The sequence below is a fragment of the Oncorhynchus clarkii genome, chromosome 18 (genome assembly GCF_045791955.1).
Source record: "Oncorhynchus clarkii lewisi isolate Uvic-CL-2024 chromosome 18, UVic_Ocla_1.0, whole genome shotgun sequence".
NCBI lineage: Eukaryota > Metazoa > Chordata > Actinopteri > Salmoniformes > Salmonidae > Oncorhynchus > Oncorhynchus clarkii.
Window position 1 is genome coordinate 15657136 of NC_092164.1, and position 72089 is coordinate 15729224.

At 45.6% G+C, this 72089-nt stretch overlaps 2 protein-coding genes across 14 annotated transcripts; one reads left to right on the plus strand and one right to left on the minus strand.

Annotated features, from left to right (window-relative positions):
- Positions 1-386: 386 nt before the first annotated feature.
- LOC139373075 (inositol polyphosphate-4-phosphatase type I A-like) lies at positions 387-38524 on the minus strand. 12 transcript variants are annotated; one of them, XM_071113158.1, is made up of 23 exons: positions 38363-38524; positions 19117-19335; positions 18835-18879; positions 18629-18747; positions 18018-18134; positions 17699-17778; positions 16274-16388; positions 16030-16120; positions 15306-15453; positions 15031-15161; positions 14643-14747; positions 14449-14557; positions 12747-12930; positions 11870-12088; positions 11428-11572; positions 10846-10878; positions 10358-10530; positions 9392-9515; positions 9046-9313; positions 8869-8966; positions 8674-8786; positions 8185-8339; positions 387-2618 (listed from the first exon to the last, which is right to left on the minus strand). In XM_071113158.1, exons 2-23 carry the CDS (start codon positions 19220-19222, stop codon positions 2486-2488), a joined length of 2811 nt encoding a protein of 936 aa, XP_070969259.1. In that variant the 5' UTR covers positions 19223-19335; positions 38363-38524; the 3' UTR covers positions 387-2485. The 12 variants fall into 12 exon arrangements, with proteins under 12 accessions (XP_070969259.1, XP_070969258.1, XP_070969253.1 ...); XM_071113157.1 differs by having other exon boundaries at positions 12747-12933; XM_071113152.1 differs by having other exon boundaries at positions 11266-11572; positions 12747-12933.
- Positions 38525-50880: 12356 nt separating this feature from the next.
- On the plus strand, positions 50881-53873 carry LOC139372468 (transmembrane protein 182-like). Of its 2 annotated transcripts, XM_071112192.1 has the most exons (3): positions 50881-51399; positions 51538-51771; positions 53404-53873. In XM_071112192.1, exons 1-3 carry the CDS (start codon positions 51120-51122, stop codon positions 53646-53648), a joined length of 759 nt encoding a protein of 252 aa, XP_070968293.1. In that variant the 5' UTR covers positions 50881-51119; the 3' UTR covers positions 53649-53873. The 2 variants fall into 2 exon arrangements, with proteins under 2 accessions (XP_070968293.1, XP_070968294.1); XM_071112193.1 differs by lacking the exon at positions 51538-51771 and having other exon boundaries at positions 51096-51399.
- Positions 53874-72089: the final 18216 nt, after the last annotated feature.

Sequence of the window (72089 nt, forward strand, 5' to 3'; positions counted from 1 at the left end):
TGTGCCGTATGCCAATGGGGCTGCCATTGTCTTCAAGTAGCACTGTATTTTAGGAATCAAAATGTGTTGAACCTTGTTTCTTTCTAGTTGTGACTATGAGTACGTCTTTGGATCACACCACAGACATTATAACTGGCTTCATATCTCTACAGCTTTGCTACTGTATAACAAGTGGCATCTTGCAGAGAACCCCAAAAAAATCCTAGTAAACAGACACAAGGTCTTTTGTTTTACTGTGGCTGTGACCTGGCTGGATGACATTTCACTCTAGCTGGAGTCACCCAGAGAAGATTCTGGAATACAATGAATTGCAGCAATGAGAAGAACGGAACATTCCAACATCTTGATGTAAACTTTCAAGTCTCCCATTACAAAGACAAAACAAAGACGTTGAACATTATTTTATTAGCGTCAGATATTGATGAAGCTTTCATCTAAAGCAACAGTCAGGCCTATACAGATATCCTCTTTGTGCAGGATTCAAGATATGCTCATTACGATAGAAAGAAATACAAATCCAATCCCAACGCTTATTGAATTATACCCTATAGTATATTACATAAATGCAAAATAAAGTCTGCAGATAGTAAAATATGTTTCCAATAATACTAAAAATATTTATGAGCATGAAAGACACTAGAGTAAACAATACAATAAATGTACACAAACGGCATCTCAGTTGAGTTTATGGGTCGTGTGCAGTACAGAAGTGCCTGTTGAAAAGCAAACATATGTGAAGCTTTGCTACATACACACACACACACACACACACACATATGACTCATTTGTAGGGTCAAGTCTCCTCTGGCTCAATTGTGTATCAAATTGCAATCTCATTAAATGTTGCAAAACAGAAAGTCAACATTGCCGCTCGGTGGTGAAAATAGACATGACAAATCTGTTGTTGTTGAGCAGCACAGTTTCCAGATTAACGTACAATGTAACTCCCATACCGATAACATTCTACTGACTATTTTACCCTGGTCAACAACGCCTGCCAACAAGACAATCCTAAAATAACAGTGCAACAAATGCAGAAAATGATCTTAAAGAAAAGTGCTTCTTGGGTATTTAAATGGTTTCCTACTGGCCTTTATTTTAAGTAATCTACTCGATTTCCTTTACAAGTCAATCTTATACATGTGTTATGTTTCATTTGCTACCCTCAAACCCAACTTTTTCCAGAAATTAACTTGGAAAAAGAGGGAAGTGGATCTTTCTAGAATATTCATAGCTTTTTCCATATTCCTCTAAGTCTTAAAGGAATAGTTCAGGATTTTGGCAATGAGGCCCTCTTTGTGCTAAGCTAGTTAGCATTGGCTCGCGAAACTACAGCTAACTTCACCCGACTCCCGGGTGAACTCGTGCCAAAATTCCAAACTATCCCTTTAAGACAGTGCTAAGACTTCACAGTGAGCTGCCAGATAATGCCACACAGCTAAATCCATTCACAATCACAACCCTTCATTTGGCAAAGAAGTTAAACGCAGGCTTTACAGATATGAAAAGGGAAACAGGACATACGCGTCAGACACTGAAAGCTCTGGTTGGTCTTGGGTTGCCATTGCAGTCGGTGGGACGTCTCTCTACAGGGTTTCTTAAACTATGGGTTGGGTTCCAAAGTGGGCCCTGGGCATGCAAGAGGTGGGTCGTGAGTTATGAGAATACATCTCTAATCACACACTATTTCGTCTTCATTTGGGTCACTGGTGAACCATTTGGGTCACAGGAGGATGGTCAATTTCTTATTCAGTTCTGGAGCTGAAAACGTTGAAAGAACCCCTGCTCTACAGGATTAGAGTACTGCTAAATCCACGTGGGGAAGGAATCCTTCATCAAGTCCATCAGACTAGCTTGACTTCCACAATGTGTAGTCCATACGTAAAACACTCCCTAAATAAGAACTCTGAAATGCATAGGCTCTGGCCAATGATGCCAACCAAATGTACAAATCCCAGTTTACATGTTAACTATGGGTTGAGAGACACGACTTTGAACATAGTCAGCATGAAGTAGCATCGTCCCAGGATGAACGTTTGGTGACCTATAGATGGCCTGAGGCTCTGAAAAGAACTAAAAGTCATCACTGTGTATAGTGGTAAAGAATCAGTGACCGTCTTTTCAGGAAAACGACCTCCTTGCTGTATCTTGACTATGCTAAAAATGTGATTTAACCAGACAGTGTTGTCACTAGTCCCACCTGACTTATCTACAACTTCAGAACAATCTAGAAAGGTATGCATGTGAGGTCTGAATAAATGGTATATCGTTTCTCAACCAGTAGTGGTTTGGCATTTTCCCCATTCCATAGATTTTGATATTCTTCTTTGAAATGGAAAATATGCATCGATTCAGTGCACAGGCATTTACCACAGGACTTCTGCAACTACCGTAGGTTGAAGACCATCTAACCATTGATTCATTTTTTTTTATGCTGCCATTGTTGTTGCTGTCCCTATTACAATAGAATAGATTGTGATCCAAATCAAGTGTCAACCTTCCCAAACGTTCCGTCGGGGGGCCTGTAATGTTTGGGGAAGGCCTTGAGCTGCAGACAGTTAAAAGCATACTTGCGACATCCCACGTTCTTCATGGTATTCTCCCGTCTGCAGCCCTCACTGGGAAAAAGGAGGAGGAGGGGAGGGAGGGGAGAGGAGAGGGAGGGAGGGGAGAAGAGAGGGAAGAGGGAGGGGAGAGGAGGGGAGGGGAGGGAAGAGGAGGCGAGGGGAGGCGAGGGGAGGGGGGGCAAGCACAGATAGAGAGGATGACAGCAAAGTGAAGAAAACAAAACAAAAAAGGGCTCGTGTTAAAAGACAATGAGAAACCCAAAAAACAACCAACACATTCACGCCACTGTCAAAGAAACATGGGGGCAACAGCTAAAGCTAACGGACAGATTGTCCCGGGAAATATCGGGATGTTGTTGGAGGGAGCGGTACAGAACACTAATACTGTGTACAGAAGACCTGCTTTCTAGATAGAGTTACGAGCACCACAGATAAAGTGAAACAAGAGCAATAGCAAAACGCACAGACTTAAATGTTCTACATTCTAATTTCAATGCAACAGTTCCATTCCAGGGAAAACAAACATAACTATTCAAATACTCTATAGTGAAGTATACAACTTCAACTCTGATACATTTGGCATGACGTTTATTATATAACAACATTAAAGCTGATTCTTTGGGCTGCTGACTAATTGACTGCTATTGCACTTTCCAGAGAGAAGCATTAGAGAGAAGTGGAGAAAAGTCTACTATTTCAGAGAGAAGCAGAGAGAAAGGGAGAAACGCAAACGATTTCAGAGAGAAAGGGAGAAACGCATGCTATTTCAGAGAGAAAGGGAGAAAGGCAAACTATTTCAGAGAGAAAGGGAGAAAGGCATACCATTTCAGAGAGAAAGGGAGAAACGCAAACTATTTCAGAGAGACTGGGAGAAACGCATACCATTTCATAGAGAACCAGAAAGGGAGAAAAGTCTATTTCAGAGAGAACCAGAGAAAGGGAGAAACACATACCATTTCATAGAGAACCAGAAAGGGAGAAAAGTATATTTCAGAGAGAAGCATTAGAGAGAAAGGGAGAAACGCATACTACTTCAGAGAGAAGGGGAGAAAGGATAGTATTTCAGAGCATACTCATAAATGGTTATCCAAGCAACCCTGATATTGGGTTGGAACTTGGCAAAGTACCAGACAAGGGTTAATAGAAAAATATCTGGAACAGCAACTAGAATTTCTCCCTCTCATTATAAAGTGACACCTGCATGACGATGATGTAATCACATCAAACTTTCCATAAGAATACATATATTTAGCAAACGTGAGCATTTAGACAGACAAGCATGAAAATATAATGCAACACAATATAAATATATTCTCTATCGTCAAAAGCACTAAGGAATTCAAGAGAAACAGAAAAATAAAACTTGAGAATTGAGTCAAGAACTTGGTTTTAGTTGGAATATTGCTGGATTTAGCATCACTATGGTTACAACATGTTTAACGCAGTGGTTTCTTCATCGGAATTAAATACACCAGCAGAACCAACTGCCACCAGCATATTCTGCAATTCTCTACAAACTTTAGAATGGGCTCCTAATTGCATGTATCCCCAGAACGGAGCAATCCAAAGCTTTTCATAGGACTTACTGGGTGACAAGCTTCTGTAGTATCATTACCAACCAGCAGGGCGAGCTATTTCACATTTGGTTGAGGCAAACACCATCCTAACATTGTACATACTGGGGTTGCGTCTTAAACAGAGCCCTATTCCCTATATAGTACACTACTTTGACCAGGACCTATAGGGCACTACGTAGGGAATAGTGTGCCATTTGGGACAGAACTTGGGTGCTGCTCTCATGGAGCACATTTTCCCCTGGCTGTCCCTCGGCTCTCTCCCCTGGCTGTCCCTCGGCTCTCTCCCCTGGCTGTCCCTCGGCTCTCCCCCCTGGCTGTCCCTCGGCTCTCCCCCCTGGCTGTCCCTCGGCTCTCCCCCCTGGCTGTCCCTCGGCTCTCCCCCCTGGCTGTCCCTCGGCTCTCCCCCCTGGCTGTCCCTCGGCTCTCCCCCCTGGCTGTCCCTCGGCTCTCCCCCCTGGCTGTCCCTCGGCTCTCCCCCCTGGCTGTCCCTCGGCTCTCCCCCCTGGCTGTCCCTCGGCTCTCTCCCCTGGCTGTCCCTCGGCTCTCTCCGTCCCTCGGCTCTCTCCCCTGGCTTTCAGTCAGATGGTGTTTTCATGGGACAATAGAGGTAGTTCTACACCAGCATACTTATCAATAGATGATCTGATTTTATACATTTCTATTATTTACAATATGGATTTACAAGATTGGAAAAGTAAATACTGTAGAATACTGAGAAATAAATACTGCATGTACGTATTTGCTGATAATGTAAAACAGTAACATTGCACAAAATCAGTAAAAATAATAAACCTCTGAATATTCAAAACCAAACCAATGAACTAACCTAAATACACCATTAAACCCAGCCTAGCTCTGATACCAGTCCCACAGGTGAGAGGCCTATAAGAAGCTTGCATAAAGCTCAACCAACAAGGACAAAATAATCCCTCCAGTTTTCCATTGTGGGGGTCGAGGAGTTGGAAATGAGGGGTGGAGGGGATGTAAAACAAGCGTGACAATCTCACAGGGGAGGCTATTTTGGGACGGATGGTCCATTTCTTTAATAGGTCACTTTAGATTGGATTGAGTGTGGCCGTCTTGGGACGTAACACAGCACTGAAGACAGGTATTATACTGATTCAAACGGAGAGGCTATGGGGCTGGAAAACGATAATACCACTAGTCTACATATTAATGAGTGCATATACCATTACATGGCTAATCATGTTTTTATGGGACTAGATAGCAACTACTGTATATGATAATGGTGCGTGGACTCTCTCGGCAGAGACCAGGAAGTCCAGAGTGCAAGGCTTGGAAGTAACCCAAAGAGTCTGATATCAAATCTCCCTTTCTAGGGCACTTCTCTGTGGAAGCGGGATGGATTTGGGCTGCTGGGAGATCTGGAAGTAATACTTTGACCTGGAATAAAGATCCAAGACCTGTATCTACCATCTGAGACCTGGCTAAAACATTTGGCACAACAAGCATGGGCTGTGTCTCAAATCATCCCCTATATTTAGTGCACTACTGGTCAGAGGTAGTGCATCATTTGGTGGTAGGGAGCCATTTGAGGTTCGCCCATGTACATTATTTTCATCTTCTCTGTAATTTCCCTAGAACTGCAACCCATATAGGTTCTCAAACAAAGAACCAATTCATATATACAAACTCTATAGTAAATAGGAAACTTGGTACAGCCATGAAATCTTATATCAACTAAAAAATAAACACTTTGGAAAAACTACACTGCATAATCAAACAAGCCAACAAAGCTCCCCTGAAATATCATACATTCCCAGAATTAGCCAATTCAAATTGCTCCGACCAAGATGAAACTGTGTCAATTGGCAAGACAAGCGGATAACCTTCATTAAGATGACAACGTTGATACAAAAGTGCATTGGTTTAAAGTGAAAGTGGACACAAGTCTCTCCTGCTGTAAGAGTAGGAAGGCCTGAGGAACAACAACAAAATGGCCACCAGATCAAAACAACATCAGCTTGATATTGCATGGCCAAGCCATCCCTTGGCTTATGCTGTATGCAAACCTTATGGAAGACGTAAACGTCAAGCAAGCCAGAACATTTGCATGACTGAAAATAAGCTCTGTGCAAAACCAAAGGATCCATGGCATCATATCATCATAATAGCATGGTTATAATCATGTCATGAGTTGGGAAGCGGCATTATAAATACTCAAGGACAACTGGGACAAAACTTCCATTAAATTCAGCTAAAACTTCTTACCGGCTATATTTCACAAAGTTTCTCTCCATACTCTGTTTTTGATTGTTGTAAAACAATGGGTGTTAAACTGATAAATATGTCAGAACACTGACAGTAACAGTCTCCTACAGTACTGCACATAGACCTTTAGACCAGCCTCCTGCTCTGACTGAATTGGTTAGGACAGAGAGCAGGGCGGGAGGAGTGCTCGCTGCCCATTAGGTGGAACAGCTGGCAGTTTAGCCGAGTGACGCACATAAAGTCCAGTCAGGTACACACGGTCTGCCCTCGGCCAATCAGAGGGTTCTCCCGGCTGAGCTCCAGACAGACTGACAGAGCGACTGACTCCCTGTCTTCCACCTTGACTGACAAACTAACTTTTTGCCTTTCTTCCTGACCGACTGACTGACTGACTGACTGACACACTGGGGGGAACGGGCAGAGAGAAGAGGTGAGTAGAGGTCGAGAGTAGGTGGGGCTGGGTGGCAGAGGGGCTGTGCCTTCAGCTGCAGCGGAGCTTGGCCAGGAAGTAGGCGACGCTGAGGAACAGCCAGACGACCAGCAGGTTGGGGCTGAGGGCCAGCAGGGGCAGGGAGTACAGCAGGCTGGGGTCCAGCCTGAAATCCCGCACAGGCAACAGGCCACTCAGGTTCTTCTGGGTGACCCCCTCCCTGGTCCCAATGCTGCGGAGAGGGGGAGGGAGGAGAAGCCGGGGCCAAAAAGTACAGGTGGCATGGATGGATGGATGGATAGATGGATGGATGGATGGATGGACACGTGCATTGGGACAGGGATGAAGTGGCCAATAAGAGTGGAGGAGATGGTAATACACAATATGAATGATATGTGGTGGCCATGATCAGCCATGGATAACAAAGAGAGATACCAGTGATGGTGCAGGTGGGGTGTGATAACATTAGGGCCACAGCCAGTGGAATGGAAAGTGAAAAGACCCATTCAGCCAGAAACAAATCCCAAACAAGAAACACCCCAAATTAAAAATGGATAAAGGAAATCATTCCAAAAAATAGGGAAATGTTAGACAAATACATTGTCATAAAAGAGGAAGAGAAAGAGAGAAAGGAGAAAATTAAGAGAAATGTTCTGCATCTTTAGGAAAGAAACAATCAAGAGGTAAGAAGAGAAGACAGTGATGATTCTCCATGTTCATACCACAGACAACATATGGGGGGGGGGGGGGGGGGGTTGTGCTCCAATCCATTTCATTTCAGTCAAGTCATTGAATTCACTTCCTGAATAGCAGGTGGGGGGGGGTATGCCAGCCTCAAGCCATGCACTTAAAATTCCCCATACCAAATAGGAACAGGAAGTGGGCAGGTGAAGAGAGGAGTGAGAGACCATGCAGGGAGCTGCAGGACAGAATGGCATTACTACCTAACAGATCTTTCACATAACCTACTGTACTCTACAGGGCTCCTGTTCTGGGAGTCGTCACATCCTTACACAAGGTTTCTGTTCCTTCTACCCTCCTCCACTTCATCTAGCCCTTCTCATCTTCTCAGCAAGCAGTGTCAGAGAACAGGGGGATGGGGTTGGAGGAGAGCTGGATAGGGGGATGATGTGGGGGTATGGAAAGCGAGCTCTGTCATCATGGGGGAGCATTCTCCACAAACTGGCTGGACAGACTGTCAAGCAGATGCTGCGTGAGGAACCAATGCTAAATTACAGAGAATTAAAATATAACTTTTATATATTTTATTATTTTTAAATGGGGGAGAGGAGACCTTGTAGTTGGCACTATCCCAGCATATGGAGCGAGCAATATGTGTGTGTTTCATTTTAGTTCAGGCAGTGGGCTGGACACCTACCTGCGCATGCAGTCGAGGGCCTGGGAGAAGACCTGTGGGGCCATGCCATGTTCGTGCTGTAGGATCAGACACTGCTCCAGGGTGACGGACATGGCCGTGCGGTCCTTAGCACTCTTACAGCTGGTGAAACGCACACCGTTCAGACGACGACAGATCTGGGGAGGAGAGATACCAGGAAATAATAGATAGCAGGCTGCTCACTACAGAATTATTATTCAGGCCTGCTCTGGACCCTCATTAGTAACATCCATACAGAAGGAAATGGACTGGACCCTCATTAGTAACATCCATACAGAAGGAAATGGACAGGACCCTCATTAGTAACATCCATACAGAAGGAAATGGACTGGACCCTCATTAGTAACATCCATACAGAAGGAAATGGACTGGACCCTCATTAGTAACATCCATACAGAAGGAAATGGACTGGACTCGAAAGGATCATCTCCAATAATTCATTAATGGACCTGCAGCGAAAAATGGGCCTACCTCTGCTGCCTGCCACAGGATGTCTACGTTCTTGTTCTTCCTGGCGTGGACGTTCTGTCCCAGGAACCTCAGCAGCTCTGGTAGACACGTCTGGGAACGGGACCTGGGCAGGCCTGAGACCAGGAGGGAGGGGTGTTATAGGCTACATCTTAACAATATTCTCCATATAGGGCCATTTACTTCATGGTGACTTACAGTCCTCAGGTAGGACCTCCTTGAACTGTTGATAGTAGGAGTTGAGTCTGGCCAGACTCTCTAGGTTTATGATCTCCTGCAGAGACGTGTCTCCAAACCTGTCACAAACAGGAGACATGTCAACAATACAGGGACATCACCACTCTTCATCCATCCATCATTCCTTCCCCCGCTCACTTCTCTGCCAGCGTCTGCTGTTCGTTGATTCCCACGTTGAAGAGCACCGGCTGGACGCGCAGCAGCATGCCGTTCTGGATCTCCCGCGGCAACGCGTCAAACATGGTCTCCGGCAACGGGATGCGGACGTTGAAGCCGTCCCGGTTGCCAGTGATGACTGGCAGCATGTCGGGGGAGGAGCTGGAGGTTGCCTGGGTCACCTTGAAGGTAACGTTCCGTAGGTCCATGATGCCAACCGACATGTCCTCCAACATGGACAGCTCCTCGCCTGGGAGGTGGGAGGTATGTGAGAGAGTGAACAATCATTAAACAGAGAGAGAGAATAAGAGAGGAGAGTGTACTTTACCGTAGGTGCTGAGCAGAGACTCAAACTGGGCCAGCAGGCCGATGGTGTAGAGCTGCCTGAGGAAGCCATCGTCACGGAGACAGTTCCTCAGCTTGATGATGAAGCCACAGATGAGGGCAGTGAGCTGGAGACAGATATTAACATAAACACTGAGTATACAAAACATTAGGAACACCTGCTCTTTCCATGACACTGGCCAGGTGAAAGTGAAGTGATCCCTTATTGATGTCACTTGTTAAATCCAATTCAATCCGTGTAGATGAAGGGGAGGAGACAGTTTAAATAAGGATTTTTAAGCATTGGGACATGGATTGTGTATGTGTGCCATACAGAGAGAGGGTGGATGGGCCAGACAAAACACTGAAGTGCCTTTGAACGGGGTAAGGTAGTAGGTGTCAGGCATATTGGTTTGAGTGTGTCAAGAACTGCAACGCTGCTGGGATTTTCACATTCAACAGTTTCCCGTGTGTATCAAGGATGGTCCACCAACCAAAGGACATCCAGGCAACTTGACAACTGTGGGAAGTGTTGAGTCAACATGGGCCAGCATCCCTGTGGAACGCTTTCCACACCTTGTAGAGTCAACATGGGCCAGCATCCCTGTGGAACGCTTTCGACACCTTGTAGAGTCAACATGGGGCAGCATCCCTGTGGAACGCTTTCGACACCTTGTAGTCCATGCCCTGATGAATTGAGGTTGTTATGAGGGAAAAGGGTGGGGGGTGGGGGGGGGGGGTGCAACTCAATATTAGGAATTGTTCCTAATTTTGGTGAACTCAGTTAATATTAACAATCAACATTCACTTCAACGTCACATACATTATTTATTTATACACATTCTACCTCACTGCTTGTGTGTCTGTATGTATGCGCACATGTGTGTTTGCTAATGGGTGCACATGCACACACGTGTATGCATCTGCGTGTGTGCGCACGTCAGTATGTGTGGATGTGTCCTGTGCTGACCGTCTGGCAGAAGACCACGTCTCGTCTGTACTGCAGGGAGAGGTCCATGGCGATGGTAGGAGCACTGTCCTGCATCAACAGGAACACCATGGAGCTCTTAGCCTTGTCACTCATCATAGCCACACACTCGGTCAGCGTGGTGAGGAGAGGGTACAGGGCCTCGCTCCACTCCCCTGGGCCAGACACACAGTAACAAAAACAGTAACACACACACACACACACACACACAGTAACACACACTATGTACTCTTCTGCATTGAAAGCATCCTGAGACCCTTAAACTGCTGCTGCAACTCCTTCATATAATGTGAGACAATAACATGTGACGACACATTGGCCTTTAAGTCCTTCATCTCTGATAAGGTACTAGAAACAGAGGTGTCATACAGACGGTGATATATAGAGCTAGACGAAGCAGTGGCACTGAGCTGGGCTGCAGCTAGAAGCAGTCAGAGAGACAGAAGCTGGGGAGAGGACAGAGCTCTTACCTGGGAAAGCCTCCTCGCCACTGGGGCTGCCATCTGGAAGGGGTGGAGGTGCCACATGCATGGTTAGGGAGCACCACCAGCAACATGGCAGACAGCACACAGTACAGTAAGCACATAATAAGCTAGATGGCTACAGTACGTAGGCTGAGCTGGCACATAGGAGGCCACAGCAACGGGACTTTGGCTGGCCTCCAGAATACAACAAGCACTGACAGACCTACCTAACACAGAGAAAAATGAACCATTCACACATAGGAAATATACATCTTTGGAATGTTTAAGAACAAAATACTGCACAAAAACAAGGTAGACCAATTCTAATAGGTTGAGATATGATGAATATGATAGCAGTATGATGAGAGGACAAATGTGCATGACAAAGCTAAAAAGCAAGTGAAGTAAGAAAGGAAAGAAACCTACATGGGTTTTTGTCAGGGCTGGGTGGGCATGCATGAGTCAGATTCAGGGTGAGAGCAGGCAGGAGGGAGGATGATGATGGTGAGGGGGAAGGTAGTGATGATGAAGGCTCCTCCTGGGTCATGCATTCAGGGTTGATCCAGAATGCCCTGGTACTCTGGTTACCTTTCTTACTGCTGCCGCCCTGCTGGTGGCCTGGGGTAGTGTCCCCCTGGCTGCTGTCGCCAGGCAGACGGTCCTTCTGAAGGAGTTTGTCCACCCGCTGGATGATACACTCCAGACTCTTGTCTACATTTAGCCACACCTTCTCCTGGGGGGAGGGAATGAAGAGGGGAGGAGGAACACAAAAGAGAAGTACAGTGTAGGGGAAGGGAGAGAAGGGTGGAAGAGAGGAGAAGGGAGGAGAGACAAGAGAAGAGAATAAACAAAAGCCAATAAAATCTAGTGTTCCAGTCTAGACATCTGATGGACCAACAAACCAAATCCCTCAGTAAACACACTGCTTTCTTCCTTACATACTGGAACTGGATTGAAGTGCTCCTAAACCACGAAGGCTAAACTGGAGTTGACCTGTGAACCCCTGAGCCCTGGTGACCCCTTGCCTTACCCACTCCTCCTCGTGCCAGTCGACGTGCAGCGAGGAGCGGCTGTTGCATCCGCTCCACTTGGCCAACAGCGTGTCCCGGTCGTTGCGCAGGACTACTTGATCGGTGGCGTCGGCGGAGGGTGACGCCTTGGAGGCGATGTACTCGGGGCGTGCCGCGTTCAGCGCCTGGATGGCCAAGGTCAGCAGTTTGCAGTCGCACTCAGTCACCAGCTGGCGAGTCTGAGGGTAAAGGTCATACGAACCACACAGCGGGAATTGAGCCAAGCAAGAGAGGCCATTCTGTATTCTCTTCAGTCCACATGATGACAAATTAAATTGGTAAAATTATTTATTAATCTCTTTGGGTTTATGACTGAAGACAAAATACACACCCCACAAAGGTCAATAAAACAGCACAAACAGACCTGGTGCCAGGCTAGGGGCTCTCCTTCACCAACAGACCTGGTACCAGCCTAGGGGCTCTCCTTCCCCAACAGACCTGGTACCAGCCTAGGGGCTCTCCTTCACCAACAGACCTGGTACCAGGCCAGGGGCTCTCCTTCCCCAACAGACCTGGTACCAGCCTAGGGGCTCTCCTTCACCAACAGACCTGGTACCAGCCTAGGGGCTCTCCATCACCAACAGACCTGGTACCAGGCCAGGGGCTCTCCTTCCCCAACAGACCTGGTACCAGGCCAGGGGCTCTCCTTCCCCAACAGACCTGGTACCAGGCTAGGGGCTCTCCTTCCCCAACAGACCTGGTACCAGGCTAGGGGCTCTCCTTCCCCAACAGACCTGGTACCAGGCTAGGGGCTCTCCTTCCCCAACAGACCTGGTACCAGGCTAGGGGCTCTTCTTCCCCAACAGACCTGGTACCAGGCTAGAGGCTTTCCCTCACCTTATCAGCCAGGATGGCGAGGGTCCTCTCCAGACCGTTGGCCGAGCGGTCCTTGGCGGCACGGGACAGCCTCTCAGCATAGTAGCTGACCTGGGTCTTCAGGGTGTTGATGTGGGAGATGATCTCCTTGGCCCGGACAATGTCCTGGGGGATGTACACTATAGACTGACAGCTGGACAGGGCACTGCTGCAGGGACGGACAGGGTGGGGTGTTAAGAGAACACAGCATTTACCCTGAGTCACTCATACAGTAGACACAGACACAGTAGTCACAGACACGTAGACACAGACACAGTAGTCACAGACACGTAGACACAGAGACAGTAGTCACAGAGACGTAGACAGTAGTCACAGAAGTCAGACAGTAGACAGACACAGACAGTAGACAGACACAGACACAGACAGTAGACACGTACAGACAGAGACAGTAGACGCAGATGTGTAGACAAAGATGGTAAGAGCACACACAGGAACATGAGACTGAATGTGCCCTGCATTCTGGGAACTGAACTGAAGGAGATTGTACTTCTGCAACATTCTCTCACACTGCTTGACAGATTACACACCTGGCTGCATACAATACATATCTGAATAATTAAACTCTGCTAGAATATTCTACTCTGCAGGTCTGGGACTGAGGTGAGCATCCATATCTGCATGCACAAGCCTGTTCCTCACCTGGAACACAGACAACACTATCTAGACATAGAACCACAGATGTTCAGAGTGAGGCAGACTGTTTAAGATGTAGAATGTTCTATGCCTAAAACCCCATAGCAAGCGCTCTACTGTAGATCACCCTCTGTCCATATACAGTAGCTTACGATGGTACTCACAGGCAGCCATTGTGGATTCACACTTACAGTGGTGAAACACAGGTAGGTGACTGAGTGACTCAGCCTTACAGCTAAAACAACAAACTCAGTGACGGCGAACAAACAATTATTTCCGTGCAGAAAGAACCAAACAAACAGTGGGGAGAATAAAATTACTAAAGAACAGAATCAGAGTACATAGGAACTCACCATTCTTCCTCATAAACGCTGATTAGAAAATAAAGATGCAATTGGAAAAAATTAAAAAGCCAGAAAACTGAAAATCGTCTTTGAAATATAATTAAGGGGAAATGCCAAGGCTAAAAGCAGCATAGCATGTAGTGTATAATGAGAAAACAGACAGGAAGTCGGCCGTCAAAATACGGATCATGCAGTAGCACAGGAACAAGGGAAAACAGACGCACATGGATTTGATAAATGAGGCATTGCATTTGACAGTATGTTGTGGAGAATCATTCATTAACCACATAAATAATATCATTCTCAGGATGTGATTCTCAACTGTAGAATGACATTAATGTTTCGACAAAAGCAGTGGTTTGTGTTTAATGCAGGTATTCATTCTACCTAATGGTTAAAACCTGTTAAAACAACGTAAACATGTTGATGCAGTCCAACGTTCCAATACCATTTTAAAAGGGGATGGGGAGAGATACAAGGGTGTTTCTCTACCAAAAGCAGACTTCGGATTCACTTGATTAGAAATGTGTCTGTTAAAAAGACTTAAAAAGCCAAGCCCATACACAGCCAGATAGTCTGTCAGTAGGGTTGTTAGCTGAAAAAATGTGTTGCATTGGCAGCAAGAAGGATACACTTAATTCAAGGTTCTACCCCGGTTCCACCTCTTTGTGAGGTTCTGTACTCACCGTTTCTTGGCCTCCTCAAACTTGGTGATTTGCTTGCGCAGGCCGCTGTTCTTGAAGCCCTGGTAGTGGGCGGCGGGAGCCCCGATAGTCACCACGTCATACGTGTGGTCTGGGGGAACATAACTATTAAGGCCAAAGTGGAGAGCTGCATGAACATCCAGGGAGGGGGAAACAGGGAATGGGGCTCAGCTCACCAAAGCCAGACTCATCCTGCACCCTCATCCTCTGGACATGAAGGTTGGTGGGTATGAACTCCAGCTTCCTCTCTGCCTTCAGGTTACTGGCCTTGAACGACGGACCTGGAGGAAAGACCAGAGAAAAGAGAGGGGCGGAATAGACAGAGTAGGATTCTCATGTTAAACCACAACAAACCACCTTAGACATAGTTATCTGAGGCTGAAATAAGTTAGTGTGTGTGTGTGTGTGTGTGTGTGTGTGTGTACTGTACTAACCTTTGTAGTTGGTGAGGTCAGAGAGAGTCTCCTGGTAGTCGTGTGTGTGTGTGTGTACAGTACTAACCCTTGTAGTTGGTGAGGTCAGAGAGAGTCTCCTGGTAGTCGTGTGTGTGTGTACTGTACTAACCTTTGTAGTTGGTGAGGTCAGAGAGAGTCTCCTGGTACGCAAGGATGATGTTCTGGTACTGAGTGACTATCTGTCGTCGTAGGTTCTCCCAGCATGGTGACAACTCCCCCAGCTCCTCCAACTCACAAACCCTGAAAACACGTCAAACACACACACTTTGGCAACTTAGGAATTAAATGATATTTTATTAATGCACACTCAATTAACAAATCCCTGGACACATGTCGGTGTGTGTATATGTCTCTGTGTGTGTGTGAATATGTGTAGTAGTGTACCTGGCAGCGTCCTCCTCCAGCAGTAGTTTGACATACTGTCTGGGGATGTTGAGAGACAACACACTTTCAGCCATCTGTTCTAGCACCCGCAGGTGGTGACCGTCCGTGGTGGGGAAACGATACATTCTGGACATGGTGCCTCCAAACACTGAGAGACACACACACACGGAACATGCTCAACATCATCTAACACAATCTCTGAATCATTTATTTTGCTCCACAGCCGAGTAATAAATGATAAAGGACCTGCATATTTCGAAAGGTCACATTTTGTCTCAGTGATGATTTAAAGTGTAAGAGGAGCATGTGGAAAAGTATTTCCTTCCCAGAGGACAATAAGCCATTCCACTGTATACAGATGTCTGTCCAGACACACACACACACATCTGAGAGTGGTGACTAAGAAAAGCAGCAATCTCTCACTGAGCGTACGGGTAATGACATTACTCAGTGAAACCTGCTAACATCCAGCCATGAGGGACGGATCGGATGGATGTCCAATCAAACCATTTAGAGCCGCATAAATAATTTTTAGAACAGAATCACATTAGGTGAAATGTTACGGAAGATGACACCGAACTGCATTCGTCTCAGGTGACACTTATGAATTATTGGCGCCTGCTTACAAAGCGTCTCAGTGGGGAGACAGGCTCTTCTAGTGGGCTTTGGTAGAGGTGGTGCCAGTGGGCTGAGATAATGGGACAGACCCAGCTGTCCCTCCTACCTGATGTCAGCAGGGTGTCTTTGCATAAAGATGCATATTTGGCTCTGACACCCATGGATTCTGTCAGGCTCTCATCCACCGGAAGCACGGTCTGTGGCACACAAGGATAGAAGAGTCACACATGCAGGATATATGCACACACACACACACACACACACACGACCCTGGCCACGGTGTCACAGGTCACGGGTGTCTGACATTTGGTGTCAGCGGTAGGGATCCGGCGAGAGTCTCGGAAGCTCACCCTGCCGTTGATGGCGTCTGGTAACCTGGCAACAGGCAGAGTCCTCTGGTCCCGCTTCTCCTCTATCTGCCAGGCAATGATGGTGATGTTCCCCACGTGCTTGTTCTCTGCAGATCTGTTCATCAATAACACACACCAATAGGGCTGTCAACGGCATCCCCCAGGAACACACAGTCTACAGTCAGCAACGATCAAACAGCAGAAAACTATGACAGACCCAAAACAATCTAGCTGAAAAATGTATAGGCTTCATATTTACATTACTATGGAGCCATACATTTAAGCATCCTCATCTGTTCTAAGACAATAATCATTTGGGTGTTTACATTTGTCCCATTTCACAAATGTACAAGAATATATTATACATGTGTGAATTAGATTTATTTTTTCTTCTCCCATATCCCAACTCCTCCTGAGACCCCCTCACAGAGTGGGGTCACGGCCAGGGTCAGCCATTGATAACTAAAGAATGAAACAGGATTAGTGAGCGTTGGCAGCAAGAAGGACACACCTGATACAACAGCAACCCTAGAACAATTAGGGTTAAGTGCCTTGCTCAAGAGCACACAGATTTAGTTTTACCTTGCCGGCTCGGGTTACTGGCACAGCGCTCCAACCACTAGGCTACCTGCCACCTTACCAAAGGCATGGCATATTTTATTTTATTTAACCAGGCAAGTCAGTTAAGAACAAATTCTTATTTTACAACGACGGCCTACCCCGGCGACGCTGGGCCAATTATGCGCCACCCTATGGGACTCCCCATCACGGCCTACTGTGATAGAGCCTGGATTCGAACCAGGGTGTCTGTAGTGACACACCTAGCACTGAGATGCAGAACACCGCGCCACTCGGGAGCAATATGAAGATAATTATAATCACATACGAATCCTGTCTGATCAGAGAGGTGTTTATGGTAGACACATGACTGTCAGGGTCAGGTGTAACCTGCGTCTCCCCTACCTCAGGGTCAGGTGTAACCTGCGTCTCCACTACCTCAGGGTCAGGTGTAACCTGCGTCTCCACTACCTCAGGGTCAGGTGTAACCTGCGTCTCCCCTACCTCAGGGTCAGGTGTAACCTGCGTCTCCCCTACCTCAGGGTCAGGTGTAACCTGCGCCTCCCCTACCTCAGGGTCAGGTGTAACCTGCGCCTCCCCTACCTCAGGGTCAGGTGTAACCTGCGTCTCCCCTACCTCAGGGTCAGGTGTAACCTGCGTCTCCCCTACCTCAGGGTCAGGTGTAACCTGTGTCTCTCCTACCTCAGGGTCAGGTGTAAACTTTCTCTCTCCTACCTCAGGGTCAGGTGTAACCTGTGTTTCTCCTACCTCAGGGTCAGGTGTAACCTGTGTCTCTCCTACCTCAGGGTCAGGTGTAACCTGTCTCTCTCCTACCTCAGGGTCAGGTGTAACCTGTGTCTCTCCTACCTCAGGGTCAGGTGTAACCTGTGGTTCTTCTCCTGCAGCAACTCCTTCACAGGAAACAGAGCTGAGCCCAATAAATACATCTAGGTCAGGAGAAAGCGAGAGAATAAAAAGAGAGAAAGCGAGGGAGAGAACAAGGGAGGGAGTGAGCGAGAGAGAAAGGAAACAGAGACAGACGTCGAAGACAACAACACTCCCAAGGTGGCTGGTGAGGGAAGGGAGGTGATGAGAGGAATGGGACTGACCTAGTAGTTTATTATCTGATGGGAGCAGGACATATTACTTGGTGTTTTAATGTCATCTTATCTAATATTCTACCCACCGTGCCCTGAGAGCGGTCCTTGACGTCGTACACAGACAGCTTGACCTGCGTCTGCTGGTTGATCAGAGAGTCCTGGAAGAAGGCTATGCTGCTCAGGAATATAGGGTTATTGGTGCCCTGTAGGGGGAAGCAATCAATCCATGAAGCTCTCATTGTTGCTTCATCTAAACTGTACACATACAGTAAGATATTAGTTAACAACGTTCTAAAATCATGTTTTATTGTCACATACACCAGATGGGTGCAGTAGATTGTGTTGTTTTACAGGGCCAGCCATAGTAGTACGGCGCCCCTGGAGAAAATTGGGGTTAAGTGCCTTGCTCAAAGGCACATGGACAGATTCTTCACCTTGTCGGCTCGGGTATTCAAACCAGCGACCTTTCAGTTCCTGGTTCAAACTTTGAACCGCTAGGCTACCTGCCGGATAACATCCTACAATCATATAGGAACACAACAGAGCAGTGCAATGGACGGCCCCAGGGGGCAGAGGGACGACGGCCCCAGGGGGCAGAGGGACGACGGCCCCAGGGGGCAGAGGGACGACGGCCCCAGGGGGCAGAGGGACGACGGCCCCAGGGGGCAGAGGGACGACGGATGATGGTCTGTCTCACCTCGATGATCTCCGTCTGGGAGTGTTTGGTCCAGAAGGCCTGGGGAGGGGTGGTGCAGCTCACTGCCACAAAGCTGTTGGGTTTCCGCTCCAGAGCTGGGGTCACCAACTCATTACAGGCTGGGGAGGGAGGGACACAGCACGTTGGAACGCACGGAACAAGAAATGAAAGACAAATTCCTTTAGAAGTTAATTTACTGTACTCACCCACACTGAACTCTAGAACAGGCTCATCTGGATCCTGGCTGTTCCCTACAAAACAGCAAAGTAGCATTAACTCATACAAGTCATTTTCCACTAATTCAGTTGGCAGAAATGAAAGGACAACAGTGATAAAAACATGTTGGTGTACCTTGATATACAGACTGGATCAACAGGATGTGTACAAGGCAGGAAGTAATTCCATTACCAATTGTTCATCACATGGTCTCTATTGTTTGTTTCCTTGATATAGTCTGTGTCCAACACAGTACCCTTTCCCATTCTCACCTGCAAGTGCCAGGCCGATCATCTCAGAGGAGAGGTCAAAGGTGTTGGCCCGGTACACTGACCAGGGTCTCTGGTGGCGGGGGCTACGCTCTCTAGCCTCCGACATCCTGATCCTGCTGGCCTTCTCCAGGGGGGAGGAGAGGCACGGGTGGTGGTGGTGAGAACACACACCCTTGTACTGAGCCACTCCACGGCCCCGCCTGGGCCTTCCTCTACGAGCTGGGAGAAGGAGGGAGAGACAATGATAAACATAAGGGACCACACCAACTATACGTCCATTCACATCTCCACTCTGACCATTGTTTCTCTCTCTCTTTTCCCTCTCTGTACCCCCCCTTCATCTTCTCCGCTCAAATTTCACTTTTGGTGCAGGAGCACTGCAGGCTGTGGAGGTGGCTGGACTCCCAGAGGAGAGGCTAGTCCACATACAAAGAGAGAGAGGGATGGACGGAAATATATATAGATAGACAGGGATGGAGGGACATCGACAGAGAGAGCAGCACGTGTCTGAACATGCAGTTAGACATCATTACTCTGCTTCAACAGCATCCCCAGGGCACTGCATCCATCTCTCTGCTGCACAATCTGCTCTCAACCGCATCTGACAAATTAGATTATGTGTGTGTGTGTGTGTGTGTGTGTACTGTCCCTCAGTGTGTGTCTATGTGTGTTCTCGTGTCTGACTGTCTAGCAAGGCTTTCGTCCATGGAATCCTATGTTCAGAGTTTTGATACAGTGGATGCATGGTCTTTGTTTGGGCACAAAGTGTACAACATGAAATAAACACAGACTGTCATTCAGCCTGCCAGCAGACAGGAACAAGCTCTGAATACGACAATGTTACTCGTCCTGTTTACACAATGCTCTCACGTCATTTCAAAACGGTTGCTTACAATTTCAAGGGGCACTTTATCACATTAATTCAGAGAGAAGCCGCGATGGAGTAGGTGTCAAATCGCACATATTTCAACCCTCAAGTCATCAGTTAATTGATAGCATAGAGGAACTGAGAGTTATAAAACGTATTAAATAATGGCAGCATACAGTGCCTTCAGAAAGTATTCAGACCCCTCCACATTGTCATGCAACAGCCTTATTCTAAAATGTATACAATATTTTAGTCCCATCAATCTACACACACAACACCCCATAATGACAAAGTGAAAAGGTTTTGATTTTTCTAAAATATATATATATGGAAAGGCACACACCTATCTATATAAAAGGTCCCACAGTTGACCGTGCATGTCAGAGCAAAAACCAAAAGAGCCTTGAAGGAATTGTCCGTAGATCTCCGAGACAGGATTTTGTCCAGGCACAAATCTGGGGAAGGGTACCAAAACATTTCTGTAACATTGAAGGTCCCAAAGAACCCAGTGGCCTCCATCATTCTTAAATGGAAGAAGTTTGGAACCGCCAAGACTCTTCCTAGAGCTGGCCCCCGGGCCAAACTGAGCAATCGGGGGAGAAGGGCCTTGGTCAGGGAGGTGACCAAGAACCCTATGTCGTCACACTTACAGAGCTCCACAGTTCCTCTGTGGAGATGGGAGAACCTTCCAAAAGGACAACCATCTCTGCAGCACTCCACCAATCAGGCCTTTATGGTAGAGTGGCCAGACGGAAGCCAATCCTCAGTAATAGGAACATGACAGCCCGCTTGGAGTTTGCCAAAAGGCACCAAAAGGACTCTCAGACCATGAGAAAAATGAGTCTCTGGTCTGATGAAACCAAGATTGAACTATTTGGCCTGAATGCCAAGCATCAAGTCTGGAAGAAACCTGGCACCATCCCTACGGTGAAGCATGGTGGTGGCAGCATCATCCTGTGGGGTTGTTCTTCAGCGGCAGGGACTGGGAGACTAGTCAGGACCAAGGGGAAGATGAACGGAGCAAAAGTACTGAGAACCTGCTCCAGCACGCCCAGGACCTCAGACTGGGGTGAAGGTTCACCTTCCAACAGGACACTGACCCTAAGCACACAGTCAAGACAACGCAGGAGTGGCTCTGAATGTCCTTGAGTGGCCCAGCCAGATCCCAGACTTGAACCCGATCGAACATCCCTGGAAAGACCTGAGAATAGCTGTGCAGCGAATGCACTGTATAAGATGGCATCAACTGAAGAAGGGTTTGAATAGGCATAAATGGAGCAACTTGTGCCCTTCACGCAAAATAACAATGAGTGGTGACAGACGTTTTTCTCAATGTTGAACTGACCACTTTCATATCAGTGATGCGTATTCCAAATAGAGCACATTTCTGCTCTCACTCTTCATCACAAAACCATCCAATGTCCCTCCCACTCCTCATCCTCTCCCCACACCTCCCCCTCAGGGGACATAGTTCGTCCAGGGAAGGCCCTCAGCCATTGGCCAGTTAGCCCAGGAACCAGGTCTCTCCTCAAACAGGAACAATTAGCCCATTTACACTGAGGCTGGAGGCTGTGGGTAGTAGACCAGCCCTGGTCTACTTAACAGCTTCAATAGAGATCCACACTATTTCTGTCACTGCTAACATCTGGAGTATAGTAGCTAGCAACAGCCCACAGCACTAGGGCTAGAACACCTCAGAGAGACTAGGTCAGGCAAGGAGGAAAAGGTCAGAGCTGCTTGCTTTCACATACGTCTATTGACAATACCCAGCTGAGTCAAGATGATCAACACTGCCTGGATGTACCGTATAAACAAAACCACTTATCAAGGTTCCGTTGAACACTTTGTTCCTCTGTGATACCACAGGTCCACTTCTGTGTTAAATGACAAGTGTTGGGCTGATAGCGTTCATGTGGACTTTCCCAGAGATTCAGCTGTGGTGAGATAGAAAAACATCCTGCTGTTTGTATTAAGGATTCTGATGGAACCACTCCTTCATCTGCCCCCTATTGTCTCCATGGTAACAACAGTGCACTCTTCAAAGTATCACTCTGGGCTTTGCTCAATGAAACACATTAACCAGGTTTCTTGAAGAAAAAGGTTTACTTATTTAGTTGGACTGTAAGGACATAGACATGGCAGAAGGGTTAGTCATCAGTTTGACTGGAAGGCACATTACTGTGTGTTATGATGATGATGAGTAGGAGCAGAAGGATGAGGACTTCCTGCTAGCTTAATGATGTCTGCTCTGATCAAGTAGGTAAACTTCCCCTGCAGGCCAGTGTTTCTCCTAGGTTGCATCAAGGACATCCTGCTAGCTTAATGATGTCTGCTCTGATCAAGTAGGTAAACCTCCCCTGCAGGTCAGTGTTTCTCCTAGGTTACATCAAGGACATCCTGCTAGCTTAATGATGTCTGCTCTGATCAAGTAGGTAAACTTCCCCTGCAGACCAGTGTTTCTCCTAGGTTACATCAAGGACATCCTGCTAGCTTAATAATGTCTGCTCTGAACAAGTAGGTAAACTTCCCCTGCAGGCCAGTGTTTCTCCTAGGTTACATCAAGGACATCCTGCTAGCTTAATGATGTCTGCTCTGATCAAGTAGGTAAACTTCCCCTGCAGGCCAGTGTTTCTCCTAGGTTGCATCAAAATAAAGGAAGGGAACTAAATACCCGGACTGCATAGCCTCAAATATTTTGGTCTATGTTTAGGCAGGGGTGTGCAACAGAGCTAGGGAATGAGGGTGGGCGTCCCGCCTATGCATTCATAGGGGAAACCCTGTCGTAGAGACACACATCCCCAGAGTGCCGTCAGTTGGGCATCATCCCACAGAGGCTGGGCTGGGGGCTTTCCTGGCAGGAGTACAAGGTGCTGGAGGCCTGTCTTGTTTAATTAGGCAAAAATGCTGGAGGAGAGCCCATCGATAGCTAACGGATGCTGCTGGTGGTGAAAAGCTCAGCAGATACAGGTCTGGTTAGCACACTCATCACAGATCCTCTTCTGCCCTGCCAGAGCACATGTGGCTCTAGTCAAATACAGTGCACTATATAGGCAATAGGGTGCACTTCAGGGAATGAATCCAAATGTCTTGTATGTGCTCTCTGTACAAAGGATCAACATTGATTGAATTCATGGTCAGGTTCTTTGGCTACTATCTACAACTGTTCTGTAATTGCCTGGGAATATGGGCCACATTGGTAAGAGCCAAATGGTAGCAGACGGTGGTAGGCCTGATCACCTACAACAATGGTGCCAGGATCGTGGACTACAGGAAAGGGAGGGCCAAGCACACCCCCATCCACATCGACAGGGCTGTAATGGAGCGGGTTGAGAGTCAAGTTCCTCTGTGTCCACATCACCAAGGAAGTAACATGGTCCTCACACACTAACAGTCAAGAAGGCACGACAACACCTCTTCCCCCTCAGGAGGCTGAAAAGATTTGACATGGGCCCTCAGATCCTCAAAAAGTTCTACAGCTGCACCATTGAGAGCATCTTGACTGGCTGCATCACCGTTTATGGCAACTGCTTGGCATCCGACCGTAAGGCGCTACAGAGGGTAGTACATACGACCCAGTACATCACTGGGGCCAAGCTTCCTGCCATCCAGGACCTCTATACCAGGCTGTGTAAGAGGAAGACCCTAAAAATGTTCAAAGACTCTAGCCACCCAAGTCACAGACTGCTCTCTCTGCTACCGCACGACAAGCGGTACCGATGCATCAAGTCTGGAACCAACAGGACCCTAACAGCTTCTACCCCCAAGCCAGAAGACTACTAAATAGTTAACCAAATAGCTACCTTGACTATCTGCACTGACCCCCCTGCTCAAAATCTTTTGACCCATTACATACACTTCTGCTACCGTTTATTATCTATACTGTTGCCTAGTCACTTTACCCCTACCGATATGTACATATCTACCTCAATTACAATGTACCCCTGCACATGGACTTGGTACTGGTACCCCGTGTATATAGCCATGTTATTGTTACTCACGGTGTATTCCTTGTTTTACCATTTTTTTTCTATATTTTTCTCTCTGCATTGTTGGGAAGGGCCTGTAAGTAAGCATTGCACTGCTAGTCTACACCTGTTGTTTATAAAGCATGTGACAAATAACATTTGATTTATAGCACCAGAGTGAGGAGACCCTGATGATTAGTAACTCACGTGAACTGGGACACATGTGCTTTTGGAGCTTCCACGGCTAGGTTAACAAATCCTTGCTGGGTTTCTGACGTAGTTTCTCACACCCAGTAACGACTGCGAATACGGGTTTGATGAATTTTCAGTGTCTTCGTTTTACCCTGGGCACCTGGTACTGTAGGTTAACCAGATATGAGTAAACAGAGACATTGACACTTGAGACATTGTAAGTCCTTAGCTTCTCTGGTGAGGACAATGCGATGCATAGGTTTCTACCTGATTTAACTTAAAAAGGAGGGAAGTGACACCAACGGCGACAGCTGGTTTTACTGGCGTCCCGATCTGACTGGCAGGGTTTAGTGGATTTCACTTCTGCTGTTATGTTAAGTCTAATGCTGCACGCAACTGGAAAGCTCTCTATGAAGGAACCGGGTGAGTGAGTGAGCGCGTTAACATTGAGAGGCGTCCACGGTACTGCCTGAAAGATTTCTCCTTTCTCTCCCTGTTTACTCCTACCCAGCAGACTACACTCCTGCTAATTCTACCGTTAATGAGTCTAATTCAGCCGTGTGACTCCATCAGGATTACTAGCCAAGCGACAAGATCATTCTTTAATTTGTCTTGAATCTAAAAACCTCAGCTTGCCTTGGTTGTGAAAGCACCTCAAGGCTCTGTGGTTCTTCCCACTCTGTGCTGGTTTCAGGAACCTCCCCCCGGAACTTCTCTGAGTGGGATTGACACTATCACATGGAGGGGTCTTGTCCAACCACACCTGGAAATTAGGATGTGTTTGTATCAAGGGTTTCTCTGCTCTCAGTCTCAGACAGTCTCCAAGCCTGAGAAGGGCAGTGTGGAGGCGAGCTCAGTCCTGTTGCCCTTAAAAGGCAAAAAATTGTTTCTGTGTTGACTGACTGCCAAGGTTCTGACTGTCCAGGCCAGGCATCACGCACGCGCATACACACACACACACGACGACAAGCATACCGCCTCAGAGTTTCCTCAGATCTTGACTTCCCATCTCTCCCTTATCAAAACACACCTATACAGAAGGCAGGATAACAGCTCTCCCTCCATGTCACTAGTTTCCATCTTACTGTCGTCCTCCTGCACTCCCAGCCCACATTAGTTATTTTTATAGCCCCGGCCTTGTCTAAACAGACTTCAACTCTGCACCACACCAGTATCTGTGTCATAATGACTATGGAGAAGGTAAACACTGCTGGAGAGCAAACAGAGTACATTCATTAAAAAAATTTATCTCTTGACACTAACAGTGCTTATTTTATCTGTCTAAATGGAGGTGCTGTGAGTAAGCCCTGTATCAGGGTCAACTAGCACTGGATTCATCATATAATTTAATAGTCCCTATCAAAATAATATCTCCAAAATCTTAGACTTCCCTGACATTTTCATTTCCTGAATAAATATCCAGATGAATTTGTAGGTGCAAAAAGTCTTACATATTCTTCACCTTCATTTACATGGATGTAGAGTAGTTAGAGCTGCCCTCCTGACTAGACTGGCTACCTAGTTCCTACAGTGGTTAGTATTGCCCTCCAGACTAGAGGTCGACCGATTAATCGAAATGGCCGATTAATTAGGGCCGATTTCAAGTTTTCATAACAATCGGTAATCTGCATTTTTGGACGCTGATTTTGGCTGATTACATTGCACTCCACGAGGAGACTGCGTGGCAGGCTGACTACCTGTTACGCGAGCGCAGCAAGGAACCAAGGTAAGTTGCTAGCTAGCATTAAACTTATCTTATTTTGTAAAAAATCAATCAATCTTAACATAACTACACATGGTTGAGGATATTACTAGGTTAACTAGCTTGTCCTGCGTTGAATAGAATTGATGCGGTGCCTGTTAATTTATCATCGAATCACTGTCTACTTCACCAAATGGGTGATGATTTAACAAGCTCATTCTCGAAAAAAAGCACTGTTGTTGCACCAATGTGTACCTAACCATAATCATCAATGCATTTCTTAAAATCAATACACAAGTATATATTTTTTTAGACCTGCATATTTAGTTAACCTCATGAAACTCTGGGGGCAGTATTTCATTTTTGGATGAAAAACGTTCCCGTTTTAAACAAGATATTTTGTCACGAAAAGATGCTCGACTATGCATATAATTGACAGCTTTTGAAAGAAAACACTGACGTTTCCAAAACTGCAAAGATATTGTCTGTGAGTGCCACAGAACTAATGCTACAGGCGAAACCAAGATGAAATTTCATACAGGAACTGAGACAGATTTTTGAGGCGCTGTGTACCAATGTCTCCTTATATGGCTGTGAATGCGCAAGGAGAGAGCCTACACTTTCTGTCGTTTCCCCAAGGTGTTTGCAGCATTGTGACGTATTTGTAGGCATATCATTGGAAAATTGACCATAAGAGACTACATTTACCAGGTGTCCGCTGGGTGTCCTCCGTCGAAACTATTGCGCAATCTCCAGGTGCGCGCATTTTTCCATTTTGAAGAGAGGAGAAACCAAACTGCCAGGAGTGACTTATCATCGAATAGATATGTGAAAAACACCTTGAGGATTGATTATAAACAACGTTTGCCATGTTTCTGTCGATATTATGGAGTTAATTTGGAAAAAAGTTTGCGTTGTTATGACTGAATTTTCGTTTTTTTTTCTCAGCCAAACGTGAAGAACAAAACGGACCGATTTCTCCTACACAAATAATATTTTTGGAAAAACTGAACATTTGCTATCTAACTGAGAGTCTCCTCATTGAAAACATCCGAAGTTCTTCAAAGGTAAATTATTTTATTTGAATGCTTTTCTTGTTTTTGTGAAAATGTTGCACGCTGAATGCTACGCTAAATGCTACGCTAGGTATCAAAACTCTTACACAAATGCTTGTTTTGCTATGGTTGAAAAGCATATTTTGAAAATCTGAGATGACAGTGTTGTTAACAAAAGGCTAAGCTTGAGAGCTAGCATATTTATTTCATTTCACTTGCGATTTTCATGAATAGTTAACGTTGCGTTATGGTAATGAGCTTGAGGCTATAAATAGGATCCCGGATCCGGGTTTGCTCGTCGCAACTTTAATATTGCGAGTCAGGGTATATGCAGCAGTTTGAGCCGCCCGACTCATTGCGAACTGTGTGAAGACCATTTCTTCCTAACAAACACAGAATTTTACATAATTATGACATAATTATGACACATTGAAGGTTGTGCAATGTAACAGCAATGTTTTCACTTAAGGATGCCACCCGTTAGATACAATACGGAACGGTTCCATATTTCACTGAAATCGAAATGATAGTTACCTGGGAATATAGAGACTTGTGTTAAAAGGAACCACCAGCTTTCATATATGCTCATGTTCTGAGCAAGGAACTGAAACGTTAGCTTTCTTACATGGCACATATTGCACTTTTACTTTCTTCTCCAACACAGTTTTTGCATTATTTAAACCAAATGGAACACTTTTCATTATTTATTTTAGACTAAATTGGTTTTATTATATTATATTAAGTTAAAATAAAAGTGTTCATTCAGTAGTTGTAATGGTCATTATTACAAATATATTATTAAAAAATATATATATATATAAAAAAAATCAAAATGAATAAAAACATGTTTTTTTTTTTTAAATCGGACAATTAATCAGTATGTTGTTTTTTTTGGTCCTCCAATAAATCGGTATCAGAGTTGAAAAATCAATCTACTCCAGACTAGACTGGTTGCCTAGTTCCTACAGTAGTGAGTGCAGCCCTGCAGACTAGCTGCCTAGTTCCTACAGTAGGGTCTGTCTGCCTTACTTACAAATCAAGGCCTTGTTCATGTCAGGGAGAGGGAGGGACTGACGTGAATGTGACCTGACGTTCAACAGCTCATGTTGTGCCTGTCCCCCCCCCTTCCATCTCTTTCGCTCTCCAGTCACCAGCCTTCTCTCAGGGTCATGTTAGGATGCCACATCCCAACAGCACATATACCATGACAAAGTGCCTGAGATGTGTTCAGGTGTACTTACTGTCAGTGGGGAAGGCAGAGAGTGGCAGGTAGCGTTGTGGTTAAGAGCGTTGGGCCAGTAACTGAAAGGTTGCTGGTTTGAGTCCCTGAGCTGGCAAAGTAGAAACATTTTCTGTTCTGCTCTCGAGCAAGGCAGTTAAACAACAACTGCTACCCGGGCAACTCGATTAAGGCAGCCCCCCTGCACCTCTCCGAGTCAGAGGTTGGATTAAATGCGGAATTAATATTTGGGTTGAATGCATTCAGTTGTGCAACTGACTAGGTATCCCGTTTCCTTTCCCAGAGGGAGGGGAAGCCAGCTTATCCAGTCGGAGAGGAGCAACAGACTGGATCTGACCAGAGGAAGAGACAACATGTCAGAAAAACTAAAAAGAAGGATATTTCAGTATTTGCTCCACTTCCCCTAACTGTATATAGTGGAGAATACAGCAGAGTATGATCTGTATCTGTGCATTGGGTTTGACAGTGACCGAGGCTACAGGACTGCCAAGTCACAGTCAGAGGTAGTGAGGCGTGCAACAACACATGATGGCAACCAGAAGAGGAGACATTTTCACAATTTAACCTTCACATCTGACATTCTGTCTCTGCCATGGCCTGGCCCAAAACACCACTCTTCAAAGAGATAACTCGCCTTTTGAAGGTGTGTGTGTGCCTGCCAGTGTGCACGTATGTGTGTGTGTGTTAGTTTGAAGCTCTACTGAGGCAGTGCAGTGTGTGCTTCCTTCCATTTCAGAAGCAATCCTGCATTGCTCAGTCCATCATCAGTCAGAGACACTGATCAATGGACTGGCGCCGCCGGACCACCCTCTCCACACACACACTCCTATTGTGTGTGTGTGTTTTTGTCACGGTGTGTTATTTTTTTCCCCCCGGAGACAGCTCTACCTTGGTCGACCAAAAGCAGTCTGTTCTTTCAACCAATTGAATAACGTCTTCATATCTCAAAATCATTGTCATGTGATTAAATCAAAATTCTATCCAAATCTAAATGAAAATCTAAATGAAATCTAAACGAAAAGCCATTGCCAACTACGTAAAAACAGCCTACATTAAGCCAAAAAATGTAAAAAACATTGCAGCCTGCAGGTAGAAAATATCCTGATAAAAATAAATATTCTATAAATCACATTGCCTAAACTGAGTACCGGCACCTCAAATGGTCTACTGCTTGAGCTCCTATTCCTCTTATAGAATATTATCTAAAAAGTATTGTGGAGCTCCTGCACCTAAATATGAATAGTACCAGAACCCAAAATGAGTTACTGAATGTATTTCAGTCCAAGTCACGCACTGATAAGAAGTAATCAGGTCTATTTCATGACGTTTCCGACTGGATCAGAGCATGACATTTTTCCCTTTCACGCTGAGCGGTTACCAAAAGGGAGAGAGATGGAAAATATTTTTCAAATACAATGAGGAACGATTGTAATTCTCAATGGATGTAAAAACAGACTTTGTTTGCTCTCAGTTTGAGGTGAAGTAAACATCACTCTGAGAAGCTCAACAGTTCATTAGTTGTGGTGCATTAAGCCAATCAGATCCGCAAATGGACACATTTATATGCCTACATTTGGGCGCAGGCCAGGTAGGGACCCCAATTTTTCACTTTGAAATGTCTATATAAACAAAGGTCCTACAGTTGACAGTGCAGGTCAGAGCAAAAACCAAACCAGGTCAAAAGGGATTATCCGTAGAGCTCCGAGAGAGGATTCTGTCCAGGCACAGATTGGTGGAAGGGTACCAAAAAATGTCTGCAGCATTTAAGGGCCCCAAGAACAGTGGCCTCCATCATTCTTAATACGGAGGAACAGGGGGAAGGCGGCGGAGTGGCTTGTAAGAATTAGCAGATGAGTAGGTAAACCACCACTTCCCTCAAGGTATTGCTCGCCTGAGGTTGAATACCTCATGATAAGATTTAGACCACACTATCGTACTTTTTGGAGAAATGTCCTCTGGTCTGATGAAACAAAAATAGAACTGTTTGACAAAATTACCATCGTTATGTTTGGAGGAAAAAGGGGGAGGCCTGCAAGACAAAGAACACCATCCCAACCGTGAAGCACGGGGGTGGCAGCATCATGTTGTGGGGGTGCTTTGCTGCAGGACGGACTGGTGCACTTCACAAAATAGATGGCATATAGAAGGAAAATGATGTGGATATATTGAAGCAACATCAAGACATCAGTCAGGAAGTTAAAGCTTAGTCGCAAATGGATCTTCCAAATGGACAATGACACAAAGCATACTTCCAAAGTTGTGGAAAAAATGGCTTAAGGACAACAAAGTCAAGGTATTGGAGTGGCCATCACAAAGTCCTGACCTCAATACTATAGAACATTTCTGGGCAGAACTGAAAAAGCGCGTGCAAGCAAGCCTACAAACCTGACTCAGTTACACAAGCTCTGTCGGGAAGCTTGTGGAAGGCTACCCGAAATGTTTGACCCAAGTGAAACAATTTTAAAGGCAATGCTACCAAATACTAATTGAGTGTATGTAAACTTCTAAACCACTGGGAATGTGATTAAATAAATAAAAGCTGAAATAAATCACTCTCGCTACTATTATTCTGACATTCCACATTCTTAAAATAAAGTGGTGATCCTAACTGACATAAGACAGGGACTTTTTACTAGGATTAAATGTCAGGAATTGTAAAAAACTGAGTTTAAATGTATTTAGCTAAGGTGTATGTAAACTTCCGACTTCACCATCATCCCAGACACCCTGGCCCCACTCCAATTCACATACAGATCCACAGATGACACAATCTCTATTACACTCCACACTGCCCTCTCCCACATGGACAAGAGGAACACTAACAAGAGAGTGCTGTTCATCGACTACAGCTCAGCGTTCAACACCATAGTGTCCACAAAGCTCATCACTAAGCTAAGAACTCTGGGACTAAACACCTCCCTCTTCAACTGGATCCTGGACTTCCTGACGGGCCGCCCCAGGTGGTAAGGGTAGGCAACAACACATCTGGCACGCTGATCCTCAACACTGGGGCCCCTCATTGGTGCGTGCTCAGCCCCCTCCTGTACTCCCTGTTCGCTCACGACTGCGTGGCCAAGCACGACACCTTCATCATCATCATCATTAAGTTTGCTGACGACACAACAGCGGTAGGCCTGATCATCGACAAGACCTGGTCAGAGATCTGGCAGTGTGGTGCCAGGACAACAACAACCTCTCCTTCAATGTGAGCTAGACAAATGAGCTGATCGTGGACTACAGGAAACAGGCCGAACATGCCTCATTAACATCAACGGGGCTGTAGTGGAGCGGGTCGAGAGTTAAGTTCCTTGGTGTCCACATCACCAAGGACCTATTATGGTCCAAACACACCAAGACAGTTGTGAAGAGGCCACGACAACACCTTTTCCCCCTCAGGAGACTGAAAAGATTTGGCATGGGTCCCCAGATCCTCAAAAAGTTCTACTGCTGCACCATCGAGAGCATCCTGACCAGTTGCATCACAGCCTGGTATGGCAACTGCTCGGCATCTGATCGTTCGAATGGCGCTACAGAGCCCAGTACAAAAAAAACTTTTCATCCATTTTAGAACAAGGCTGTAACGTAACAAAATGGCAAGAAAAAGTATGTGAACCCTTTGGAATTACCTGGATTTCTGCATAAACTGGTCATAAAATTTGATCTGATCTTCATCGAAGTCACAACAATAGACAAACAGTCTGCTTAATCTAATAACACAAACAATTATACATTTCTATGTCTTTATTGAACACACCATGTAAACATTTACAGTGCAGTGTGAGAAAAGTATGTAGGAGTATCTAGGATTTAACAACTGGTTGATCCTCCTTTAGCAGCAATAAACCTCAACCAAACGTGTTCTGTAGTTGCGGATCAGACCTGCACAATGGTCAGGAGGAATTTTGGACCATTCCTCTTTACAAAACTGTTTCAGTTCAGCAATTTTCTTGAGGATGTCTGGTGTGAACCACTCAAGGTCATGCCACAGCACCTCAATTGGGTTGAGGTCAGGACTGGGCCACTCCAGAAGGCGTATTTTCTTCTGTTCAAGCCATTCCGTTGTTGAATACTTTGCTGTCCTGCTGCATCTCCCAACTTCTGTTGAGCTTCAATTGGCAGACAGCCTTACATTCTACTGCAAAATGGGAATTCATTTTTCTGTCGATGATAGCAAGCTGTCCAGGCCCTGAGGCAGAAAAGCAGCCCAAACCATAATGCTCCCGCCACCATACTTTACAGTTGGGATGAGGTTCTGATGTTGGTGTACTGTGCCTTTTTTTCTACACACATGGTGTTGGGTGTTCCTTCCAAACAACTCAACTTCAGTTTAATCTATCCACAGAATAGCTGTGGAACATCCAGGTGCTATTTTGCGAACTTCAGACATGCAGCAATGTATTTTTGGACAGCAGTGGCTTCTCCGTGGTGTCCTCCCATGAACATCATTCTTGTTTCGTGTTTTACCTATTGCAGACTCGTCAACAGAGATGTTAGCATGTTCCAGAGATTTCTGTACGTTTTTAGCTAACACTCTAGGATTCTTCTTAACCTCATTGAGCATTCTGTGCTGTGCTCTTGCAGTCATTTTTGCAGGACGGCCACTCCTAGAGAGAGTTGCAACAGTGCTGAACTTTCTCCATTTATAGACAATTTGTCTTACTGTGGACTGATGAACATCAAGGCTTTTAGAGATACTTTTGTAACCCTTTCCAGCTTTATGCAAGTCAACAATTGGTTCACGTCAGGCAATGCTTCATATGAGTAGCAAACTCACATTTTGTGAGTTTTTTTTAAATTGCAGGGCAGCTCTAAACAACATCTCCAATCTCGTCTCATTGATTGGATTCCAAGTTAGCCGACTCCTGACTCCAATTATCTTTTGGAGAAGTCATTAGCCTAGGGGTTCACATACTTTCCCCAAACTACACAGTGAATGTTTAAATTATGTCTCAATATAGACAAGAAAAATACAATAATTTGTGTGTTATTAATTTAAGCACACTGTTTGTCTATTGTTGTGAGAGGAAGATCAGATCACATTTTTTGACCAATTTATGCAGAAATCCAGGCAATTCCACAGGGTTCACACACTTATTCTTGCAACTGTATATGCAGAAAGTGTACAGCATAGTGGGTACATTTCTGCAAAAACTTAGAGCGTTGAAGTGCAAGGCTCAACTTCTCCACTGTTTTGGGTCCCCTGGCTACCACACTGTTCACAGTGTGAAGCAAACCTGCACATTCGAAGATACGAAGTGTTCTTCAAGCCTGGTCGTGGGGACCCAGTGAGTGTAGGCTTTTGTTACTGTTCAGCGCTAACCCATCCGATTCAACCCAATGTTGGCATAGCTGAGAAGCTAGGCCTATAATCTCACCAATGGGAGTTAACAGACAAACACTGAACACGGCAACAAAGACGAGATAAACATTGCCACAGAGCAGCAAGGAGCTGCTTTCCTATTTAATCAATAGATAAACCCACACTATGATAAATGCATGTTTCTGCCATTAGATTCCTCCTTCATAGGCAGTCTGAAGAGGACTCACTCATTACGGCCGACGAGGGCCGTTTAGAACAGCATGCAGAGGACTCTGGGTATTATTTATTCCCTGTCAACCGCCCATCTGAGCGCATCACCCCAGCCAAAACCACCATAGGGGGTTAGAGTAGTGCCTAATTCTACAGAGCATGAGAAGGGATGCTAAATAGTCGTCTTCGCAAAATGGCTACAGTCCAGTCAGCACATAAATCAGATACAATACATAGACTATATTTAAAACCTCCCCAAAAATCCCTACGTTTATCCAGTGAATGCTACAGGCAGCCTGTAGATAGTAGCATTAGCATAGCAGCTAGTAAATGTAAAACCAGCATGGTGGCGAGTGACACAGCACAGTGCAGGCCTGTAGAAGGGCTAATCCATATCCGGCTGCATGCTACAGCTGTACAGACAGACTAGTACATCTCTGCTCCTAACAGCTGAGCTTGGTTCCTCGTCTATAGGGTAAGATGACAGTCTGCATAGCGAGTGAAGGGCCCGGCTGTGGATGCGGTCTCCTCACAGCAGAGCAGCATGTAAACAAACAAACACGCAGCAGCGTCGTCATCACTGCTTACACTCTCCCCCATCTCTCTCCCTCCCACTTTCTTCATCCCTTCTTCTCATACTGTCTGCCTGCCTCTTTTGCCCTCCCTCTCCCCATATGTCCCTCTCTATTTCTCTCCCTCCTTATTCCTGCAGTAGCTAAGAGAAGCAGGCTGATAAGGTAATGTCTTCTCTCTGGCTGACACTGTTCTCCAGCAGAAATACACAGGAGAGAGACAGGAAGGGACAGAGAGGGACAGGGAGAGATGGGACTGTGGATGCTTCGTGACAAACTGGGCTGACAGGACCCAGACAGGCTTTGTCCAGACGGGGAAGGGAAGGGGAGAGGTGTCACTGTTCCCATCCTAAACCCTGCTCCAGAACCTCCTCAGTGACTTGGGAAACTTCGAGGAAGAAACTGAAAGAGCTGTATGCTGTAGGCCTGTCACATGTTGATTCCCAGACCAATAAATAATCAACTGTGGTGGCTGGAGAACATTTCCCTGCACTGTGTCATGTTTGCAGTCACGCTGTCCCTCTCTCCATGGGTCCTATCCTTAGTATTGTTTAGTATAGGGCCAGGCCGACTGACCAACGACAGGTTTCACTTTTCTCCACATGTGGATTTATGGTCTCCATTTAGCCTGCCATCATCAATAAGTCAGTCTGTTGCATAAGAGGGAAACAGAGGTTTATGTCCCAAACGGCACCCTATTCCTATAAAGTGCACTACTTTTGACCAGAGCATTAGGGGCACTGGTCAAAAGTAGTGCACATCTTAGGGTACAGGGTGTCATTTGAGACACAGCCAGAGACAGTGGACTCGGGGTAGCACCCACCACTACTTGACTACAGACGTTTCAGAGCAGATCCCTAAAACAACAACTTTGGCTCAGGTCTAATGGATTTCAGTGTAAAACAGCAAAGACAGGCAAGGCAATGCAGCGAGGCAGAGTAGCTATTGCTGTCTGAGGCACCGGCTATCCACCAAGTAGAAGAATTTACAACATCGCTCATAAGTAAATTCATGAAAAAGAAAGGAGAGTTTAACTAGCAGACTTTTATGACAAAGGCTCTGGAGAAAAAAATACCTGATTATTATAGCAAAGTAATAAGTAAGATAGCAACCATATGAAGTGTGCGTGTGTGTGTGTGTGATGACATGAGAGTGTAGAGGAGTTGAGTGTAGTGTGTTGCAGGATTGAGTGTGTGTTTATGTGGGAAGCTATTATTGGCTTATAAGAGCAACAGAGTAGGCAGAGCATTCAACTGGCTGTGTGTGTGTGTCAGATTCACTGTGTTCAATACTGATATGAATCTTAAGAGTGTCTTCTCTGAGCTTGTTTACAGTTTGAGTGTTGTTCGTTGAGAGAGAGAGAGAGTGTAGGATGAATCAACAGGCCCCTGGTTGCCCTCTGAGCCCAGTGGGAGAAAAATCCCATCGCTGAGTCACAGCACTCCCCCATACATAGTTACATACAGTACATACACAGTGGTCTCAGAGTCTGTATGCGCGCGCAAGAGGTAGCTAGCTACTATATTGAATTGCAAAACTACAGTGCCCAACTTAGTACAATGTAGTACTGTAGTTGTTTACAAATCACTGTAGAATCTTGTGAGCAACAGCCTAGTCAAGCCAACTGGGAGTAGTCTCACAAACGGTTCCTGGTCTTTCCAGATGCCTGGTCGTAACTCGTAAGCTTCCTCTCAATCAATAAGCATGTCCCCTCCCCTTGACCTTGGCTCTGATGGCTCCTACCAGGAAACCACTGACAGTCTGCCTTTACGACCTCACTCCACTCTTCACTACAAATCAGATAGGGATTTGTAGTAGTCATCAATTCAGATAACCAACCCTCTAATGACTGTCCATCTCATGACTGGTGTCTTTTTTTCTCTCTTTAAAGCTCTTTGAGAATCAGTATGGAATAAATAGCGCTACAAAAGTTGAATGGATTATTAGTAAATCATGCTAATGTGATTATATACGCAAACTAGCACACAGCAAAGGCATTTAAGGGCCGTCACCTCTGGCCATGCACTGAAGTATGTCTCTCAAACTAATATCATTTTTCACTTGGTCATGTTCATCAGTTGTTCTTATCATATCGCCACTAACACATTATCTCCACTTTGGTCCACTTTGGTCCATGTGAGACAGAGCTAATCCAGCAGTACAAAGGCTGTGTCCAAAACGACTCCCTATTCCCTAATGAACCGAAATGCACCCTATTCCCTATATAGTGTACTATGGGCTCTGGTCAAGAGTAGTGCAAAATATACTAGGGTATATGGTGCCAATTTGAACGTAGACAAACAGCACAGGAGGCTACTGAGGGGAGGACAGCTCATAATAATGGCTGGAATGGAGTACATAGACTGGTATCAAACATATGGCAACCATGCGTGATGAATTTGATACCCTTCCATTGATCTTGTTCCAGCCATCACTATGAGCCCATCCTCCCCAATTAAGGTGCAACCAACCTCCTGGTATTCTCAGGGATTTCAACAAGCTGTGTGATAGGAGCCTGTGTAGGTAGGCCTGTTGCGGAGTCCCATTGAGACCAAGGTCTCTTTTACAAGGGAGACATGCAATATACACAATTTACACTCTCAGATCCAGGTCAGAGATAACACTGCTGAGGATGAATGGTGATAAATCACATTGATGAGGTTTCACCGGTTCATAACGAACTCTTCTGGACGCTCACTGTCCACTTCAGCCTGTGTCACAGAGGGATGATTTACAATACAATAACAGTGACTGTGTTGATACTGATAACACATACACACATGTATAAAATAAATTCAATAGTAATCTTACCAGAAAACAGAGTTAGTAGAAAACAGAGTTCCAGTTAAAGCTGTGGTAGAAGAGAGAGTGTTCAACAATGCACCCATCTGGTCTGTATAGCTGACACATGGCACCGTTTGTTTTCATTTTAGCCATGTGGAACTAACCGAGGCTCGTAGGAAAGGGCTGTCAACCGCACCACCACTCTGCCAACAGGCTTATATAACCCACCACTTCCACTTTCAGTAACTAGAACCCCCTTGACTCCACCATTCAAGATCAGCCAACACAAAACACAGTCGTCATAGATTTGAACGTACAATGCTGCCCTGGCAGTGCCAAGAACCCGTCATGTTGATAATGAATGTTAGCTGAGAGAATTTCATGGTAATAGAGTGTTTAATAAAATACTAGAATATGGTTGATCATGGACCAAGCGTGTTCAAGTGGATGAACAAAGAGACAGGCACTCAGTGGGCTACGGATATAATTTTACAGCCTGACTGCAGATGCAGTCATAAAATACCAGGAACGAATACATAGGATGCCTAGGAACGAATACATAGGATGCCTAGGAACGAATACATAGGATGCCTAGGAACGAATACATAGGATGCCTAGGGAAGAATACATAGGATGCCTAGGGAAGAATACATAGGATGCCTAGGGAAGAATACATAGGATGCCTAGGGAAGAATACATAGGATGCCTAGGGAAGAATACATAGGATGCCTAGGGAAGAATACATAGGATGCCTAGGGAAGAATACATAGGATGCCTAGGGAAGAATACATAGGATGCCTAGGGAAGAATACATAGGATGCCTAGGGAAGAATACATAGGATGCCTAGGGAAGAATACATAGGATGCCTAGGGAAGAATACATAGGATGCCTAGGAACGAATACATAGGATGCCTAGGAACGAATACATAGGATGCCTAGGAACGAATACATAGGATGCCCAGGGAAGAATACAATGTCCATCGACATTAAAAGACCCGTATGTCTTGGTCATTGGAGGCAGAGTGCGCATTATCTGCTCGCTCCTCTCTTCCCATATGAGAACATTGCGTGAAAATAAGACGACTAGCCCAAGTTGCAGGTGGTGTTCATACCTAAACGTATCACAGGCAATAACTAGCTTAGACCACAATAAATAAAAAGCATATGGGTGATAACTGACTATACAGGGAAGAATACAACTTTGAAGTTGAAGCTTTTTTCGCAAGGAGGTGTAAACCATTAATGAGCAAATTAGCTATTATGCTAACCTTCTCATGGCGACTTTTCCTGCCTCTCCAGCTAACCAGATAACTGCATTTCAAGATGAAGACACAAACCTTTCTACGACGTTTGATGACAATTAATTTGGTGGGAAAGAGACAGCCGTTGGTGTTGACGTTCGCTTGTTACATTTGTTTCCAGTCTGTCTGCACTCCGCAGTGTGATCTCGCCTCTCCGCTACATTGTATCATGTGACGTTGCAACTTCATCAAAGGAACCTCCCCTTACTTGAGTCTGAGGCACATTCAGAATGACACAACTTTATTGAAGACAAATAAATCTATTTTCAGTAAATCATGATAGGCTACATCTTTGTACAGTGTCCTGGGAAAAATCTAATTCGATTTTGAAATGACCAATAAAAGGCATGATGAAGAACTATATTTAGATTCAAAACAGAAGTCAATGACATTGGAAAAATCAGGCTACCGAATATAATCAAGATATGAGACTATGCTATGATTGAACTGATACAAATACACTTACATGGATAAAAGCGTCCGTTAAATGGCATAGATTATTATTATAATTATCATTATTATTATAAAAGTTATCTGTCTCAAATAAAAATGGCTTCACTCTTGTGGTTGAGGGATGCTGTACAGTAGCTCAGTCAGGCCTGTGATGAATCCTGGCTAAATCCTTGTTTTAAGTCTATCTTTGCAACATCTTGGCTCCAGTAAGGCATGGTCCAGCATTATGTTCCTGCCATGCATAGACAGTCATTATTACAATAATTTCAAATGTTATCATATGTCATTATCTGAGCATATTACCGATTATTACTATTACAAACTGGGTGGTTTGAGCCCTGAACCCTGATTGGCTGAAAGCCTTGGTATATCACAGTATGACAAAACATGTATTTTCACTTCTCTAATTACATTGCTAACCAGTTTATAATAGAAATAAGGAACCTCGTGGGTTTGTGATATATTGCCAATATACCAGTATACTCCACGTTGTGTCCGTGCATAAGAACAGCCCTTAGCTGTGGTATATTGGACATGTATCACACCCCCTCGGGCCTTATTGATTAAGTATGCGTTCTTCTTCTTCAGTAAACAGTTAGATTAAGCTGTACTACCATCATGTGGCCACAATTTGCAGTCGCAGCTTTCACATTTGTGTGGTCTCTATTCTCTTAAAAGAAAATGTGCTATCTAGAGCAGTGTTTCCCAACCCTGGTCCTCGCGTATCCCCAACAGTACACATTTTATTGTAACCCTGGACCAGCACACCTCATTCAACTCATTTAGGGCTTGATGATTAGTTGACCTGCTTCAACTAGGGTCTTCGTGGTTGTCTTCATGTACACTTACCCGGCCAACCTGGTGGCTGAGCTGTTCTCCATCTCCAGCATCATGGTGGGAGTGTGTTAACACACACATATACACTGAGTGTACAAAACATTATGAACACCTGTATCTTTCCATGACATAGACTGACCAGGTCAATCCAGGTGAACGCTATGATCCCTTGTTGATGTCACTTGTTAATGTGTGTGTGTGTGTGTGTGCGCTCATATACTCTACACACAGCTCCACTCCTTCTTCTGTGTTCTCGCTCTCATCCAGGTGTGCGAGTCTTGACTCAAATCGTTAACCCTTTCTGTACCGTTCCCTTCAACATGGCCTGCGAGGGGCCATCTGCTTTGTCATAGTGTTTAACTTACCAGACAGCATCCAGCAAAATAATTGATTTGTTACTGCATCCATCGCCACCATCATATTAACTGTCTTCGTCCAGGTATGGAATTTGATCATGGCAGCCCGTGCATATATAATGCTAGTCCATTCAGAACACTGCGGCGCACAAAAACAAGTTGATGCAAATATGATATGAAGAGGATTTCAGTTGTGTGACTTCTGACCTTTCACACAGGATATCGGCAACTGGCCCTTGATGGAATTAGTGCACATTCTAATGACCAATCGCAACACAAACACCATTAATGTCAAGGTATACATCAGGGAAGGTAGAGCGCTAGCTAGCTGGATAACCATCAATCATTTTGTTTAGATAGTTAATCCAAGGCGTTGTTATCTTCTACCCTTCCATGCCCATTCAGACTGGGACCGTTGAGGTCAAGTATATTATGTCTCTCTGAGTTCTAGTTCTAGTATCTTATGTCTCTCTGAGTTCTAGTTCTAGTATATTATGTCTCTCTGAGGTCTAGTTCTAGTATCATGTATCTCTGAGTTCTAGTATCTTATATCTCTCTGAGTTCTAGTTCTAGTATCTTATATCTCTCAGTTCTATTGTCTTATGTCTCTCTGAGGTCTAGTATCGTATATATCTCTCTGAGTTCTAGTTCTAATGTCTCTGAGTTATAGTTCTAGTGTCTTATGTCTCTCTGAGTTCTAGTTCTAGTACCTTATGTCTCTCTGAAATTTATTTCCAGTACCTTATGTCTATCTTAGGTCTAGTATGTCTCTCTAAATTCCAGTTCTAGTATCTTATGTCTCCCTGAGTTCTAGTATCTTATGTCTCTCTGAGGTCAAGCATAATATCTCTCTGAGTTCTAGTTCTAGTATCTTATACCTCTCTGAGTTCTAGTTCTAGTATCTTATATCTCTCTGAGTTCTAGTATCTTATGTCTCCCTGAGTTCTAGTATCTTATGTCTCTCTGAGGTCAAGCATCTTATATCTCTCTGAGTTCTAGTTCTAGTATCTTATGTCTCTCTGAGTTCTAGTTCTAGTATCTTATGTCTGAGTTCTAGTTCTAGTATCTTATGTCTCTCTGAGTTCTAGTTCTAGTATCTTATATCTCTCTGAGTTCTAGTTCTAGTATCTTATATCTCTCAGTTCTATTGTCTTATGTCTCTCTGAGGTCTAGTATCGTATATATCTCTCTGAGTTCTAGTTCTAATGTCTCTGAGTTATAGTTCTAGTGTCTTATGTCTCTCTGAGTTCTAGTTCTAGTACCTTATGTCTCTCTGAAATTTATTTCCAGTACCTTATGTCTATCTTAGGTCTAGTATGTCTCTCTAAATTCCAGTTCTAGTATCTTATATCTCTCTGAGTTCTAGTATCTTATGTCTCCCTGAGTTCTAGTATCTTATGTCTCTCTGAGGTCAAGCATCTTATATCTCTCTGAGTTCTAGTTCTAGTATCTTATGTCTCTCTGAGTTCTAGTTCTAGTATCTTATGTCTGAGTTCTAGTTCTAGTATCTTATGTCTCTCTGAGTTCTAGTTCTAGTATCGTATGGCTCTCTCAGTTCTAATATCTTATGTCTCCCTGAGTTCTAGTTTCTTATGTCTCTCTGAGTTCTTTTTCCAGGAGCTCATGCCTCTCTGAGTTCTAGTATCTTATGTCTTTCTGAGGGCTAGTATCTTATGTTTCTGACTTCTAGTTCTAGTTTCTTATTTCTCTCTGACTTCTAGTTCTAGTATCTTATGTCTCTCTGACTTCTAGTTCTAGTGTCTTATGTCTCTCTGAGATCTAGTTCTAGTATCTTGTCTCTCTCTGAGTTCTTGAATCTTATGTCTCTCTGAGATCTAGTTCTAGTATCTTTTCTCTCTCTGAGTTCTAGTATCTTATGTCTCTCTGAGATTTAGTTCTAGTATCTTATGTCTCTCTGAGTTCTAGTATCTTATGTCTCTCTGAGATCTAGTTCTAGTATCTTATGTCTCTCTGAGATTTAGTTCTAGTTTCTTATGTCTCTCTGAGATCTAGTTCTAGTATCTTATGTCTCTGATATTTAGTTCTAGTATCTTATGTCTCTCTAAATTCCAGTTCTAGTATCTTATGTCTCTCTGAGTTCTAGTATCTTATGTCTCTCTGAGATCTAGTTCTAGTATCTTATGTCTCCCTGAATTCTAGTTCTAGTATCTTATGTCTATGAGGTCTAGTTCTAGTAAGTATCTAATGTCTCTCTGAGTTCTAGTTCTAGTATCTTATGTCTCTCTGAGTTCTAGTTCTAGTATCTTATGTCTCCCTGAGATCTAGTTCTTGTATCTTATGTCTCTCTGAGGTCTTGTATCATATGTCTCTCTGAGATCTAGTTCTCCTATCTTATCTCTCTGAGTTCTAGTTCTAGTATCTTATGTCTCCCTGAGATCTAGTTCTTGTATCTTATGTCTCTCTGAGGTCTAGTATCTTAAGTCTCTCTAAATTCCAGTTCTAGTATCTTATATCTTTCTGAGGTCTAGTATCTTATGTCTCTCTGAGTTCTAGTTCTAGTATCTTATGTCTCTCTGAGGTCTAGTATCTTATGTCTCTCTGAGTTCTAGTTCTAGTATCTTATGTCTCTCTGAGTTCTAGTATCTTATGTCTCTCTGACTTCCAGTTTCTAGTATCTTATTTCTCTGTAAGTTCTAGTATCTTATGTCTCTTTGAGTTCTAGTTCTAGTGTCTTATATCTCCCTGAATTCTAGTACTAGTATCTTATGTCTCTCTGAGTTCTAGTTCTAGTATCTTATGTCTCTCTGAGTTCTAGTTCTAGTATCTTATGTCTCTCTGACTTCTAGTTCTAGTATCTTATTTATCTGTAAGTTCTAGTATCTTATGTCTCTTTGAGGCTCTAGTTCTAGTGTCTTATATCTCCCTGAATTCTAGTACTAGTATCTTATGTCTCTCTGAGTTCTAGTTCTGGTATCTTATGTCTCTCTGAGTTCTAGCTGTAGTGTCTTATGTTTGAGTTTATTGAGTTTATTTTTATTTTTACAGGGACAGTGCACATTAATCAACATTTCAGTAAAAGTGTCGGTTTTAGCCAGCCGGCTAATTTTCAACCGCAGTCCCTGGGCAGTCCCCCCCCCCCCCCCCCCCCCCCAAAGGTGCGGACTCCCGGCCGCACACCTAAACCCATAGGGGAGGGTCTGGGTGGGCGTCTGTCCCCGGTGGCGGCTCTGGCGCGGGACGTGGACCCCACTCCACCATAGTCTTAGTCCGTTTTCGTAGCATCCTAGGAACGGATGCTATTGGCAACCCTACTAAATGGCCCCACTGGACTGAGGGGAAGCTCCGGACTGAGGTAGCTCAGGACTGAGAGGTAGCTCAGGCTGGTTGACGGCTCTGGGAGCTTCTGGCTGAATGGCGGCTCTGGCAGATCCTGGCTGAATGGCGGCTCTGGCAGATCCTGGCTGAATGGCGGCTCTGGCAGATCCTGGCTGAATGGCGGCTCTGGCAGATTCTGGCTGACTGGCGGCTCTGGAAGATCCTGGCTGACTGGTGGGTCTGGAAGATCCTGGCTGACTAGCGGCTCTGGAAGATCCTGGCTGACTGGAGACTCTGGAAGATCCTGGCTGACTGGAGACTCTGGAAGATCCTGGCTGACTGGAGACTCTGGCGGCTCATGACAGACGGGAGACTCTGGCGGCTCATGACAGACGGGAGACTCTGGCGGCTCATGACAGACGGGAGACTCTGGCGGCTCATGACAGACGGGAGACTCTGGCGGCTCATGACAGACGGGAGACTCTGGCGGCTCATGACAGACGGGAGACTCTGGCGGCTCATGACAGACGGGAGACTCTGGCGGCTCATGACAGACGGGAGACTCTGGCGGCTCATGACAGACGGGAGACTCTGGTGACTCTGGACAGACGGGAGACTCTGGCGGCTCTGGACAGACGGGAGACTCTGGCGGCTCATGACAGACGGGAGACTCTGGCGGCTGTGGACAGACGGGAGACTCTGGCGGCTCTGGACAGACGGGAGACTCTGGCGGCTCTGGACAGACGGGAGACTCTGGCGGCTCTGGACAGACGGGAGACTCTGGCGGCTCTGGACAGACGGGAGACTCTAGCGGCTCTGGACAGACGGGAGACTCTAGCGGCTCTGGACAGACGGGAGACTCTAGCGGCTCTGGACAGAAGGGAGACTCTAGCGGCTCTGGACAGACGGGAGACTCTAGTGGCTCTGGACAGACGGGAGACTCTAGCGGCTCTGGACAGAAGGGAAACTCTAGCGGCTCTGGACAGACGGGAGACTCTAGCGGCTCTGGACAGACGGGAGACTCTAGCAGCTCTGGACAGACAGGAGACTCTAGCAGCTCTGGAAAGACGAGGCGCACTGTAGGCCTGGTGCGTGGTGCCGGCGCTGGTGGTACTGGGCCGAGGACACACACCTCAGGGCGAGTGCAGGGAGTAGGAACAGGGAGTACTGGGCTCTGGACATGCACAGGAAGCCTTGTGCGGGGGGCTGCCACCGGAGGGCTGGTGCATGTAGGTGGCACTGGATAGACCGGACCGTGCAGGTGCACTGGAGCTCTTGAGCACCGAGCCTGCCCAACCTTACCTGGTTGAATGCTCCCGGTCGCCCTGCCAGTGCGACGAGGTGGAATAGCCCGCACTGGGCTGTGCAGGCGAACCGGGGACACCATGCGTAAGGCTGGTGCCATGTACGCCGGCCCAAGGAGACGCACTGGAGACCAGATGCGTAGAGCCGGCTTCATGGCACTTGGCTCGATGCCCACTCTAGCCTGGCCGATGCGAGGAGCTGGTATGTACCGCACGTGGCTATGCACCCGCACTGGGGACACCGTGCGCTCCACAGCATAACACGGTGCCTGCCCGGTCTCTCTCGGTCTCCGGTAAGCACAGGAAGTTGGCGCAGGTCTCCTACCTGGCTTCGCCATACTTCCTGTGTGCCCCCCCCAATACATTTTTGGGGCTGACACTCGGGTTTCCAGCCCTGCTTCCGTGCTGCCTCTTCAAACCACCGCCTCTCTGCTTTGGCGGCCTCCAGCTCTGCCTTGGGGCGGCGATATTCCCCCGGCTATGTCCAGGGTCCATCACCGTCCAACTCGTCCTCCCATGTCCATTCCTCCTTGCGCTGCTCCTGCTGCCGCTTCTCCTGCTGCACCTTGGGGCGGCGACACTCCCCTGGCTTTGCCCAGGGTCCTCTCCCGTCGAGGATTTCCTCCCACGTCCAGAAGTCCTGATTGCGCTGCTCCTGCTGGCGCTGCCTGTCACCACGCCGCTTGGTCCTGTTGTGGTGGGTGATTCTGTCATGGCTTTCTTCCTGGGAAGGAGAGGCGGACCAAAACGAAGCGTGGTTATAGTTCATGGTTCTTTAATAAGAGACACTAAACATGAACACAACTACAAAACAAGAAACGTGAAAACCGAAAACAGTCCCGTGTGGCACAAACACTGACACAGGAAACAATCACCCACAAAATACCCAAAGAATATGGCTGCCTAAATATGGCTCCCAATCAGAGACAACGATAAACACCTGCCTCTGATTGAGAACCAATCCAGGCAACCATAGACTTACCTAGACACCTAAAAGAACACAACCCCATAAATCTACAAAAACCCCTAGACAAGACAAAACACATAAATCACCCATGTCACACCCTGGCCTAACCAAAATAATAAAGAAAACAAAGATAACTAAGGCCAGGGCGTGACAATTATACAGTCACCTCTCATGGCAGACCTTGTGGATCTGTTGCCATATGTTTGGGTTTTCTGTTTAATTAACAAAAATACTGAGTGGAGGGGGAGCCAGACCATTTAGGATCTTGAAAACAAGACATGCGTCGGTGTATTGCACAAGATTTTCCCGACTCAGGAGCTCATGCTTTCTGAGGATGTAACAGTGATGATTGCTATTAGGCTTCCTATCAAGCACTTTGAGAGCCTGTTTGTAGACAGACTGAATAGGTTTTAATGTTGTACAGCAAGCTTGGGCCCAACTAGTCAAGCAGTATGTTAAGTGGGGGAGTATCATAGATTTGAAATACAGTTTTGCTACCTCTGTAGTCAAAGAATTTCGTATAAATCGGAAATTAGCTAGGTTGAATTTGGTTATCTGAATTACCTTTTTCACATGCTTTTTAAAAGAGAGATTGGAATCAAGTGTGGTACTTAAGGTACTTAAAATCAGATACCACCTGTAGCTTCTCCCCTGACACATAGACATCTGGTTCAGTAGCATCTGTTGCCCTCTTAGTGAAGAACATGCAAACAGTTTTTTTTACATTGAGATGCAAACACGAGTCACTGAGCCACTTTGTAACCTGGACCATTACAGTAGTGAGTTCTTGTGCAGCTTGTTGTTTGCTCTTTGCATGCACATATATCACTGTATCATCTGCATACATTTGAACTTCAGACCAAGTACAGACAGAAGGCAGATAATTCATGTACAGGCTGAACAGGAGGGGCCCCAGTATTGACCCTTGGGGCACGCCCACATCATAGCTAAGAGTGGGCGACAGCTCATTGCTCACTCTGACACACTGAATTCTGCCTTCAAGGTATGATTTCATCCATCTCAAGGCATCAGGGGAAATTTGAACTTGGACAGTTTTGTGATGAGAATCTTATGGTTAACAGTATCAAAAGCCTTCCTTAGGTCCAGAAACACAGCCCCAACAATGCCCCATTTGTCCATCTTGGACTGGAAGGCGACACTGGAGGCTCTGGACTGGAGGGCGTCGCTGGAGGGTCCAGACTGGAGGGCGACTCTGGAGGGAGGAGACGCAGAGACAGCCTGGTGCGTGGGGCTGCCACAGGTCCCATCAGGCTGGGGAGACCTACAGGAGGCCTGGTGCGTGGAGGAAGCACCGGATGGACCGGGCTGTGGGGGAGCACAGGCCGCAGCCTTGGCACCACTCCTCCAGGCTGGATGACCACTTTAGCCCGGCCCCTCCAGAGTGCAGGCATAGGTCGAACCGGACTGTGGGGGAGCACTGGAGATCTGGTGCTTACCACTCTCACCTCTCCACTTGGCTCAATGCCCACTTTAGCCCGGCACGGGCGGAGCGCAGGCATAGGAGGAACTAAACATTCCCAGCGCACCGGAGACACAGTGCGCAGAGCCGGCGCAGGATACACTGGGCCGAAACGGCGCATCGGAGACCAAGCGCGCTGAGCTGCCACATTCCGCCCTGGCTGGATGCCCACTCTCGCATGGCACTTGCGGGGGGGCTGGCATATAGTGCTCCGGGCTATGAGCGCGCCCTGGAGACACCGTGCGCTTTACCGCATAACACGCTGCTTCCGGTAAGCACGGGGAGTTGGCTCAGGTCTATCGCCTGACTCCGCCAATCTCCCCGTGCCCCCCCCCAAAAAAAAAATTGGGGTCTGCCTCCCGTGCCTGCTGCGCTGCCTTGCATCATATTTCCGCCTCTCAGCTTTAGCTGCCTCCAGCTCCTTTTTCGGGCGGTGATATTCCCCAGCTTGTCTCCAGGGTCCCTTTCCGTCCAATATCTCCTCCCATGTCCAGGAGTCCTGAACCATCTGCTTCTCCATACCACGCTGCTTGGTCTGTTGGTGATGGGTATTTCTGTTAAGGGTGTCGTCGTCTGAAGAGGAGGAATAATCGGACCAAAGCGCAGGGTGGTAAGTGTTCATGCTTTTTATTTAAACTGAACACTAATAACAAAATAACAAAGAGAATGAACTAAACCAAAACAGTCCTGTAAGGTGCAGAAAACACTAAACAGAAAATAACTACCCACAAAGCATAGGTGGGGAAAAGCTACCTAAGTATGGTTTCCAATCAGAGACAGCGATCGTCAGCTGTCCCTGATTGAGAACCATACCCAGCCAAAACAAAGAAATACAAAATATAGAAAAAAGGAACATAGAATGCCCACCCAAATCACACCCTGACCAAACCAAAATAGAGACAGAGAGATTTTTATAAGGTCAGGGCATTGACAGTTGGTAGTTATGGAAAATATGGTCAAATCCATAACATCTGATCAATAAACATAATAATAATAATTATGAAATAGATAATACAGATCCTAATCTAACATGTTCAGGTAGTGAGAGTGACCCGTCTGGACTCTTCTATCACGTGCCATTTGCTTCCAAAATCAGATTTGCTAAAAAAAAAGTGCACTTTTTCCTTTATGATCAACAATTTATAGAAGGAATGAGGATGTTTATTGATAAATAAATGTTTCTCTCTCTGTCAGAATGTGGCCAAGTCCTCTCTACTCTCCAGAGAACAGTCCCCCTCCCCTGGGATGGACTATATCGATGAGCAGGGTGTCACACCCTGACCATAGTTTGCTTTGTATGTTCCTATGTTTTGGTTGGTCAGGGTGTGATCTGAGTGGGCATTCTATGTTACATGTCTAGTTTGTCTATTTCTATGTTTGGCCTGATATGGTTCTCAATCAGAGGCAGGTGTTAGTCATTGTCTCTGATTGGGAACCATATTTAGGTAGCCTGTTTGGTGTTGGGTTTTGTGGGTGATTGTTCCTGTCTCTGTGTTTGCACCAGATAGGGCTGTTTTGTTTTTTCACATTTCTTGTTTTGTTAGTTTATTCATGTTTAGTGTCTATATTAAAGAACCATGAATAACCACCACGCTGCGTTTTGGTCCGCCTCTCCTTCACTTCAAGAAAACCGTTACACAGGGTGGGCCTGGAGGTCGGCGTCTGGGATAGGGTCGTCAGTTCACCAGAGCCAGGAAAGCTCCAGACCCTTCCTCACTTCACAGGCTCTCTGAGAAGGATGACCCTGGTCTCAGGGACCAGGAGCCTGGTTAAGAGGTTGTGGATACTCCTCCTCTGCTTCCACCTCCCAGGCTGGGTCCCAGAGCATCAGGACACCACAAGGGCAGCGACACAGAACCCCCTCCTAAGGCAGGCTTCCAGGGGCTCTCGCAGTCCACCCACCCCGTGAGAACCAAAGAACCGGAGGAAGAAGACTGGGGCAATGTGGGCCAGGAGAAGGAAGAGCTGACCAGGCAGGGTGTTACAGTCTGGATATATCATGTTATAGTGCAGGATGAACATGCTCTCTGAACAGATCAGGGACTGTAGTGAGTCAGAAACTATGAACCTCTATGACAGTCTAACATCCTCTCATTTATAAAACCACATTAAAACATCTCTAAATATCTTTGTATTAATATTTGTTTTTTTGTCTAATGGGTATGTTAATATGAACAAATATTGGATATTTAAGATATGCAATGCCTTCAGAAAGTATTCACACCCCTTGACTTTTTCCACATTTTGCTGTTTTTGTTGCCTGAATTTAAAATGGATTATATTGAGATTTTGTGTCACTGTAATAACCAATATTGTCAAAGTGGAATTAGGTTGCATGTACTCACTCTGTGTGCAATAATAGTGTTCAACATGAATGACTACCTAATCTCTGTACCCCACACATACAATTATCTGTAAGGTCCCTCAGTTGAGCAGTGAATTTCAAACAGACGCCTCGCAAAGAAGGGCACCTTTTGGTAGATGGGTAAAATTTTGAAAAAGCAGTCATTGAATATCAAATCCAATTTTATTTGTCACTTGCACTGAATACAACAGGTGTAGAACTTACCGTGAAATGCTTACTTACAAGCCCCTGGTGAAGTTATTAATTACACTTTGAATGGTATAGCAATACAACCAGTCATTACAAAGATCCAGGAGTCCTTCTTAACTCAGTTTCCGGAGAGGAAGGAAACCGCTCAGAAGCCAATGGTGACTTTAAAACAGTTACAGAGTTTAATGGCTGTCACTTCAAAGATCCAGGAGTCTTTCCTACCTCAGTTGCCATAGACAAAGGAAACCGCTCAGAGGCCAATGGTGACTTTAAAACAGTTACAGAGTTTAATGGTTGTGATAGGAGAAAACTGGGGATGGATCAACAACATTGTAGTTACTCCACAATACTAACCTAATTGACAAAGTGAAAAGAAGGAAGCCTGTGTGTGCTGCTTTCCAACAGACACTGGGAGACAAATTCACCTTTCATCAGGACAATAACCTTAAACACAAAGCCAAATATACACTGGAGTTGCTTACCAAGATGACATTGAACGTTCCTGAGTGGCCTATATACAGTTTTGACTTAAATCGTCTTGAAAATCTATGACATGACTTGCAAATGAATCTGTAGCAATAATCAACAACCAACTTGACAGAGCTTGAATACTTTCAAAAGACAAAATATTGTACAATCCAGGTTTGCAAAGCTCTTAGATTCTTAACCTGAAAGAAAACTGTAATCACTGCCAAAGGTGATCCTATCAGTGTGTGAATACTTATGGAAATTAGATATTTCTGTAATACATTTTCAATACATTTAAAATCATTTCTAAAAACATGTTACTTATCGGGTATTGTGTGTGAGAAAAAATATCTATATAATCAATTTTAAATTCAGGCTGCAACACAACAAAATGTGGAATAAATCAAGGGGTGTGAATACTTCCCGAAGGCTGTTTTTCCTGTTTTGGAGAAAAAAAAAACGCTTTATTAGACATCTGTTCATTTTGTTGAATTTTGGGGACAAAAGCGAGAGAGGATTCCATCAGAGGTCTGAGTACCAGACGGTACACTACAACACACACACTTCTATTTTTATGTGTGTAAAAACATTGCAACAGTATCCCTGGAAGTGTCACACGCATGACGACAGTGATTATTTTTATACCTCTCACGCACGCGCGCACGCACACACACACACACACTCACAGGTCTCTCCACAACATCTGATTGGTGAGTGGGAGTTGCTGGGAATAGATGAAGCATAAATAACCAGCTCCTGTTTAGAAGCCTCCATGTCAAACACGATACTTCTGATTGGATGGTCATCGGACGGTTATATTTGCTCTGCCCCTGGACACACCCCTATGACAAAGTATTTGAGGATTTACTAATGGAAATCAAGGCGGATAGGTCTGCTACAGTACGTAGGATAGTATCTGGTTCCTTCCCTGTCCTGCTATTGGTGGTGACGAAGCCGATAGACGAATCGACATACTGGAGGACAGACAAACATCCGAACAGAGAAACAGTGACGCATAAAGGCAGACGGTCATACGGACAGACCGAACTACCCGACACACCGATAGAGGACTGAAGACAGACAGGCCTCACTAGTGTCATGTCTCCTGCTGAGAGGCTGAGTGTGCTCCTCTTCCTAGCTGGGTTCTTCGGGGGCTTGGGGGCCCTGTCCCTGATGCTCTCCTTTGGGACAGACTACTGGCTGCTGGCCTTGGAGACCTGTGGTCCTGGGGGGGCATCAGAGACCTGGGAGGCTGGGGCCCTCAGACCTGGGGAGATGGAGGATCAGGACACTGTGACATTCTTCCACCAGGGATTCTTCTGGAGGTGCTCCTTCAGTGGGAGGAGAGAGGAGAACATGATGTGGCAATTCTGGATCAGTAAGTAAGAGAGTTCTTTTCACCTATTTATGAAATAGAAATACTGTAGCAGACAATACATTCATTGATGAATGACAAGAATGACCTGAACTGTAATATAATGAACAAAAAAAATACAACATACATTTTTTTTCAAAGCCAATCAACCACACCAAAAGGTCTGTGTGCCTGCCTACCTCTTCCCATTTTATCCTTCTGAGCAAAGCACGGATTACCAGGCACCTGACACTGCAGTCTACAGGGCCTTCTGGAGCATCTTCCTTCTAGTGGGCGTGGTCACTCTTATGATTGGTGTGTTTGTCATCATCTGTGCCTCTCCATTGGCCAGCCACAGGCTCTACAAAGTAGGCGGGGCACTCTTGCTCACTGGAGGTGAGTTATCGGTTGTGTTCCTCTGCTCAGACATTGCTGTCGCATGCCAAATCTTACAATGCCTGGAGAGGTATTTTTACATATCAGCTAACCACATCATATGTTATAGAAATCTGGTGTAGTGCGCAACCCTTGGTTAATGCATGCATTGTCTGATCAGAGCAGGGGAACACGATCATCATGAGTTACTAGCTATGGTTGGGTCCACTCAACTTTACATGAAGCTCAAAGTTAAATTTGGAGCAGTGGCGATTTTACCATCTGTTTGACATGAATTACACTATAACAGTGACAAACGTTGCCCACACAGGGTGCCTACATAAAGCTGTCCCAACAGCAGAGTCCCAACAGCAGTCCCAAGACTTTACCACTGCTACACCTGGCTATCAGCTGAGCCTTGTCTGGCAGCGAAACAGTTCATTCAGCCACATTTACTTTCTTTAAAAAAAAACATCGCTGATATGGCTGACTTGTTTTAACAAATGCGGTTTCTACTGACAATTGAGATGTACAAATTATGGCATAATGGGATATGAGGCAATCCGTAATTTCGATTAAGACATGAATGCGCGTGCTAGGACGGACGTAGTCAAATGCACAACAGAATTCAAAACATGGGCCGTTTTTACAATATTCTCCCTGTACACCAAGTCAAAAATGATAGGATAAATCTAAGGGGCATATACTAAGACAATGAAAGCTCTTTTAAAACTAAATGATAACATTTCTCTAAAACATACTTATCCTTTTCAGCTTGGAAAAGAGACCCTTAAACCCAGACTTGGGACCATACAGCCACTTCACTGAATAGCAGGCTAGTGATTGCTTTGCAATGCTTGCACTTAGCCACTGATTCCTTCCAAACCACTCATTGTTGAATTTGCAATTTCCAACTTGTTGTGTAATATCCAATGGCCGATGAGCACCGGTACATTGTATCTATCATTTCTCTTCATTATTTCTCTTCATACGACAACGATTTAAAAACATGTGCCAGTAGATTTTAGACTTGATTCATGATGATGACTGCTAGCTTGATAGCCAAGATCTTGAAAGTATGATGTTGACATGATCAGTCCAATCAAAGCTGCCATCGATATAACGTGATTTGACGTCATTTTATCTGTGGCCAATGACCTTGATCCTTCTTGGATGGGCACTTCTAATGTAACTCTATGGCAGCACCCAGGGGATGAATTCTTTAGCTCTGCCCTTAGATTTGGCGGTGACGTAGTGTCCCCACGAGTGACAGAACACTGAGCCAATCACGACACAACTAGAGAACATTACCAACCCCTACGCTCTGTATTTTCCGCTGGCTGCCCAACCACCACAGAAAGCACTGAGCTAGGCTGAAACATCTGCATTTTAGAGCTGCCTTACTCAAGAAAGCAAAAAAATGGACCATGTTTGTATGCGGCTTTATTAACATTATTATATATTTTTAAATTGTTTGCAAACTGATATGTGACACGTATTAATTCAAAAAATAACACGTCAAACAGGCATCCCCACCTGCCCTGAATGACGGGTTGCCACTAATCAGGAGACACATTTATGTTCTATTAACTTTTATTGAATGTTTCCCTCTTCCTCCCCCTCTCTCTCCCCCTCTCCCTCTCCTCTCTCCAGGTCTATGTCTCCTGGTTGTAATAATGATGTATGTAGTCTGGACCCAGGTACTGGACACTCTGGAGGACTACGCTGCCCAGCAACAACACTCCTCTCAGTGTCCAACAGTCTACCACCTCAGCATCCAATACGGCCTCTCCTTCCTGTTTGCTCCCGTCTCCGTCTTCTTCTCCCTGCTGGCAGCACTGCTCTTCATCCTGATTGGACGAACAGTGCGGAGGTGCCATCACAAAGTGCCAATGTAGTGACTGAGGGGGGAAACAGCCAGAGAGGAAGTTGGGAATGAACAGTGACTCCAGTGCCATAAAGGCCCAGACCTCCATGTTCAGTCTATAACAAGAGCCAGTAGTGACTGACACCATGGTCAAGTCTTTGGCTCTCACAGAGTAATACAGATGGACCATATTAAATACATTTGGAATAATCAACTGTGATTAGCTTTGAATAAAAAGGCTACAGTCTCATTGGGAGTTGTGACTAAATTTAATTCCACTGATTATTTGCAACCAGTTCTGGACTCTATCAGACAGTCCAGTCATGGAGGGTAATGAATTAGATTGTCATTATCTATTGGGATAATCATGACGGACGGGACAGCGGGTTCCTAATCAACTGCAACACATCTGAATGGAAATACAGCTGGGTTCCACTCTCACCACTAGAGAGCAGTGCTGCTTTAACAGTAGTAAAGTAGGAAAAAATACTACACCGTTTACAGTATTCCTAACCCAAATACTTCAAGCCATCTCAGAGAGCTTCTATAGTTTCGATGGGAACAGACGTATCCCAGCCAACGTGAAGTTGCATCATTCATATTTCATTACAGCAGAGGGATTAAAAAGTTGAAAGAGGAAATGGTGAGATAATTTATTCAATTGCCTTTTTTTTGGACCAAACAAAAGATAATATATGTTCTGTTTTTTTCCTTCTTCTGTACAGTACGGTTAACTCAATATTAAAGTATCTGATACAGAAAGCCCACCATCACACCTTAATAATTGGAAAAGGCAAACATTATGAGTTCTCTCTCAGTGGCGAGGGCCTGAGTCAGTAAGACAGCGATGAGATGAGGCTGACTGGGGGAGGAAAGGAGGGGAGGAGAAGAGGTGAAGTGTCTCATCAGTGTGTTTTTCTTTTCTTTTAATGTCTTTCCTCCTCTTCCTAGTCTGAGCTGTGAACAAGGTGAGCGTAATTACACTAGGAGCTTGTCACATTCACTTCTGTGGCCTCACACCGCCTGAAACATCTCTGGCACTAGCACCCACCCCCTACCTACACCCCCCCATCACCACCCGCCTGCGTTAAACCCACCCCCTACCTACACCATTTTAAAAGGGAGAGATTTTAATGATAGCCTGATTCAGTCATCTCTTGCTTTCAATCTTGTATTTTTTAGAAAAATAGATTCTGTTGGCAGATTCATTTCCAGTATGTGCCCCCCCCCCCAATCCAACATCCTCCAGATTCAGTGTTATGTGTCACTGTCACCCCAGCGTTGCTCACACACTGCTGTTGATCCCCTCGTCACCTGGGTCTCTGTCCCTGAGAAATGAGACTGTCCACAACAATTACTACAAGAGCAATAAAGTCTCTCTCTTGTTCTCTCATTCTCTCGTCTTGCTCTCTCTCTCTCTCTCTCTCTCTCTCCCTCCCATTCAAAATGAAAAAAGATGGATCAAATGTAAATCACATGACAGATTACAAAATGGATTACAAAAATTACAGATTACAAAAAGTTTAATATATTTTCTACAAATACTCCTTAGCTCTTTGATTGGCACTGTACAATCAGCAAATCAGTACTTGCATGATTTGCTTTTGTGTGTGAGTGTAAATCACCCTCACATATTACTGGGTACAATCATGGCATAGTTCCCCTCTTTCTTATCCTCCACATCCTCCCTAAACACACCGTGTACTCCCAGTTGGTTTGGTCCACTCAGTCCAGGGCCTCGGGGCCCACCCAGGGGCCACAATTATTCATCCCTTAGCTCAGCCAACTAGAAGAAATGACCCTCTCTCCAGATCCAGGACATTCTAACCTGAATCAGAACCCCAGGCTGAAGCCCCCTGCCTTGGTTACTATTATGACCCCCCGTGCCGCCACTCTCCAGACCCAGTGTTTTCCATAAATATGAGGCTGGACCCTGTTGTACTGTACTCACACAGCCCATGCTCTGTCTGGTGTGGGTCTGTGGAGCTGTAGCCTGCAGGCTGTGTGTGTTCACTGTCCCTCGGGTGGCTAGGGAAAAATAGATGTGTTTAGGAGCTGAAGAGACACATACAGAATATCACAAAAGTAAGTACACCCCTCACATTTTTGTAAATATTTGAGTATATCTTTTCATGTGACCATACTGAAGAAATGACACTTTGCTACATGTAAAGTAGTGAGTGTACAGCTTGTATAACAGTGTAAATTTGCTGTCCCCTCAAAATAACTCAACACACAGCCATTAATGTCTAAACCGCTGGCAACAAAAATGAGTGTACCCCTAAGTGAAAATGTCCAAATTGGGTCCAAAGTGTCAATATTTTGTGTGGCCACCATCCTTTTCCAGCACTGCCTTAACCCTCTTGGGCATGGAGTTCACCAGAGCTTCACAGGTAGCCACTGGAGTCCTCTTCCACTCCTCCATGACGACATCACGGAGCTGGTGGATGTTAGAGACCTTGCACTCCTCCACCTTCCGTCTGAGGATGCCCCACAGATGCTCAATAGGGTTTAGGTCTGGAGACATGCTTGGCCAGTCCATCACCTTTACCCTCAGCTTCTTTAGCAAGGCAGTGGTTGTCTTGGAGGTGTGTTTGGGGTCGTTATCATGTTGGAATACTGCCCTGTGGCCCAGTCTCCGAAGGGAGGGGATCATGCTCTGCTTCAGTATGTCACAGTACATGTTGGCATTCATGGTTCCCTCAATGAACTGTAGCTCCCCAGTGCCGGTAGCACTCATGCAGCCCCAGACCATGACACTCCCGCCACCATGCTTGACTGTAGGCAAGACACACTTGTCTTTGTACTCCTCACCTGGTTGCCGCCACACACGCTTGACACCATCTGAACCAAATAAGTTTATCTTGGTCTCATCAGACCACAGGACATGGTTCCAGTAATCCATGTCCTTAGTCTGCTTGTCTTCAGCAAACTGTTTGCGGGCTTTCTTGTGCATCATCTTTAGAAGAGGCTTCCTTCTGGGACGACAGCCATGCAGACCAATTTGATGCAGTGTACGGCGTATGGTCTGAGGACTGACCGGCTGACCCCCCACCCCTTCAAACTCTGCAGCAATGCTGGCAGCACTCATACGTCTATTTCCCAAAGACAACCTCTGGATATGACGCTGAGCACGTGCACTCAACTTCTTTGGTCTACCATGGCGAGGCCTGTTCTGAGTGGAACCTGTCCAGTTAAACCGCTGTATGGTCTTGGCCACCGTGCAGTTTCAGGGTCTTGGCAATCTTCTTATAGCCCAGGCCATCTTTATGTAGAGCAACAATTCTTTTTTTCAGATCCTCAGAAAGTTCTTTGCCATGAGGTGCCATGTTGAACTTCCAAATTTAACACACCTGCTCCCCATTCACACCTGAGACCTTGTAACACTAACGAGTCACATAACACCGGGGTGAGAAAATGGCTAATTGGGCCCAATTTGGAAATTTTCACTTAGGGGTGTCCTCACTTTTGTTGCCAGCGGTTTAGACATTAATGGCAGTGTGTTGAGTTATTTTGAGGGGACAGCAAATTTACACTGTTATACAAGCTGCACACTCACTACTTTACATTGTAGCAAAGTGTCATTTCTCCAGTGTGGTCACATGAAAAGATATACTTAAATATTTACAAAAATGTGAGGGGTGTACTCACTTTTGTAATATACTGTATACTGGACTGATGGATGATAAATGGGAGGAATAGAGGAGAGTCAGACTCTTCAGAAATCTTTCATGGATTTCAGTCATATGTCCATGAGTGTATATGAATAGATCTGATGTTAATAACTTGTTGGACTCTACACGACAGCACGTCCTGTCCTTTTTCTTCCATGGCACTTTCTTCACATTGTATGTTCTATTATTACCCTTCTCTATTCATCCTGCTCACATCCTCTTATTTAGCTCTATTTCCCTGTTTCTAACATGAGATCTTTCTCTCCCCCTCTCTCTCTCTTCCCTCTTCTCCTCTCTATCTCATCTGGCCAGGTCTTTCAGTGTTCATAATGAGGTCTGTGATTGCTCTGTGGCCCTCTCCCCCGATCTGCCCTGCTCTCTCCCTCTCTCCTCCTTTCTTCCTGTGTCCTCTGCTTCTTTCCTGGGGGTTAATGAAGATCCTGTGGATTAAAAAGCAGCTGTTAGAAATGACACTGGCCCTGGCAGAGATGTGGGGCTGCAGGCTGGATTGTGCCAAGAAGGCAGGAAGAGAGGAGCAGGGTAAAGAGAAGGGCATGGGAACCTTTTTGTCCTGCTCTGACCTGCCATTTGAGTATCTACAGTAAATCCTATTACCCATCTACCTCTCTCTCTCTCTCTCTCTCTCTCTCTCCCCATCTCTCTCTCTCTCCATCTCTCACTCTCAATTAAATTCAATTCAAGGGGCTTTATTGGCATCTCTCTCTCTCCATCTCTCTCTTTCCCCATCTCTCTCTCTCTCAATCTCTCACTCTCAATTAAATTCAAGGGGCTTTATTGACATCTCTCTCTCTCACACCATCTCTCTCTCTCTCCATCTCTCACTCTCAATTCAATTCAAGGGGCTTTATTGGCATCTCTCTCTCTCTCTCCATCTCTCTCACACCATCTCTCTCGCCATCTCTCTCTCTCATCATCTCTCTCTCCCCATCTCTCTCTCAACTCTCTCTCGCCATCTCTCTCTCATCATCTCTCTCTCCCCATCTCTCTCTCATCATCTCTCTCGCCATCTCTCCCTCATCTTCTCTCTCTCCCCATCTCTCTCTCATCATCTCTCTCTCATCATCTCTCTCTCCCCATCTCTCTCTCGCCATCTCTCTCTCATCATCTCTCTCTCATCATCTGTCTCTCATCATCTCTCTCTCATCATCTCTCTCTCCCCATTTCTCTCTCATCATCTCTCTCTCCCCATCTCTCTCTCGCCATCTCTCTCTCGCCATCTCTCTCTCATCATCTCTCTCGCCATCTCTCTCTCATCATCTCTCTCTCATCATCTCTCTCTCCCCATCTCTCTCTCATCATCTCTCTCTCCCCATCTCTCTCTCGTCATCTCTCTCTCATCATCTCTCTCTCGCCATCTCTCTCTCATCATCTCTCTCTCATCATCTCTCTCTCATCATCTCTCTCTCCCCATCTCTCTCTCATCATCTCTCTCTCCCCATCTCTCTCTCATCATCTCTCTCCCCATCTCTCTCTCCCCATCTCTCTCTCATCATCTCTCTCTCATCATCTCTCTCTCATCATCTCTCTCTCCCCATCTCTCTCCCCATCTCTCTCTCATCATCTCTCTCCCATCTCTCTCTCATCATCTCTCTCTCATCATCTCTCTCTCATCATCTCTCTCTCCCCATCTCTCTCTCCCCATCTCTCTCTCCCCATCTCTCTCTCATCATCTCTCTCTCATCATCTCTCTCCCCATCTCTCTCTCATCATCTCTCTCTCCCCATCTCTCTCTCATCATCTCTCTCCCCATCTCTCTCCCATCATCTCTCTCTCCCCATCTCTCTCTCATCATCTCTCTCTCCCCATCTCTCTCTCCCCATCTCTCTCTCATCATCTCTCTCTCATCATCTCTCTCCCCATCTCTCTCTCATCATCTCTCTCTCCCCATCTCTCTCTCATCATCTCTCTCCCCATCTCTCTCTCATCATCTCTCTCTCCCCATCTCTCTCTCATCATCTCTCTCCCCATCTCTCTCTCATCATCTCTCTCTCCCCATCTCTCTCTCATCATCTCTCTCCCCATCTCTCTCTCATCATCTCTCTCTCCCCATCTCTCTCTCATCATCTCTCTCTCCCCATCTCTCTCTCCCCATCTCTCTCTCCCCATCTCTCTCTCATCATCTCTCTCTCATCATCTCTCTCCCCATCTCTCTCTCATCATCTCTCTCTCCCCATCTCTCTCTCATCATCTCTCTCCCCATCTCTCTCTCATCATCTCTCTCTCCCCATCTCTCTCTCATCATCTCTCTCCCCATCTCTCTCTCATCATCTCTCTCTCCCCATCTCTCTCTCATCATCTCTCTCCCCATCTCTCTCTCATCATCTCTCTCTCCCCATCTCTCTCTCATCATCTCTCTCCCCATCTCTCTCTCATCATCTCTCTCTCCCCATCTCTCTCTCATCATCTCTCTCTCCCCATCTCTCTCTCATCATCTCTCTCCCCATCTCTCTCTCATCATCTCTCTCTCATCATCTCTCTCTCCCCATCTCTCTCTCTCTCGTGTCTATTTTCTCTTGCCACGTCTCCTTTTGCATTCCTTCTGTTTAACCTCCCTTTCTAACCTTCTCATCCTATTGCTATCATTTCTCTTTTTTCTTTCTCCCCCTCCTCTCTATCTCATCTGTGTTCACGGGTCCCTTATCATCACCTTCTTTGACAGCCCCTTTCACCTCACCAGGAGAAGAATGACTTGTGAGCACAAATACCTGACTGTGGAGCACTTATCATTAGGAGGGGAGGATGAGCCCGCGGAGAGATGAAGACTTCTCTTCATCCGTCCCTCTCTCATCCTCCATCCATCTCTTCCTCCTTACATTAGGTCAGTGTGTACATCAGGTCAGTGTGTACATTAGGTCAGTGTGTACATTAGGTCAGTGTGTACATCAGGTCAGCGTGTACATCAGGTCAGCGTGTACATCAGGTCAGCGTGTACATCAGGTCAGTGTGTACATCAGGTCAGCGTGTACATCAGGTCCGTGTGTACATTAGGTCAGTGTGTACATCAGGTCAGCGTGTACATTAGGTCAGTGTGTACATCAGGTCAGCGTGTACATCAGGTCAGTGTGTACATTAAGTCAGTGTGTACATCAGGTCAGTGTGTACATTAGGTCAGTGTGTACATTAGGTCAGTGTGTACATCAGGTCAGCGTGTACATTAAGTCAGTGTGTACATTAGGTCAGTGTGTACATCAGGTCAGCGTGTACATTAGGTCAGCGTGTACATTAGGTCAGTGTGTACATTAGGTCAGTGTGTACATTAGGTCAGTGTGTACATCAGGTCAGCGTGTACATTAAGTCAGCGTGTACATTAGGTCAGTGTGTACATTAGGTCAGTGTGTACATTAGGTCAGTGTGTACATCAGGTCAGCGTGTACATTAAGTCAGCGTGTACATTAGGTCAGTGTGTACATCAGGTCAGCGTGTACATTAGGTCAGTGTGTACATTAGGTCAGTGTGTACATCAGGTCAGCGTGTACATTAGGTCAGTGTGTACATTAGGTCAGTGTGTACATCAGGTCAGCGTGTACATTAAGTCAGTGTGTACATTAGGTCAGTGTGTACATCAGGTCAGCGTGTACATTAGGTCAGTGTGTACATCAGGTCAGTGTGTACATCAGGTCAGCGTGTACATCAGGTCAGCGTGTACATTAAGTCAGCGTGTACATTAGGTCAGTGTGTACATCAGGTCAGTGTGTACATTAGGTCAGTGTGTACATTAGGTCAGTGTGTACATTAGGTCAGTGTGTACATCAGGTCAGCGTGTACATTAAGTCAGCGTGTACATTAGGTCAGTGTGTACATCAGGTCAGCGTGTACATTAGGTCAGTGTGTACATTAGGTCAGTGTGTACATCAGGTCAGCGTGTACATTAAGTCAGTGTGTACATTAGGTCAGTGTGTACATCAGGTCAGCGTGTACATTAGGTCAGTGTGTACATTAGGTCAGTGTGTACATTAGGTCAGTGTGTACATTAGGTACAGGGAAGGTAAACCAATTATATTTAGCCACCTCCTTCACCTCACCTCCTCCTTGGAGACCAAAAGGGGCATAAGCCTGTTCTTTCTCTCTCTCTCATTCCCGTTTTCTATTTTTCTTCTTCTTTCCTCCCTCTCCTTCTCCTCTTCCAAAGAACATGATCAACATAGTGTATTGGAAGAGAGAACAAGTGAGAGAGAGCGAGAGAGAGAGAGAGAAAAAAAAAAAAGAAATCCAAGTTTCTTTCATCCATGAGCGCTTTCATCTCTTTTTTCAAACTGATGGAATTATCAGTGTTGCTACTGATACAACCTCTACTAGGGGGAAGAGAGGAGCGAGGGGGGGGGGTGAGGGGGGAGGAGGTGGTGCTACTGATACAACCTCTACTAGGGGAAGAGAGGAGCGAGGGGGGGGGGTGAGGGGGGAGGAGGTGGTGCTACTGATACAACCTCTACTAGGGGAAGAGAGGAGCGAGGGGGGGTGAGGGGGGAGGAGGTGGTGCTACTGATACAACCTCTACTAGGGGAAGAGAGGAGCGAGGGGGGGGTGAGGGGGGAGGAGGTGGTGCTACTGATACAACCTCTACTAGGGGAAGAGAGGAGCGAGGGGTGGGGGTGAGGGGGGAGGAGGTGGTGCTACTGATACAACCTCTACTAGGGGAAGAGAGGAGCGAGGGGGGGTGAGGGGGGAGGAGGTGGTGCTACTGATACAACCTCTACTAGGGGAAGAGAGGAGCGAGGGGGGGGGGGGGGTGGAGGTGGTGCTACTGATACAACCTCTACTAGGGGAAGAGAGGAGAGAGGGGGGGTGAGGGGGGAGGAGGTGGTGCTACTGATACAACCTCTACTAGGGGAAGAGAGGAGCGAGGGGGGGGGTGAGGGGGGAGGAGGTGGTGCTACTGATACAACCTCTACTAGGGGAAGAGAGGAGAGATGGGGGGGTGAGGGGGGAGGAGGTAGTGCTACTGATACAAGCTCTACTAGGGGGAAGAGAGGAGCGAGGGGGGGTGGGTGAGGGGGGAGGAGGGAGAAGAGAGGAGCGAGGGGGGTGAGGGGGAGGAGGGAGAAGAGAGGAGGGAGGGGGGTGAGGGTGGAGGAGGTGGTGGTATATTAGGTGGCTGTCAATACAGAAATGGAATGCACTTCTCATCGCAGTATTGGTTAGGGTCCATGTTGGAGCTGAGAGGCTGATCAATTCTCTCTCACACTGAGAGAGAATTGTGATACAATACAAACAGAATGGCACAGGGTACATGATCACTGGAGTAGGTCGACACTCAGCAGGTCTTCTCTTTTTTCACATGGAAAAATATTGAACTAAAAGCAAAAAGACAAGACAAAATAAAAACATTAATGCCAAAGAATATCATTAATCCCAAAAATGGAACCAAAACCAAAATAATAAATTATATTTCCCTCCTGTGATAGCTACTTGGCTTGACTTCTAATCTCGACTGTTCCAAGTGTTTTTTCATTAAATGTGTGTCAAGACTAATTTCGAGGCAAATGAATACAGATGTCAGGATGCCATCAAATCCCATCGTGGGCCCCATAATGAGATAACAGGCTTTAGTCAAAGCATTAACGCTATTGAAAAAATGAGATTAGTTCAATGGGATGTGGATACGGGTCTGAAACCGCGGAACGAGGGCTTGGCGGGCGGAGAGGCACGGGGAGGAGGAGAGAGAGGAGGAGGTGGAGAGAGACAGGCACGGGGAGGAGGAGAGAGAGGATGAGGTGGAGAGGGAGAGGCATGGGGAGGAGGAGAGAGAGGAGGAGGTGGAGAGAGACAGGCACGGGGAGGAGGAAAGAGAGGAGGAGGTGGAGAGAGAGAGGCACGGGGAGGAGGAGAGAGAGGCACGGGGAGGAGGAGAGAGAGGATGAGGTGGAGAGAGACAGGCACGGGGAGGAGAGAGAGGAGGAGGTGGAGAGAGAGAGGCACATGGAGGAGGAGAGAGGGCATGAGGTGGAGAGAGAGAGGCACGGGGAGGAGGAGAGAGAGGAGGAGGTGGAGAGAGACAGGCATGGGGAGGAGAGAGAGGAGGAGGTGGAGAGAGACAGGCACGGGGAGGAGGAGAGAGAGGAGGAGGTGGAGAGAGACAGGCACGGGGAGGAGAGAGAGGAGGAGGTGGAGAGAGAGAGGCACGGGGAGGAGGAGAGAGGGCATGAGGTGGAGAGAGAGAGGCACGGGGAGGAGGAGAGAGAGGAGGAGGTGGAGAGAGACAGGCACGGGGAGGAGGAGAGAGAGGATGAGGTAGAGAGAGAGAGAGAGAGAGGAGCTCCAGCATCAGACTATGAGACCTGCCAAATCACAAATCTATTTCCAACGTCGGTATTAATTATCAAACTGAAGCTGCTGGTGCATATTGATTCATCGGGCGCAACACTTTTGTATTATCTCCTATTAAGCAGGAAAAAGCAGAGATTATGGAGCCTTCAGGGGCGTCTTATGAATTCTGTGAGACTATTAAGCCACGTCATGGACTTTGGAGTAAAAAGACAGGGCTCCCTATAGTGTTCTCTAGATGCTCCTTATGTGGACTAAAACGCATCCTTAAGCTCCAAATTCAATTATTGTGGGTGCCTGTTACAATTACCTTGAAGAATAACACGGCCCTGTATAAACTTGGTATTCACTTATTATGTCTCTCTCTGACAGTGTGTGTGTGTGTGTGTGTGTGTGTGTGTGTGTGTCTGTCTGTATGCACCCATATGTATGTGAACAGAAGCTTAAATGCAGATGCATTAATTTAAACGGAGCATCATGCTGTTGTATGTATGTATGCTGTGTTGTGTTGTGCTGTGTTGTGCTGTGTCGTGTTGTGTCGTGCTGTCTAAGTGAGGTTAAGCTTCCCTGTCCCCTCCATTGACCGGCTCTCACCAGCGGAGCTAAACACTCTAATGGTTGTCACCCGCATTGACCTCTGCCCTTATTTGGACATAGCAGGATATTAACCAGGATGTAAGCCAAGTATCCATGACGGCTCAAGTCTTCGCAGTTGCCTGGTATTGGCCTTTATCTAATGACAAAGACATTAAATAGACCCAAAAGAAGGAAAACAAGAAGATACGCATCCACTTCAGTGAATGGGTAATCAGACCATATTGACCTACCACAGTCTAAATGGAAGGAGGATTCCATTATCACCTAACATCAAATACATTCATTTTCAAATACAACCAAAAGCCAATATCTGTGGTGTACGCAAAATCCTACAACATCTCAAGTGCCTCGCCCCGAGATTATCTAGTCAGTGTGACCAGGGAGAGAGAGATGGGTGTAGCTATCAGAATAACCATGTTAGTCAGTGTGACCAGGGAGAGAGAGAAAGGTGTAGCTATCAGAATAACCATGTTAGTCAGTGTGACCAATGTAGCTATCCTACCATCCACTATGCTACACTAGATGCCTCTACAGTATAATGAGCCCCCCAACAGTCAGACACCCATTTCACACATGGATGGCAGCGGAGATGGGAAACATATGTTGGTATTGATATATAATTATGCGCATCGAGTTCTACTTCCTGTAAGTCATATGAAATGACATCATAGAAGGCTGTAAGATGGTGTTGGAGAGAGAGATCTGCTGACTGCACTCAATCATCACCTGATTATGCAGCGAGAACGGAACACACTGCTCACTCATTGTCCGTCTGCAACGTGTGTGTGTGTGTGTGAGTGTGATAGACACGTTGTCATCAACAGACATTTTCTTCATCTTCCTCTCCTCACAAACACATCCTCCTCTTCCTCTTCCGCTTCTTCTCCTCTTGCACATTCACTTTTTCTGTTTTCCGTTTCTCCAGACTGACAGTACTGTGGTGTATGTGTTCTGTGATGGTACTGAAGATAATAGGTACTGTAAGGTATTGGGTTGAGGGATCTACAAGATGACGCTGCAGTGGACAGCTGCCGACTGCTATTTTTTTTTATTTTATTTTTTTACATTGATCTTAACTTTTATTGTACATAATATTTCCGCCATCATTTCCGATGACAACTTCTGGATGAGGATTTCTATTTCAACAAGGCAGAAGCTGTGGATGTAGTGCTGAATCCAGACCAGGCCCTAATCCCCGGCACAAGAGAGGCAGACGAGCGGGCTCCCTGACGAGACTACAACGGCATTTACATTTTTATTTGATTCATTTATTTAACCTTTGTTTAATTAGGCAAGTCAGTTAAGAACAAATTATTATTTACAATGAAGGCCTACCGGGGAACAGTGGGTTAACTGCCTTGTTCAGGGGCAGAACGACAGATTTTTCTATGCATTGTCAAGGCAAACGGCAGCTTCGGGTAAGGTTAAGGAAGGAGGTGTGTGACTCTTTGTTCAAAACAGATGGTGCGCGACCTCTAATGTTAAATGCAGTAAGTCTCAAGATTTTGCTCGTCTGAGCTGGAATACCTCAGCTGCAGACCATACTATTTACCAAGAGATTTCATATACAGTACCAGTCAAAAGTTTGGACACACCTACTCATTCAAGGGTTTTTCTTTATTTTTACTATTTTCTACATTGTAGAATAAAAGTGAAGACATCAAAACTATGAAATAACACATCTGGAATCATGTAGTAACCAAAAAAGTGTTAAACAAATCAAAATAGATGTTATATTTGAGATTCTTAAAAGTAGCCACCTTTTGCCTTGATGACAGCTTTGCACACTCTTGGCATTCTCCCATGAGCTATATATTTGTTTAACACTTTTTTGGTTACTACATGATTTCATATGTGTTATTTCATAGTTTTGAAGTCTTCACTATTATTCTACAATGTAGAAAATAGTAAAAATAAAGTACTGAATGAGTACTGTAGCTGACTCCAAAGTTTTGACTGGTATATTTTTCAGGGCTGTCTATTTGCCACCACAAACCGATGCTGGCAATAAGACCGCACTCCACGAGCTGTATACGGACATAAGCAAACAACACAATGCACATCTAGAGGTGGTGCTCCTAGTGGCCGTTCATTTTAATGCAGGGAAACTAAAATCTGTCTTACCTCATTTTTACCAGCATGTCACCTGTGCAACTAGAGGTGAAGAAACTATAGAACAGCTTTTACAACACACACAAAAACGCAAACAAAGCTCTACCTCATCCTCCATTTAGTACATCTGACCATAACTCTATCCTCCTGATCCCAGCTTACAAGCAAAACAGGAAGTACCAGTGATGCGCTCAATACGGAAGTGGTCTGATGAAGCAGATACTAAGCTACAGAACTGTTTCATTAGCATAGACTGGAATATTTTCCGAGCTTCATTAATAAGTGCGTCAACGACGTCATATTTAAAAAATATATATTTTATTTAACTAGGCAAGTCAGTTAAGAACAAATTCTTATTTACGATGATGGCCTACACCGGCCAAACCCAGACGACACTGGGCCAATTGTGCGCCACCCTATTGGACTCCCCATCACGGCCGGTTGTGATACAGCCTGGATTTGAACCAGGGTGTCTGTAGTGACCCCTCTAGCAGTGAGATGCAGTGCCTTAGACCGCTGCACCACTTGGGAGCCCTACCAGAAGTATTCCAACCAGGAGTAATGGATTACATCCGCACTGAGCTAAAGGCTAGAGCTTCCGCTTTCAAGGAGCGGGACACTAATTTGGATGCTTATAAGAAATCCCGCTACGACCTCTGGCAAGCCATCAAACAGTCAACATGTCAATACAGGACTACTACGCCGGCTCTGACGCTCATCAGATGTGGAAGGGCTTGCAAACTACCACGGATTACAAAGAGAAACCCAGCCACTGCTCAATGACGCGAGCCTACCAGACAAATTAAATTCCTTCTATGCTCTCTTCGAGGCAAGCAACACTTAAAAAAAAGAATAATTTATTTCACCTTTATTTAACCAGGTAGGCTAGTTGAGAACAAGTTCTCATTTGCAACTGCGACCTGGCCAAGATAAAGCAAAGCAGTGTGACACAGACAACAACACAGAGTTACACATGGAGTAAACAATAAACAAGCCAATAACACAAACAAGTCAATGACACAGTAGAGAAAAGAAAGTCTTATATACAGTGTGTGCAAAAGGCATGAGGAGGTAGGCAATAAATAGGTCATAGGAGTGAATAATTACAATTTAGCAGATTAACACTGGAGTGATAAATGAGCAGATGATGATGTGCAAGTAGAGATACTGGTGTGCAAAAGAGCAGAAAAGTAAATAAAATAAAAACAGTATGGGGATGAGGTAGGTAGATTGGGTGGGCTATTTACAGATGGGCTATGTACAGCTGCAGCGATCGGTTAGCTGCTCAGATAGTTGATGTTTAAAGTTGGTGAAGGAAATAAAAGTCTCCAACTTCAGCGATTTTCGCAATTCGTTCCAGTCACTGGCAGCAGAGAACTGTAAGGAAAGTCGGCCAAATTAGGTTTTGGCTTTGGGGATGATCAGTGAGATATACCTGCTGGAACGTGTGCTACGGGTGGGTGTTGTTATCGTGACCAGTGAACTGAGATAAGGCGGAGCTTTACCTAGCATAGACTGAACCATGCATGAGAGTACCAGCTGTTCCGGATGACTGTGTGACCTCAGTTTCCATAACATTCACAAGGCCGTGGGTGCAGACGGATTACGAGGATGCATACTCAGAGCATGCGCTGACCAGCTGGCAAGTGTCTTCACTGACATTTTCATCCTCTCCCTGACCCAGTCTGTAATCCCTACATGTTTCAAGCAGACCACCCCAGTCCCTGTGCCCAAGAACGCCAGGGTAATCTGTCTAAATGAGTATCACCCGTAGCAGTCACATCTGTAGCCATGAAATGCTTTGAAAGGCTGGTCGTGGCTCACATCAACACCATTATCCCAGACACCCTGGCCCAATTCCAATTCACATACAGATCCACAGATGACACAATCTCTATTACACTCCACACTGCCCTCTCCCACATGGACAAGAGGAACACCGACAAGAGAGTGCTGTTCATTGACTACAGCTCAGCGTTCAACACCATAGTGCCCTCCAAGCTCATCACTAAGCTCAGGACCCTGGGACTGAACACCTCCCTCTACAACTGGATCCTGGACTTCCTGACGGGCCGCCCCAGGTGGTGAGGGTAGGCAACAACACATCCGCCACTCTGACCCTCAACACGGGGGCCTCTCAAGGGTGAGTGCTAAATCCCTCCAATACTCCCTGTTCACCCACGACTGCGTGGCCGCGCACGACTCCAACACCATCATTACAGCTGTTGACGACACAATTGTGGTTGGCCTGATCACTGACGACGATGAGACAGCGACCTGGCTGTGCGGTGCGGTCCGTCAGAAAGACAAAGGAGCTGATCGTGGACTACAGGAAACGGAGGGCCGAGCACACTCCCATCCACATCGATGGGCCTCTTAATATCTGCATGGACTCTTTTCGCACTCACTCTTGACTCATCAGATAAGCTGCTGCTTACTGTCTATCATCTATCCTGTTGCCTAGTTACTTTATCCCTGCCTATATGTACATACAGTGCCTTGCGAAAGTATTTGGCCCCCTTGAACTTTGCGACCTTTTGCCACATTTCAGGCTTCAAACATAAAGATATAAAACTGTATTTTTTTGTGAAGAATCAACAACAAGTGGGACACAATCATGAAGTGGAACGACATTTATTGGATATTTCAAACTTTTTTAACAAATCAAAAACTGAAAATTGGGCGTGCAAAATTATTCAGCCCCCTTAAGTTAATACTTTGTAGCGCCACCTTTTGCTGCGATTACAGCTGTAAGTCGTTTGGGGTATGTCTCTATCAGTTTTGCACATCGAGAGACTGAATTTTTTTACCATTCCTCCTTGCAAAACAGCTTGAGCTCAGTGAGGTTGGATGGAGAGCATTTGTGAACAGCAGTTTTCAGTTCTTTCCACAGATTCTCGATTGGATTCAGGTCTGGACTTTGACTTGGCCATTCTAACACCTGGATATGTTTATTTTTGAACCATTCCATTGTAGATTTTGCTTTATGTTTTGGATCATTGTCTTGTTGGAAGACAAATCTCCGTCCCAGTCTCAGGTCTTTTGCAGACTCCATCAGGTTTTCTTCCAGAATGGTCCTGTATTTGGCTCCATCCATCTTCCCATCAATTTTAACCATCTTCCCTGTCCCTGCTGAAGAAAAGCAGGCCCAAACCATGATGCTGCCACCACCATGTTTGACAGTGGGGATGGTGTGTTCAGCTGTGTTGCTTTTACGCCAAACATAACATTTTGCATTGTTGCCAAAAAGTTCAATTTTGGTTTCATCTGACCAGAGCACCTTCTTCCACATGTTTGGTGTGTCTCCCAGGTGGCTTGTGGCAAACTTTAAACAACACCTTTTATGGATATCTTTAAGAAATGGCTTTCTTCTTGCCACTCTTCCATAAAGGCCAGATTTGTGCAATATACGACTGTAATATACGACTGATTTATACGATATACGATTGTTGTCCTATGGACAGAGTCTCCCACCTCAGCTGTAGATCTCTGCAGTTCGTCCAGAGTGATCATGGGCCTCTTGGCTGCATCTCTGATCAGTCTTCTCCTTGTATGAGCTGAAAGTTTAGAGGGACGGCCAGGTCTTGGTAGATTTGCAGTGGTCTGATACGCCTGCCATTTCAATATTATTGCTTGCACAGTGCTCCTTGGGATGTTTAAAGCTTGGGAAATCTTTTTGTATCCAAATCCGGCTTTAAACTTCTTCACAACAGTATCTCGGACATGCCTGGTGTGTTCCTTGTTCTTCATGATGCTCTCTGCGCTTTTAACGGACCTCTGAGACTATCACAGTGCAGGTGCATTTATACGGAGACTTGATTACACACAGGTGGATTGTATTTGTCATCATTAGTCATTTAGGTCAACATTGGATCATTCAGAGATCCTCACTGAACTTTTGGAGAGAGTTTGCTGCGCTGAAAGTAAAGGGGCTGAATAATTTTGCACGCCCAATTTTTCAGTTTTTGATTTGTTAAAAAAGTTTGAAATATCCAATAAATGTCGTTCCAATTCATGATTGTGTCCCACTTGTTGTTGATTCTTCACAAAAAAATACAGTTTTATATCTTTATGTTTGAAGCCTGAAATGTGGCAAAAGGTCGCAAAGTTCAAGGGGGCCGAATACTTTCGCAAGGCAATGTATGTACCTCAATTACATCGTACCCCTGCACATCGACTCGGTACTGGTACCCTGTGTATATAGCCAAGTTATTTTTTACTCATTGTGTAATTATTCCTTGTGTTATTATTTTTCTATTATTTCTAAATTTTTCTCTCTGCATTGCTGGGAAGGGCTGTTAGTCTACACCTGATGTTTACGAAGCATGTGACAAATAACATTTGATTTGATATGACTGGCTCTATTAATTTGGCCTTTGAAGATGAACAGTGGAGTGTCTGTAGATGTGGAATGAAAAGTGAGACAAGAGAAACAAAACAATAGAGGGAAACCTGAAAGAGATTAATATGTACAGGAGAGAGGAAGAGAGACATAGTACAGGTGTGGAAACAGACAGAGAGAGAGAGAGAGAGAGAGAGAGAGAGAGAGAGGGAGAAAGAGAGAGAGAAAGAGAGAGAGAAAGATAGAGCAAGAGAGAGAGAAAGATAGAGCAAGAGAGAGAGAGAGAGAGGGAGTAGGAGAAAGAGAATCGCAAGGTGGGGGCTGGGGGCCGGGGGAGAGGGAGGTTGGTGGTGAGGAGTGGAGGGGAAGGAGGACGAAATGAGACCACATTTTCTTTGGCAATCTCCCTGTTTCTGCTGCAGGTGCTAGGCCATTTCACTAAAGCAGGCCAGACGAGAATGTCATTAGTTCCTAAGCCCCAGGTGAATTTGCCACTGTTCCACATGATTAACCCAGATAATTGTGTGTTGATAGCGAGCATGGTCGATGGAATAAAATTTTCGAGCCCAGATTCCTAAACAAACAGTCAGCAGCGAGCTAGCGAGGGAGCGGTGGCGAGCAGGGGGGAGACGGGAGTCAGAAGGAGCGTGTCACTTGTGATGCTGGCTGCGTTCAGGTGCCAAGGTTGACAGAGAGGAGAAGACACTTCCAGAGGTTTCTAGAAGTACTGGGCAGCATGCAGGGTCAGACAGGGAGAGAAAAGGACTAAGAGAACCAGAAATCAAATAAAATGTTTTTGCATTTGTTGAGGCATTTTGTTCTGTACATTCTTGGCAGTGGGATATTTTTGTGACACTTGGTTTTAAATATTTAGCCTTTATTCAAACCAGGCTGTCCCACTGAGATGTCCAAACTCTTTTTCTATGGTTCCAACTTACACTCGCCAAAAATAAGACTGTTATCATATGACAGTGGTGAATAGCTCTGAAAGTTGCTGAATAGGATTATAAACATGATACCTTCATTATTTGACTTATCCATTTCCTGGTACAAAGCACTGAGTCTCATTAGCATCATATGGAAGGTGAGAGAAATCACTGGGCACTGAGAGACAACCCCAGTCTGCCGAGTAAACGAAGACAGGAAAACACAGTATCATCATTGACAACATATTATTTTTTGCACATTATTACAGTAGTATGACTATATTATTGATGAGCGTGGGCAAAAGCTACGAACAATCTGGTTTTCATCATACCTATAGCCCTTATAATATAGCTATATATTTTATATGTAGTACGTTTCTGCCTTTCTGAACAGTAATGTAATTTCCTGTCGTGCCCTAGGGTTGATGGGAAACACAGTGGTATATACAGTGCCTTGCGAAAGTATTCGGCCCCCTTGAACTTTGCGACCTTTTGCCACATTTCAGGCTTCAAACATAAAGATATAAAACTGCATTTTT

Bases quoted from the DNA above. Each gene is read 5' to 3' on its own strand.
- LOC139373075 (XM_071113149.1), bottom strand. From the start codon at position 19,222: ATGTCGGAGGCTAGAGAGCGTAGCCCCCGCCACCAGAGACCCTGGTCA. The intron at 15,162-15,305 runs GTACACTACTAC...ACGTGTTTTCAG, and splicing joins CTGGAGGAGGACGCTGCCAG to GGTTTGTGAGTTGGAGGAGC. The intron at 10,879-11,265 runs GTAGGTTTCTTT...CACCCCTTCCAG, and splicing joins CAGCCCTGACAAAAACCCAT to ATGGCAGCCCCAGTGGCGAG.
- LOC139372468 (XM_071112192.1), top strand. From the start codon at position 51,120: ATGTCTCCTGCTGAGAGGCTGAGTGTGCTCCTCTTCCTAGCTGGGTTC. The intron at 51,400-51,537 runs GTAAGTAAGAGA...TTTTTTTCAAAG, and splicing joins GATGTGGCAATTCTGGATCA to CCAATCAACCACACCAAAAG. The intron at 51,772-53,403 runs GTGAGTTATCGG...TCCTCTCTCCAG, and splicing joins GGCACTCTTGCTCACTGGAG to GTCTATGTCTCCTGGTTGTA.